Genomic DNA, 72,089 nt, shown 5'->3' on the forward strand with positions numbered 1-72,089 from the left:
TTCCATCCTGTTTGGGTGAAAAACAAGGGAGTTATAGCCATTTAAAGTTTAAGCCAATCAGATTGCATCGCACGTGCATGCACGTGTTTTCAAGAAAATTGTTATATATCATAGTGTAGAACATCCAAAAGTATGCCTATATTTTAAATTTCATATCATTTCGTCAAAAAACTGAAAAGATATTGAGATTTTTGTTTCAGCCAATCAGAGCAAAGGGCACGTGCATGCGCGTGAGTTCGTGCTAATTTGACAGTGTCATATTATCTACACTATTAATATGTCTTTAAATAATGAGTTTCAAATCATTTAATTAAAAAATGTCAAAACTATAGCTATATTAAGTATATCGGTCATTTCACTCAAATCACGCGCACGCACGTGCATGCGTATGCGCGCAAAATGACCTTCGTTCCGCACACCTACACTACACACCTATTAACCCTAAAAAGGTTTTAGCTTAGTTGGGTGAACAGTTTCTGAGAACACTCGCGGACAAAAAAGTACCGGGGAACAAAGAAGAAAAATAATAAGAATAATAATAACTAGGGCTAATTGTAACGGGAACCGTTACAGATGTTCCCCAAACACTCCCCAACTTCCATTTGGTGCCTTATTCCCTGTAAGCTTCATTAAATAAGACAAACGCGATACATTTAAGACTTTAAATAAGTTTTACCAGAAGTATTCAATTTAAGCATTGCATTTGAATGCATGTGCGTAATGACCATATCATCTTGTCTACACTATTGATATATCTTAATATACTAAATATTACAGCATTTAATCCAAGAATATGTTTAATCTAGTGTATTTAGAATTTTACTCATTTCACGTGCACGCACGTGCATGCATGTGCATGATGACCATTCCCTGTTGTAGGAGTCTATAATATTTATCTATGTTCTGAATCCCATCATGTTTGGTTGAAAACCAAGGGAGTTATAGCCATTTAAAGTTTCAGCCAATCAGATTGCAGCGCACGTGCATGCGCGTGATTTGATGAAAATTATTATATATCATATTGTAGGATATCCTAAAGCATGCCTATGTTTTAAATTTCAAAGCATTTCGTCAATAAACAAAAAAGATATTGAGATTTTTGTTTCAGCCAATCAGGGCGAAGCGCACGTTCATGCATGTGCAAGCATATTCATGATGACTATGCTTTCTTCTAGGAGTCCATTATGTTTGTCAATGTTCTAAATCCAATGCTGTTTGGTGGAAAAACAAGGGAGTTATATCCATTTAAAGTTTCAGCCAATCAGATTGCAGCGCACGTGCATGCGCGTGATTTGATGAAAATTTTTATATACCATATTGTAGGACATCCTAAAGCATGCCTATGTTTTAAATTTCAAAGCATTTCGTCAAAAAACAGAGAAGATATTGAGATTTTTGTTTCAGCCAATCAGAGCAAGGCGCACGTGCATGCGCGTGAATTCGTGCTAATTTGACAGTATCACATTATGTACACTACTAATCTATCCTTATATAATGAGTTTCAAATCATTTCATCAAAAAATGTAAAAGTTATAGCTATATTAAATATATCAGTCAATTCACTCATTTCACGCGCACGCACGTGCATGCGTATGCGCGCAAAATGACCTTCGTTCCGCACACCTACACTACACACCTATTAACCCTAAAAAGGTTTAAGCTCAGTTGGGTGAACAGTTTCTGAGAACACTCGCGGACAAAAAAGTACCGGAGAACAAATAAGAAAAAAAATAATAATAATAAGAAACAGAGTAAAAACAATATGTTCCCAAACTCCGTTTGGGGAACATAATAATAACTAGATGAGATCTCGTTGCGAGCAACGAGTAGGTCTTCCGTTGAATTTCTAGATAAGATGAGATGTGATTTTGACTGAGATAATCGTTAAAAGAGAATGACTTTCAGTTTTCCTTTATTAAATTAAAAATTTCTCATGTTTATCAGGGTATTCTGTAAATCTTTTGTTCAATAAGGCTTATAAAAATACTCCCCCTTTTTGAGACGTAAAGCATACAAAGTACAGCATTTTGTCCCTTGCAACCCCTAATTACGTAACATATGATCGAAATGTTATCATATTTTGATGCAAATCGTTATGATGAATAATTTTGCCCCAGTAATGTATAATAAAATATCGATCATTAAAGAGTTATAGATCAAAGACTTTTGGCCCCTCTAAGCCCTTATTTTGAGTTGTCGGCCCCTTTTCTTGATATCAAATGAAAGATCTTATGATTTTGAAGATTTTTTGTTCAACACTTATTCAGAGATTTCTATTCGTTGTGGATATATGCTAAACGGAAATATTTAAGGGCCACTCCTATAAAGCCTTAATGGGGCTGTTTTACAAAAATTCAAAGTATGCATATTGTTTAGAACATTATTCTGGCCATCTTTTGTTCAATATTGCTTATCAAAATATTCCCCATTTTCGAGATATACAGCGTCAAAGATTTGATATTCTGCCCCCTTGTGACCCCTTATTACGCAACATATGATCAAAATTGTATCATATATTGTTGCAAGTCGTTAAGATAAACACTTTTGCTTCAGTAATGTATAACAAAATATTGATCATTAGAGAGTTATGGATAAAAGACTTTTGGTCCCTCTGAGCCCTAAATTTGAGGGGTCAGCCCCTTTTTCTTGATATCAAATGAAAGGTCTTGTGATTTTGAAGATTTGTTGTTCAACACTTATTCAGAGATTTCTACTCGTTGTGGAGATATTCTAAATTGAAATATTTAGGGGCCACTCCTACAAGTCCTTAATGGGGCCGTTTTACAAAAATTCAAAGTATGCATATTGTTAAGAACATTATTCTGGCCATCTTTTGTTCAATATTGCTTATCAAAATATTCCCCCTTTTCGAGATATAAAGCATCAAAGATTTAATATTCTGGCCCCTTCTGACCCCTAATTACGTAACATATGATCAAAATTGTATCATATATTGTTGCAGATCGTTCAGATAAATACTTTTGCTTCAGTAATGTATAGCAAAATATTGATCATTAGAGAGTTATAGATAAAAGACTTTTGGTCCCTCTGAGCCCTTAATTTGAGAGATCAGCCCCTTTTTCTTGATATAAAATGAAAGGTCTTGTCATTTTGAAGATTTTTTGTTCAACACTTATTCAGAGATTTCTACTCGTTGTGGAGATATGCTAAATTGAAATATTTAGGGGCCACTCTTACGAGTCCTTAATGGGGCCGTTTTACAAAAATTCAAAGTATGCATATTGTTAAGAACATTATTCTGGTCATCTTTTGTTCAATATTGCTTATCAAAATATCCCCCCTTTTCGAGATATAAAGCGTCAAAGATTTGACATTCTGGCCCTTCGTGACCCCTAATTACGCAAGATATGCTTAAAAGTTTATAATATATTGTTCCAAATGGTCTAAAAGTAAATAATATCGAAAATTCGAGCAGAAAAAATGATAAATTTTTTTGGTCATATGGGGGATCGAACCCGGGTCGCCCGCGTGACAATCCAACGCGCTAACCATTTAGCCATTGGGATCGCCGCTTCGCGTTTTCAAATGCAAATATCTCGAGATTGGCTTTTAAGATTTTCAAACAAATTACATATTTGGCTTCTGCAAAAGGGTCTCTATTCAAATCAAAAACAAAAATATTAAAAACGAAAAATTGAAAAATTGCGTTTTTTAAAATCGCTTCCGGTATCGACCGGAAGTACTGACGACGCACGAAAAGGCGATTCTGCAACGCTATAAATCATGAACTATCATCTCCAATTAATCTTCAGTTCATATCTTAAGCAGTTTTCGCTACTAAATCAAGACAAAATTGCATTTTAAAATCAGAAAATTGTCCATATCTCACGACCGGAAGTGACGTCATGAAAACGCTTAAAAACCTATCAAGATCGATTGATTACCTATTACATATTAAAATTTCATGTAAATCGGCCGAGCCGTTTCTGAGAAATCGCGTGCACAAAATCGGTTGGAAGAATAATAATAATAACTAGATGCGTTCTTGTTGCTGGGGCAACAAGCAGGTCTTCCGACCGACTTCTCTTTTGCAATCTATGCTGTGTCATCCCATGAAATAGATTTCAAAATGTATTTTTTCGTTTACGTTCATTTACAGCAGTTTTTCAACACAGATCGTGATTGTTCCAGGTATTTCACAAAATATCTCCAAACATAGCTTTTAAAAATCGGCAAAATCTTCCACACATGTTATAAAAGAGTGAAAAGTAATTTGCAACTGAAAAAAGACAAAAACAAAGAAAAAATTTGGGGAACGCCCCGAGCGGGATTCGAACCCCCGACAGTAAGACAAAGTTTGGTTCGGTCATATCTTTGCAATAAACGCACGCATGAAAAAAATGAAATCATACATAGATATCTTTGAAGACACTCTATAAACCCTGTAAATCCGAAAGAAAAATATTGAAAAACAAAAAAGTTGAAAAAATGGACTTTTTGAATTCACTTCCGTTTGCGACCGGAAGTAAAAACGACAAAAAATGAAGGACGTTCGGCACATCTACATGTGATGGTCTTTCATGTCCATGAGTTTCAATGTCATATCTTTGGCCGTTTTCGAGAAAAGTAGTGTACAAAAATCCATTTAAAAAATACAAATTTCCCCAAAAATCGCGAACGGAGGAAAATTTTGAAAAAATGAAAAATACGTCTGGAGATATTAAGCTGGTGCATCTTTCCTGTAAAAATCTTTGAAATCCGTACAGTCACAGCTGAGATATCGCCATAGAAATGAAAAAAAGAATAATAATAATAATAATAGAAAACCGACGGAAAACAATAAGGTCTTCCGAAGGAAGTCGGAAGACCTTAATAATAATAGAGAAAAAGAAACCGAACGAAAACAATAAGGTCTTCCGTTGGAAACGGAAGACCTTAATAACTAGGGCTAATTGTAACGGGAACCGTTACAGATGTTCCCCAAACGCTCCCCAACTTCCTTTTGGTGCCTTATTCCTTGTAAGCTTCAATAAATAAGACAAACGCGATACATTTAAGACTTTAACAAAGTTTTACCAGAAGTATTCAATTTCAGCATTGCACGCATGCGCATTTGAATGCATGTGCATAATGACCATATCATCTTGTCTACACTATTGATATATTTTAATATGCTAAATATTACAGCATTTAATCCAAAAATATCTTTAATCTAGTGTATTTAGAATTTCACTCATTTCACGTGCACGCACGTGCATGCCTGTGCATAATGACCATTCCCTGTTGTAGGAGTCTGTAATATCTATCTATGTTCTGAATCCCATCCTGTTTGGTTGAAAACCCAGGGAGTTATAGTCATTTAAAGTTTCAGCCAATCAGATTGCAGAGCACGTGCATGCGCGTGATTTGATGAAAAGTAATATATATGACATTGTAGGATATCCTAAAGCATCCCTATATTTTAAATTTCAAAGCATTTCGTCAAAAAACAAAAAAGATATTGAGATTTTTGTTTCAGCCAATCAGAGCGAAGCCCACGTTCGTGCACGTGCAAGCATGTTCATGATAACCATACCTTCTTCTTGGAGTCCATTATGTTTGTCTATGTTCTAAATCCCATGCTGTTTGGTTGAAAAACAAGGGAGTTATAGCCACTTAAAGTTTTAGCCAATCAGATTGCAGCGCATGTGCATGCGCGTGATTTGATGAAAATTCTTATATACCATATTGTAGGATATACTAAAGCATGCCTAAGTTTTAAATTTCAAAGCATATCGTCAAAAAACAGACAAGATATTGAGATTTTTGCTTCAGCCAATCAGAGCAAAGCGCACGTGCATGCGCGTGAGTTCGTGCTAATTTGACAGTGTCACCTTATCTACACTAATAATATATCTTTATATAATGAGTTTCATATCATTTCAGTAAAAAATGTAAAAGTTATAGCTATATTAAGTATATCAGTCATTTCACTCATATCACGCGCACGCACGTGCATGCGTATGCGCGCAAAATGACCTTCGTTCCGCACACCTACACTACACACCTATTAACCCTAAAAAGGTTTTAGCTCAGTTGGGTGAACAGTTTCTGAGAACACTCGCAGACAAAAAAGTCCGGAGAAGAAATAAGAAGAAAAAAGAATAATAATAAGAAACAGAGTAAAAACAATATGTTCCCCAACTTCGTTTGGGGAACATAATAATAACTAGAAAAGAAACTCGTTGCCTCAGCAACGAGAGGTCTTCCGTCCAATTTTGAAAGAAAAATGTAAAATTGAAATGAAAAAGTGATAAAAAAAATTTCGGATATATGGGGGATGGAACCCGGGTCGCCAGCGTGAAAATCCAACGCGCTAACCATTAGGCTATTGGGGAACACCGCTTCATATTTAAAAATGCAAATATCTCTAGTTTGTTATTTTCGATTCTAAATTAAATTACATATTTAGCATTCCTTTACAAGTCTTTATTAACCATAGTAATATCAATGAAAAAGATTAAAAAAAAAAGTTCAAAAAATTACCCTTTTTCAATCACTTCCTGTGACAACCGGAAGTGGCGACGACACACAAAATGTTCTTATCACACATCTACTAATCAACCTCTATTACACCTGAAAGTTTGAGATTCCTACCTTTTATAGTTTCTGAGAACATTCACGGACTAGATTTTTAGTGGAAAAAATGAAAATTCGCAATAATTCGTGACCGGAAGTGAATTTTTCCAATTTTCTTCCATATTTCAAAATGGCATGACAAAACACATTATCCCTGAAAATTTGGCTGAAATTCATCGAGTAGTTTTTGAGAAATCACGATTTGAAAAGGTCAAAAAAATAATAATGAAAAATAATAATAATAAGAAACAGTAGAATCACTAGAAGGTCTTCCGTGAAGACGGAAGACCTTAATAATAATAATAATAATAATAATAATAAGAAACCGAGTAAAAACAATATGTTCCCAAACTCCGTTTGGGGAACATAATAATAAGAAACAGAGTAAAAACAATATGTTCCCCAACTTCGTTTGGGGAACATAATAATAAGAAACAGAGTAAAAACAATATGTTCCCCAACTTCGTTTGGGGAACATAATAATAATAACTAGAAACTCTTGTTGCTACAGCAACAAAGAAGGTCTTCCGTTCTCCTCTATTAATCTGTATGCAGGATGTTTTTTTTCTATTTTAAAAAAGACAGATATATAATAAAGAAATAATAGACAAAATGCAAAAAAAAAACAAAAAAAAAAAACTAGTAAACTAATTGTTCAGTGAACAATTATCGGCCTTTCCACCTTTTTAAGCATTTCAATATCATTTGGGCTGAAAAAAGTAGGAAAAAAGCAAGAAAATAAAAAAAACAGCAAAATTCTCATTTCTCTACTAGGATTTTATATCAGGCTCGCAGTTGGTATAATTTTACCCTAAACAGACTTCCTGGATTGTTTGTAGTCGACTCGGGGATAAGCACGAATTCATTGATCACGCAAAGAGAGCACATTAAAAACATTGTAACACGCTCCTATGTGTATATATGAGCTTGAATTAGATTGTTTTCAAGTTAAGATGTAAGGGGTAGGGTCTGATTAAAATTATGATATACCTATTAATATGAATAACATGTATTTGATCTGCGCATCAAGACGGAAGCGTAAGTGAAAACGTTGTGAAATGTCCCATGTGTACCTGCATCATATGTGCATTATACATGTATTAAAGAGATGTTTGAAAAATATCCGATTTGAGTTGTTTTATGTTTGAAGTGAATGGCAATAAATTATTTAAGAGCATGTGAGAAACATGAGCGAGAGATGCAAGGCAGTTTGTCATTATAGAAAAGGAAAACAGAGAATCTGCTTCGGATTTTAACATTCCTGACCGAAATAGGTATGGAATATGTGTGTGGATTAAATTCATTGTAAGTAGCATAAATAAAATTCCAAACATGTATTTCTAGATGGGAAACACAGGGAAAAAACGTGTATTGCGTTTTACTATGCTGAAAGTCGCTATTTCTTATAAGATTGTGTTATTCTAGAAAAAAAATCAAATTTCAAATGAAATCAAGATTCATTCAATTAATATTAAATCTAAATAAAATTGAAATAAATTCCACATACCAAAGAAAGCTAGAATACTTGGTATCAAAATGTCGTATTAGAGCAGGAGAATCGAATGATATTAACAACAAATGAAGAAATAGCCAATACAAGCTTTAATTCATTTTATGCCCATCAGAATTTAAATTTCAGACAGAAAAAAAAATGCAGTTTTTGCCGATAATCCGTAGAATTTCATTATACTCCAGAGACTCACCGTAAAACTCTTAGGACACTTTCTTTAAGGTGTCTTCTACTCAAATCCTTAATCTTATGTCGATCTGTGGTGTCTTTTCAGAGGTAGAAGTTTTTTCTATGTTGCTATTGATTTTTTTTAAGGGACGGGAGGGGGGGGGGGGTTATTTTATAAGCATTTGTTAAAATGAGAGTTGTTAATACCTCCACATACTTAAGCTTGATTGTGACCTTTGGGTCAATTGGGTCATTTATCAAGGTCAAAGGTCAAGGTCATCAAAAGAGAGAGAGAGAGAGAGAGAGAGAGAGAGAGAGAGAGAGAGAGAGAGAGAGAGAGAGAGAGAGAGAGAGAGAGAGAGAGAGAGAGGTAAACGTGCGATTAACACTTGAAGCTGAATCTAGATAAAGGTAATGAATATTTCTTTTTTACTTTTTGAGTAAGGGTCAAAGGTCTCATTTTGAGGACAAGAAATCACGTGACCTGAAGAAAGTAAATTTTAAAAGAAGATATTTGAGGTTACTCTAGACATTTGCAGTCTGAATAAAATGTCCCAAAATCATTTCAAATACTTTTTTTATAAAAGATATTTATGGGATACTACGATACTCAATTTATGCAGTTTTTCTCTCATAATTGGAAGTCGTCGTTTTTGTTTCCAGTGGGACTACATATCTCGAAACTACAAGTAAAATGCTATAAGGTAATACTAAGAAAGATTCCATAAAGAAAAGTTTAAAATTTTGATTTATTTGATCACTTCCTGTGACAACCGGAAGTGACGGCGGACGATCTTAAACTCAAAGGATGTGTCTACTCATCAAGGTCTACCATCCCTATTAATTTGGTGTCTTAACCTCTTACCGTTTACGGGATCTAGCTATGATAACTTCTGATTTTGAGGACAGGAAGTCACGCGACCGGAAGTAAATTTTACTGAGATATTAGACTTTACTGTAGACATTTGCAGTCTGAATAACATATCTAAAAATCATTACAAATACTTTAACTATAAAAAAAATTTAAGGGAAAGAAAGATACTCAAATTATGTAGTTTTTCTCTTTTAACCGGAAGTTGTCATTTTTGTTTCCGTTGGGACTGATACATTTCGAAACTTCAAATAAGATGCTATAATGTGATGCAAAACAAATTTTAAAAAAAAAAGTTGATTTTTTCGATTTCTTTGATCACTTCCTATGACGACCGGAAGTGACGGCAGACAATCTTACCCCAAATGGTTTTGCCTACTTATCAAGATCTATTACTCATATAAGTTTGGTGTCTTAATCTTTTACTGTTTACAAGATCTAGCTATGATAACTTCTGATTTTGAGGACAGGAAATCATGCGACCGGAGGTGAATTTTACTGAGATATTACACATTACTGTAGACGTTTGCAGTCTGCATAACATATCCAAAAATCATTACAAATACTTTATCTATAAAAAGTATTTATGGGAAAGAAAAATACTCAGATTATGTAGTTTTTCTCTTATAACCGGAAGTTGTCGTTGTTGTTTCCAGTAAGACTGATATATTTTGAAACTACAAATAAAATGCTATAATGTGATGCAAAAAAAGTTTCATTAAAGAAAAGTTGAAAATTTTGATTTCTTTGATCACTTCCTGTGACGACCGGAAGTGACGGCGGACAATCTTATTCCAACAGGTTTTGCCTACTTATCAAGATCTATCATTCCTATAGGTTTCCTGTCTTAATCTCTTACCGTTTACGAGATCTAGCTGTTATAACTTCTCATTTTCAAGACAGGAAACCACACGACCGGAAGTGAATTTTGATAAGATATTTGACGTTACTGTAGACATTTTCAGTCTGAATAACATTTCCAAAAATCACTACAAATACTTTATATATAAAAAACATTTATGGGAAAGAAAAATTCTCAAAATATGTTGTTTTTCTCTTATAACCGGAAGTTGTCGGTTTTGTTTCCGGTGGGACTGACATATTTCGAAACTACAAATAAGATACTATTTTGTGCTGCAAAAAAAATTTCAAAAAAGAAAAGTTGAAATTTTCTATTTCTTTGATCACTTCCTGTGTCGACCGGAAGTGACGGCGAACTGTGTTAACCCAAATGTTTTGCCTACTTATCAAGATCTATTACTCATATAAGTTTGGTGTCTTCATCTCTTACCGTTCCTGAGATATGACTGGGACAAAATTTTTTTGAAAAAAGCGGAAATCGGACATATCTGACGACTTGAAGTGATTTTTGAAAAACTGAAAACTGCATTTGAAAGATATTTTGACTCTCTATCATCTCTGAAAATTTCATGAGAATCCGTCTAGTCATCTCTGAGAAATCGTCAAAAAAAGAAAAGGGAAAAAAAAAAATAATAATAATAAAAAGAAACAGTAGAATCACTATAAGGTCTTCCGTCTGAAACGGAAGACCTTAATAATAATAATAATAATAAGAAACCGAGTAAAAACAATATGTTCCCAAACTCCGTTTGGGGAACATAATTAATGAAATTTTAGCATGTATAAAATAAAAATGGAAATAGCAGACTAAAGATTCATTTTCCCTTTGTAAGTGCGTGATAAATGCGTGATTGCGGGGAAACAGTATATGCGTGATTTTGCGTTAGAAAAAGGAAGTGGTAAATGCGTTAAAATACGTGACTGTGGGGAAACTGATTTAAAAAAATGAACTTTGGTGATTACTTCTGAATGCAAAATATTAAGGAGTTCATAATTGACAAAGTATGCCATAAATAATAACATCTTCTAAAAAGACACCGAAAACGGAGAACCACACTTACTTGAATTTGTTTGTATTTTGATTTGTTTGTATACTGTTTTGAAGACGGATTTTGTTCTTTTTATCTCGATAAGCATACGACTGATGTGTCCGATCGATAGGGAATATTCATATTCACTGTATACTTTTCTGTATATTTTGAATAAAATACTTCTTAAACTAAATGTAAGAGGTCCTTAATTGCCCTGCTTCTGTTTTGTATAGACTTTGTAGCTTTAGTACTTATCACTTTTAACATATCTAAAACCCGTTTTTGAAAATTTTTTTTTTAAGAAATTCATTTTGGTATATTAATACTAAATCTCCTAAGAAATTTGAATTCAAACGACAGTTATACTAAACGTATTGTAAAACATATTTAAGTTAAGTTTATCTCGTTTAAAAAAGTAAACGAGCTATTTGTCCACCAAAATAAGTTTCACCAAATGTTTTGACATAACATTGAGTTAGCAAAACGCCATATTTCACACAATATTAAGAAATCAGCTATAAGGTATAAAATAATGCTATACTTAAGAATTTAAAGCAGTAAAAAATATGCATTCAAACAAAAAATCAAATATAGATTTTAATTTTGAAATTAATATGACAGGGAAAAGAAGGAAAATAATAATGGAAACCATTCCAGGATGTCTGTGACGATGGTTAAGACGTTCGGGGGGAGGGGGATAAGAGACTGCACAACAATCGTTGCCTTAGTGCTTTCAAGAATAAAGAAAAACTCCATGGACCTTCCGACAAAAGATACAAGCTTGGGAGAAATTCCTATCGTCTTTAAATTTTGAAAAAAAAAATAATTATACCTCAAGTACCCCAAATGGTACAAGATGGTAGACAAAATTTTCTTCATTAAGTTACACGTGATTTTTTTTCCCTTTTCCTTTCCTTTTCTGAAATCAATTATTGGGGCTTTGTTGTGCTTGATAAAAAGATTTTTAAAGAATTATCCTACACATTCCTGTGTAAAAACTTTGATCAGCCATTGTTGTCCCATCCTACTCCCATGGATCATGGTTCGATCAAACGTTTTTTTTCTAAACTACCTGATAAAAATTCAACACAAGTTTCATCTTACCTGGGCCAGTAGTTCTTAGGAGATTTATAATGATTTTTCCTATGTATTCCTAGGTATAACTTTGATCGGCCATTGTGACCTCACCATATTCTGGGGGTCATGATTTGGACATATTTTTAAAATATGTAATTAATTTTTACAAATTTGTAATTATCTCTCCTTGGGAGACTTAAGGCAAACCTTTATTTGGACAAGCTAATATCCCCTTCATTAAAGGATTCTTACTAGGAAGTTTCATTGAAATTGGCCCAGTGGTTCTTGAGAATATGATTTAATTGTGAAAAGTTTACAAAAACATTGACGACAAAGGCAGTCAACGGACAATTTTTGATTAGAAAAGCTCAATTGAGCCTTCGGCACACGTGAGCTATAAAGCATGATATTAAACTCATTTTGGACACCAACAGTCAGAATGCACTGCATTCATAGACGGTGCAAAACGTCAAGATTTACAATCCCTTTAACAGCACAAAGTTCTTTCTTCAGTTTAAAACAGAAACTCAATGAGAGCCATAACATGAACTAAGAAACTACAAATCTGTCAAGGAGGACATATCACAATGCCTAAAATAGCTGAGTCTGTCAACACAAAGACACCGAAAATTATCGAAATGTCATTTTTAAATATTGGCAAATAGATATCTTCTCTACCTAGTTGAGTAACTTGAATACACATACAAAATCTGATTATTGTGGTACATTTACATGTAAGTATGCTTTTTTGTAGAAGTTGTCTTTACTAAACTTTTTTTTCTCAGTCCTTTTTATACCCGCACTTTCTAAGGAAAGTTCGGGTATATTGTTGTTGTTTACATGCAATCGTTTCTTCTCATATTCAAGATGAGGGGTCTTAAAAGCATTCTGATGTTGCCAAGCTCTTTTATCAGGTTTTCATACAATTGCACGTGTCCTTTCATAGACTCTCTTTCTGGGCTAGTATGAGATAAAATCTCATTCAAACTCTCCTCTTTTTTAATGTAAAGACTGTGAATTTTGTCAATGACACGGCGATACTTTTTGGTAATAGACATATCCAAGCATGTTTCAATATCCTTTAACGTTATTTTTTCCAATAGAAGGTCATATACGAATTCAGCAGCGGCATGTGTTTTTTCAAAATTGATAGGAACACAATCAACCAGTGTAAAGGAAAGTGTGCATGGGACAAGTGTCATAAAAACTGATGAAATATTTGCATTGTATTCATTTAACCCAGCGTAAAATGGCATGTTAATTTGGAAAATTTCGCCTTCCATCTGCTGCGCTCTTTTCTCTATTGTTCGTGTGTAGTCTCTTATTTTTTTGTCGATCGCTTGAAGCATTCCCTCTATTTTTTCACCCTCCATAAGATCTTGTATAGCGTTTGTCAAAAGACAAACTATTTCGTTTTTCAGTGCGAATATTGTTGTTACACCGGGCCGAACTTTTGCCAATATTCCTGCTCTTGCATTCGTTGAATGAAGGTATGAGTAAATTTTTGATGCAAACACTAACACTGCACTTGTTATGTTGCTCTGTAGGAGTTGTTTACCCTAGAATAATAAACAAATCAAATGTGTCCATATGATTAACATATCAGGAAAAAATATATATTGATTAAAATTTGCCTTACAGTTGTATTTTTGAGATGCATTTTCTGGGTACTGTTTTAAAGGTGAGTTAGGTAATAAAAGTTACTAGTTAAAAAAAGTTGATGTTATTGAATCACTAATTTCTCATAAAAAATATCACTAATTATTTTCTAACAAAATAAAAAGATTCAATTAGCGGTTCATCTTTCTTAATTCTTTACACTTCTTTGTTTAAAACATTTTTTTTAAATTAAGGAGTAATTAAAAAAAAAAGAACCATTACCGTTGATGAGAAATCAAGTTTTTTAAACTATTGGTAGTCATTTTAGTTTCAAATTTACAGTCCCCGTAATGATAAATTGTATGACATGTCAAACATAGCAATATTCGATTTTTTACATTCGTTTTGTATAATATTTATTTGTATTCTATAATGTTCAATTCACATTGTAAAATTCTTATTTGCATTGTATAAATATTCATTCCTATGGTATAATCTTTTTTTGTATTTTAAAATTTTCCATTTGCATTCTATAACTTTCCAGTTGTGTAATAAAATAAATTTGAATGGTACACTGTACTATTTTTCTTTTGCATTCTATATTTTTTATTTGCATTGTACAATTTTTTATCGGAAACATTCTTATTTGAATTTGATAATTTTTCATTTTATTGTACCCGAGGGACTGTTTATTCAATTTTTTTTGTTACAAATAATTCCATTGGTCGATTCAAGATATAGTCGTGTTTGGTAGCAGTACAGTGTTCAATTAAGCGAAATGTGCCTCGGGTCGGGTTAACTGGGCTCCTCAACATATATTTGCGCCGAGGCTAAGGTACTTTTGGGGGGATTGATTTGTATTTTATTTAAACGTTCTTTTCACTCATATGGAGACGCCACCACTTGCCGGTGGACAGCTACATATGTTGTCATATACTTGGCACTTAGGGCCATTGAGGGTCTTTTTTCGTTCAAGCACCTTCTGCGACACGGAACCTCGGTTTATTGGTATCACAGCGAGATTCGAAGCCACGGGTGGACTCCTTACTTCGGGAAATAAGACCAGAAACTTCATAAGAATCCTTACAAACAAAGATACATAGCAGGTTCCAGTAAATGTTCAACCAAGCCTCTTTCGTTACTCCTCACTAAGATACTGACAGTGGTGAAGGAAAAACTTCAAGAGTACTGTGCAACTATATACTAGTATTCAAAAAGTGGTGTGAATTAGATGTTGATACTTAAAAATTCTAAAGAACTTTTGGACAATTTGAAATCACAAGACTTTACAAAAATCAACAGCTTGAAAACTTACGACTTTTCAGCTTTATACACAACAATTCCCCACGACAAATTAAAATCCAGGCTTTTTGATATCATTGACAGCTGCTTCCTCAATAAAAATGGAACTCGTAAATTTACTTACCTCGTCATTGGTCATTTGCAAAATTATTTTGTTAAAACAAATTCTGATTGCACACATAAGTACTCTGAAGTTGACATCAAGAAGATGCTTGAGTTTCTGATTGACAATATCTATGTGGTTTTTGGAGACCAGGTATTTCAACAATCTATTGGAATTCCCATGGATACAAATTGCGCTTCGTTATTAGCAGACTTGTTTTTATATTCATATGAAGCAGAATTAGCTATTTTATGCATTGCAAAATCTTATGCATGAAAAGAAGAAAACACTTGCTGTGGCCTTCAACTTGACATTTAGATATATCGACGACGTATTGTCAATTAATAATGATAATTTCCATTCCTACGTCGATACGATATATCCTAGTGAGCTTGAAATAAAAGATACCACAGGGTCCGACACTTCTGCTTCATACTTGGATATTTTACTTGAAAAAGACACTAATGGTAATCTAACAATCAAGCTATATGATAAAATAATGACTTTTACTTTTCTATCGTCAACTTGCCTTACTTATGCAGCAATATACCTTCATCACCTGCATACGGAGTATATATATCTCAGTTGATTCGATACGCAAGAGCATGCTCTACGTATGAACAATTTCTTAAACGAGGTAAATTATTGACAAGCAAGTTGGTGAAACAAGAGTATCAGCAGTCTCGTATAAAGTCATCATTTCGTAAGTTCTATGGTCGATACAATGACCTTGTCAGCAAATACAATTTATCATTGAGTCAAATGCTGACTGACGTTTTTCATACCAATAGTTAGTCCATTATTTATACACCGAATTGACCACGGATTTTTTTCGTTATTTCCTGATCATGACAACGAGCACACGGCGGGTGTGACCGGTCGGCAGGGGATGCTCACTCCTCCATGGCACCTGATCCCACCTCTGATGTTTCGGAGGTCCGTGTTCTGCTCTGATTTTGTATATTGTTTAATGGACTTTGAGATTGAATACTGTTCGTTATTTCCATTTCCTTCTTTTACAAATGCGCCACGCGGGCGACTATACAAGCCCTCACATTTTTGCATAATTAGGTGAGAGTTTCTAGGGCACCACCAGTCAAAATCAGATTATTTATTTTCTCAGACATTTCTAGGGACAAATAATTTATTTGCCATTAGACAGCACCCCTTTCAAGTAAATAGCTGATAATATATAAATGGTACCTGTTTTGGAGGGTAACAGTTGAAATTGACACCCCAAGGAAAACCATTGTCAACCGACGCGGAGGTTGACAATGGTTTTCCGAGGGGTGTCAGTTTCAACTGTTACCCTCCAAAACAGGCACCATTTATCTTATTATACTGAATGTCTTCTTGATTAAGGATGCCAGGAAAAAAATCGACGATCGTCTTTACGATCACGTTTAGAAAGCTTTCAAACTCCATGCTACTTCGTAGAAGATTTACTGACCTCTTTATTGTTTATTTGATACTCTAAGAGTTCTTTATCATCAAAAATTTCGTTATTTCTGCACTCGCAAGCATGTTTCGTCAGTAGTTTGTTGTTTTCACGTAAGCTACATCGGACGCAAGCTTTTAATGATGTCAAGTTTATGCCAGTTCTTTCAAACGCACAACTGACGTTTTGAGAATTCTACGGTGAACGGTTCGCGCATAATTTCCACGCATGTAACATTACCGTTGTGTTACCCCTTGTCACGTGTGTTGCTAAGGCTGAGGGTAATAGAACGGATTGTTAACTGCGTCTAAACCAATCAGATTTTAGTATTAAACATGAAAGTATAATAATAAGAATTATGCAATGCAAATGGAAATTTTACAAAAAAATGAAAAAAAAAAAAATTAACATTTACGGATGAACATTATACGTTACAAATAGAATTTTGTCAGATGCAGATGGAAAGTATATTAGAAAACACAATTATACAATAAATATAAAAAACTCATACAATTAATATTGAAGAGATCGAATATTGCAGCGTTTGACATGCCATATAACTTGAAAATATATAGATTTATATATATATTATCTGATATTGAATTTATTGATGCGTTTTGATAGAAAGAGTACTTTATACATGTAAATGCATATTATTAAATCTATATATTCTATAATTCCAAACTAAACTAAAGTTTACTTGAGAAAAAAAACAACAACATACATCAGTGCAAAGCCTTTGAAACTCTGGAAGAAATTCTTTAACTTTTTCTATGTATTCTGCAAGATCTTCATTATTTCTTTTATGTGCACACACGTTCCTTTCAATTTGTTCAAATGCATCCACAATGACCCTGATAAAAATGTAATGGGTTAGTATAAAGCTCATTAGAGGATTCCTTTAAGACATTGCTTAAATGCTTATATTACATGAACATGCCCATTAGACATTTCCAGCAATAAGCTCGGACTCGTACTCTGTACAACGATATATCAGGGGCCGTATGAAAAGTTTTTAAAAAGGGTTATAAAGCTGTATACTAAGTATGGCGTATCTGAACTAAAAAAGTAAAACCCGATATTTAACAAGAATTCAGATAATATTTGCTATCTAAATTAAAAATAAAATCACCGATTTTGAACCCATATATCATCCCCATATTTCTATACATGTAGGTTAAATTGACATTTAACTGTGTCAGAAATGAATCGACTATTGTTTTAAATCTCGGATTTTTATGCAACGCGATCGATTTGATTAAAATCATTGTGTTATTTATAGGAAAGTCCTATCTTTATATAAAGTAATAACAAAACAAAGAGAAAGATCTTATTATTTTCGTTAGTCTGAATTTATGAAAAAATACGCAATATGACGTTGCTTTATCTAGGAAACAGTGTTTTTGTTGTTTGTTAGTAAATCAAATTTCTACAAAGCCCCTAAAATTTTTAAAACAGCTGTCAGAGTCAGTGTGCGAGTACGGTCTCGAGTATGGGCGGCGGAAAGGGTAAAAAAGACGTTTATGCAAAACTAACAACTAATTTTATAAACATAATGAAATACAAAAGAGACAACCTTAAAAACAAAATCAACAGACTCGTTTGCAAAATCAACAGACTCCGATGCGAAACCAACGATCACCAATGCAAAACCAACGATTATTCACTGAATTGTCGCTAGATGGCGTGCAAAAAAACATACATTACCAGAATTAACGCTAGATGGCGTGCAAGTTTTTCTACGTCATCATTATTTTTGTACTTTCATAGGAACGTAAATGGATCAGGGTCACAATTATAGAGTGAAGGTCAAAAGGCTGAAAATTAGCACATAAAGGAAATTCGCATGCCTCCCTTTCAATGATAAAAATAAAAACATGCTCACATGTTTGTGAAACTTTCTGGGTATAGAATAAAAGTTTAATGTCAAAAGTTTACAATGATATACATCAAGGTGCATTTCAAGCATAAATAATGCATAAAAATATGTTTTTAAATGAGAGGTCATTTGGTTTGTTTACACATTTTAAGCCAAGCGAGAGCTATTCGGAGGTCATGACGTCAGAAGTTTATTAATAACCAGGGATTTCCACATTGAACACCCCCATTTTTATGTGAATATTTTATCTGACACATTGCTCTGTCATGAGTTAAAAAATATTTTGGAAATGAATATTTTTTTAACCAGAAGTCTCTGTCGAGACTGTAGCTCTACTGGTTTGTAATTATAACAAAGGATTAGAAAAGCAGCCATTGCCATCAGACCAAAACTGTAGGAGGAGTAGCTTTTAAAGGAATTTCATAAAAAATTCTATTTTTAGTAACCATGGCAACACCGTTCATCGAAATCAAAAACCGATGCTCTATTTTATGTATCTTAGTGTAGTGTACTTGTGTTCCAAGTAATATTGAAATCAGACTAATACTGTAGAAGGAGTAGCGTTTTAAAGTAATTTCACAGAAAATACTATTTTTAGTAACCATGGCAACACCGTTCATTGAAATCAAAAACCGATGCTCTATTTTATGTATCTTAGTGTAGTGTACTTGTGTGCCAAGTAATATTGAAATCAGACCAAAACTGTAGAAGGAGTAGCGTTTTAAAGGAATTAATTATTTCACAGAAAATTCTATATTTAGTAACCAACTAACCATGGCAACACCGTTTATCAAAATCAAAAACCGATGCACTATTTTATGTATCTTAGTGTAGTGTACTTGTGTGCCAAGTAATATTGAAATCAGACCAAAACTGTAGAAGGAGTAGCGTTTTAAAGGGATTTCACAGAAAATTCTATTTTTAGTAACCATGGCAACACCGTTCATCGAAATCAAAAACCGATGCACTATTTCATGTATCTTAGTGTAGTGTACTTGTGTGCCAAGTAATATTGAAATCAGACCAAAACTGTAGAAGGAGTAGCGTTTTAAAGGAATTTCAAAGAAAATTCTATTTTTAGTAACCATGGCAACACCGTTCATCGAAATCAAAAACCGATGCTCTATTTTATGTATCTTAGTGTAGTGTACTTGTGTGCCAAGTAATATTGAAATCAGACCAAAACTGTAGAAGGAGTAGCGTTTTAAAGGAATTTCACAGAAAATTCTATTTTTTAGTAACCATGGCAACACCGTTCATCGAAATCAAAAACCGATGCACTATTTTATGTATCTTAGTGTAGTGTACTTGTGTGCCAAGTAATATTGAAATCAGACCAAAACTGTAGAAGGAGAAGCGTTTGAATTTCACAGAAAACTCTATTTTTAGTAACCATGGCAACACCGTTCATCTATATAAAAAGCCGATGCACTATTTTATTATCTTAGTGTAGTCTACCTTTGTGCCAAGTTATATAGAAATCAGACCAAAACTGTAGGAGGAGTAGCGTTTTGAAAAATTGTTTACAGACAGACGGACAGACAGACAGACAGACGGACGGACGACGGACACCTTACTATCGCATAAGCTCTTCTGGTCTTTGACCAGTAGAGCTAAAAAGTTACAAAGAAAACAAAACATATGTTTTTACTGTATAAGTCTATATATGTACAAGTAAGCTAATTGTAGTCCGGGTCCAAATCCCGCGAAGTTGTCTATCAACATCCATTTTGCAGACTTCAGATAATAGCATCATGTCGGACTTTTAAAATTCAAACATATTAGAGGCAGCAAGACAAATGGCTGTAAATATATTACAATAAACCAGTAGCAGATATTCTTTTTCCCCAAGAGAAAATTTTTGAAAGAAAAAAATCCCTTTACACTCTTAAAAAAGTTCATATCAAATTAATTTATTGTGTTCATGCATTACACAATTTGTTGATACATGAAAATTCACTTGGCAAGTTGTACTTTTATCATTTTTGCTTTTCTTTGTACGACTAAGTGAAGTCTATTAAATTTATTTTAGAATAAGTTAATTTAGGAAGCAATCTGATTAAAATCAGATCCTTTGATCCGCTCACATAAATCGCTACTCGTTTAGCGATCTATGTGCGCGGATCAAAGGATCTGCGCACCTGAAATAAATGGATTGTTTTTATTGGGATGGACCCCCCCCCCCCCCCCCCCCCCCGAAAAACAGGATTTGCGCCTTACATATATGAATTAAATAATACAGAAAAGATAAATGCTCTGAGGAACAGGATAATCAAGGTTGGTACTTTTTGCACAAGGGAGATGATAATATTTTTTGGGGGGGGGGGGGGGGGGGGGGGGGATCGATATCAATGACTCATGAAGTTTCAGTCAAAGTGTCACAAAATTTTGGTAACTTGTTGATTAAACATGAATTAAAATGTTTGATAATAAATCTGGAAAACATATTCGAAAGAATAGTTTTAATTTTATTCAAAAGTTTACTATGCGTTTCTTTTTCCTTTCAGTATAGTTGAAACCGTAAAAGAAATTCAGGGGCGGATCCAGCAATTTTCGAGAAGTCGGTGCCCCAGCACTCATGCATAGAATTACAACACGACCACTTGAAGTCCGTAACTACATATATTTATAAGAAAAGGGGGCTCCAAAAGCAGTTGACAAGCCAAAAAAAAAAAAAATAAAACAACAACAAAAACAAAAAAAAAAAAAAAAAAATTGCGCCACACTCTAAAATCTTTCTTTGGGGGTAGAAGGCGCTTTCTGTAACTTTTCTCTTCGGAATGCATTATATAACTACAGCAAAAGATTATTCTCAGAAAAAATGAATCCCCTTCATCTGCATTTTTTTTGCATGTTACTTGTGAGTGGTCGGAACTCTTAGCCGGGGTTTGGAAGGTACGCGAAAATCTGCAGATCTACAGAGCAGAGCGGACAAAGATTTTTCCTTATTTCAAAATATTAGACTTATTTTATATTATAGAAATTTTTCTCTCTATGTACAAAAATAAAAGGGGGTTCCAAGGACCGAACCCCCTCCTCTGGATCCGCCAATGAAATTTACACTGTAGGGCTACAAGGATGAGACTTAATTGTACTCCTGCACAAGGTGTGGTGGCATCTTTGCCATGGTATGCGCAGTAGACCTTGTCCCATGTGCATTTTGCCTAATTTCTCCGAGTCCGAAAACAGTATCCCCCAAACCTGGAGTAATCGCTGTCCTACATTCCTTCACCTTATTTTTAAGCCAAAAAAAAAAGATATGGATACACACATCTTGCCTTAATTTCTTTTCTTTTTAAATATTTTAAAGTACTCGAATCATATCCTAAAATATACACAGGGTCAATCTAATAGATAAAAATGGGTATATAATGTACTATATACCGGTAGCATATGATCCCTTATTATATCTTCTCCGATATACTAGTACAAATAATTTCGATACCGATAATATATTCTATAATACATTCCGAGGTTTACCAATTGGATCCTGATCTATAATTTTGCGTGATTTACGTTCCTATGAAAGTACAAAAATAATGATGACGTGGAAAAACCTGCGCTCCATCTAGCGTTAATTCAAGTAATATCTGTTTTTTGCACGCCATCTAGCGTCAATTCAGTAAATGATTGTTGGTTTTGCATTGGTGATTGTTGGTTTTTCATCGGAGTCTGTTGATTTTGCAAACGAGTCTGTTAATTTTGTTTTAAAGGTTGTCTGTTTTGTATTTTAGTATGTTTATAAAATTAGTTGTTAGTTTTGCATAAACGTCTTTTTTACCCTTTCCGCCGCCCATACTTGGGATCGCGAAATCTGGAAATGTCTATTAGACAGTCATTTGCGCTGCTTTGTCATGCAGAAGAAAACAAATGATAAATCTATACTAGAATTGAATTTGTTTTTGCTTTTTTTTTAGTTTTGTCGCGGAAAATTACATAAAATCCGTCTAACTTAAAACTCCTTTTTAAAACTTTTAATACGGCCCCTTACATATCTACGTACAGAGTACGGGGATCCGAGCTCGTGGCGCTCATACCTGGAAATGTCTATTAGGAACTTGATTTTTGTAGCCTGCGGGCTTTACGTGCATTTGAGAAATTGGATATAATATGATATATCTTCATGTATTGTAAAATAATACTGAAACTATACTGTAATAAAGACCATATTTTAAATTAAGTTCCATTATAATCAGGTAGGAAGCGGGTGTATCATTTAATGATCTCGGTGTTCACAGTACTTCTAGTTACTTAATGCTACATCTTATTTTGGATCTCCCAGAGCAAATCATGGAGGCGGGGGTATCTTTGATTGAGCACAGTGTTCATACATGTAATACCTTTAGTTTGCAACACATTTTAAAACAGGCGCAGAAATATCTATCATCAGTCTTTATTAATATACTGAGTAATTATCAGAAGGAACCTTGCGTTATTTGAAAAAAATAACATGTAATTAATTCAGGAATGACTCTAATTCTTGGTCAAATAATTCGATTATAACCTGGTTTGGGTCAGTTTACGCTTTATAATCCGCGAAGCGGATTATAAAAGATGTAAACTGATCCAAACCAGGTTATAATCGAATAATTTGACCAAGAATTAGAGTCATTCCTTATAATTTAATTTTAATATAATTAAACAACTGTGGGTGTAAAATTGTGATGCTTTTTGCCGCTCAATGATACATCCATAGTAATGGAAGTGATTTGAAAGAAGGGGAGGTAATAAATGATACACAGATCTAGCAATCATGATGTTTGGTTACATGGTAAGATCGAGCTAAAACTGTTTGAAGTTAAAGGTACATTTATTAAATTTGGAATTTTTGATGAATCCCAAGGACTGGAAATGAGGAGATTGCATGGATACAGATCATTCAGCTGGTTGTCAAAGGGCTGTATCCCCATACCAAACCAGGTTATTGAGAAATAATTTGCGTTTCTTTTAGGAAATCAACCAATGAGAAACTAGAATAGAAATAGAAATACTGTAACTGGTACACTTATTTATTGTAAATTTAGGTAGAAAAAGAGAACAATCCATCCCCTGAGAACCCTATGCAGGGGTACACGTTACAATTTGCTGGCAGCGATGAAGGAGAAGTAAATAAGAAAAAGTTACAAGGTACATGGCATTTTACCAGGTCCAGTGGTATCGGATACGCAGAACCAGGTACCATGTAAACATGTACAGTTTCCCAGGTCCAATATAATCAGGTCTTAAGAGTCAAGTGCGTTGTTACCAGGTATTTCTTACCAGGTCCAGGGTAACTGGGACAGAACGCCAATTACATTGATAGCGTTTTGTAGTTACAGCGCACTTTTGATGAATAATAGATTAGGAAAGTTTGAAATGTTCTTAGTTCCATTTTAAGAAATTTAAGATTAAAAAGCTTTGTCTACTCTTTACTAGTAAGTATTTGTATTGTTTCCACAAAGAAAAGTACCAGCATGAACTTCTTTTTGTGATCTAATCTCGGGGCTATGACTGGGACAAATATAAATCTACTACAGGGAAGAAAAAAATTGATAATTTGTCCCTACCTTATCTTGCACATTACATAAGCAAGCAAAAGTCCAGGTGTAAATTTTGTACAAAAATACCGGTTCATTGACAAAGTTTTTGTTAGTTTAAATCCTGTTAATTCTATTAAGAAGTTTAAAAAAAAATTCTTATATTCCATCAAGAGGTTTATTTAATACATGTATATTCTTATCGTCATACAAATTGCCAAACACGAGGAGTTACAAACATGTGCATGCAGGTCACTTTAAAACTAATGCATCAATATTTTGTGTCTACTGTGTACAAAGTGAATCAATAATCAAAGATATACTGAACATACCTTAAATGATCGAACATCAACCTGTTTTTGGTTTTCTCCACAACACCTAAAAGTTTTCTTTCAAAGCGCCTGAAATCGTCTTCATATTCACCCTCGTTCTTCAAAAACAATATTACAAATGCTTATTATCTCTGATTATACCCCCCACAAACGAAGTTTTGGGGAGGGGTTTATAGGAATCACCTTCTGTCCGTCCGTGCGTCTCTCTAGCTGTCCGTCCGTCCGTCTGTCTAGCTGTCCGTCTGTCGGTGCAAACATGTCCGGTCCTTTTTTACGGAGGAACATTAGAATCTACTACTCCAAACAAAGATTGCCCATGACCTAAGGGTGTGTCATGACCTTGACTCAATGTCATTTGAGGAAGTTCAAGGTCACTGTAAGAAAAAATTCTTCCCGTCCATATCTTTCTTTTGGATAAACTTGGAAGGTTTTAATTTCACACAAAGATTGCATATAACCTGAAGGTGTGTCATGACTTTGACTGAAGGTCATTTGGGAGTGTTCAAGGTCACTGGAAGAAAAATTTAATAATTTGTGTCCGGTCCATATCTTTTTCATGGATACACTTGGTAGGTTCTTATTTCACACAAAGATTCCTCCTGACCTAAAGATGGGTCATGACCTTGGGTCTAGGTCATTTGGGGAAATTCAAGGTCATTGGAAGAAAAATTTCATAATTCGTGTCTGGTACCATATATTTCTTATGGATAAACTTGGTAAGTACTCATTTCACACAAAGATTGCTCATGACCTAGATGTGTGTCATGACCTTGGGTCAAGGTCAATTGGGGAAGTTCAAGGTCAATGGAAGAAAAATTTTATAATTTGTGTCCGGTCCATATCTTTCTTTATTATGGAAAAACTTGAATCTACTACTTCACAAAAACATTGCTTATGACCCGAGGTTGTATCATGACTTTGAACCAAGGTCATTTATGCAAGTTCAAGGTCACTGACAGAAAAGTTCAAAATTGTGTCAGGTCCGTATATTTAGTCCATTTTTTTTATTAGGCTGTGCTTTCGTTTCATTTATAAAAAATATAATGAGCAATTACATTTGCATTAAAAATGTTTAAGCATTTCTCTCTTCTCTTAGATCCATAAAATATTCATGATTTAGCACTTCTAAAAAATCTAGCGAGGGGTATTTTGTCCTTTTTGGAAAGTTCTAGTTTTGACTTGAAAAAAGATTTGGCATGGACAGGGAAATAAATGAGGGGCCCACGATCGCTATAGGTCACATGAGTATCATACAACAATTTTCCAACTTTTGAAATTCACCCCTGTCACCGCGCGATCGGCAAAGCTGTTGCGATCGGTACACGGATTATTAAATTTCTTCGCCATTTTCCTTCAACATCTATGACTATTGAGGTGCAACTAGACATGTTTGACACCTTCATAGTTTTTTACGCATTAAAAATCACTATATCGTTTCTTAACCTTAAGTTTTCTAAGAACATTATTGCCTTTACGTTACACACGAAGCTCGGTTTTTTTTGGTAGGTTTTACCTTATTACGAATACTCGACAGTCCAGAAGGGAATTTTGCAATTGTAAATGGATGTCATATATGTTTTCCAATTTTTAAAGCGATCGGCAACTACTCTATATGCGATCGTACAACGAAGAAAATATATTATGATAAACATGCGATCGTGCAACTTGAAATTTATAAAATACTTTTAATGAATTATAGAAATAGATAACCGGGTGGTATTGGAGTAAAGTTTGTCAAAACGGAACGGGACACCGATTATTTGATTTTCGATAGGGAAAGAACGAATTTGATTGACGTTCTATTCTATTACTTGAATAATGTCTACATTTTAAGAGAAAAAGATTCAAAACTCCTTGGAACCCTAAAATTTGCTATTATTTGATGGTTTGATGGTTGACACTTGATTATTTTGAAAAAAAAATTAATAGTATTCATGCTGCACATGATATCTGGATTAGTATTAGTAGTATTTTTACATCGCTATTTTTGTGTCTCGATTTCCGGTATAGAAAACACGAAACATGGATCATGTTTACTTGTGAGTTTTGATCAATTTTTACCTTATCAATCAACATAGATAGGGGTCTGTGTGCATAATTTCAATTTTAATATAGTGCAAAGTATGTCATTTTGATATGGATTAATTTTTGTTGTAATTACATTCAAGATATATTTCTTTAATAGAAAAAACAAACATGGTAAATACAACAAACTGTGATTAAAAAAAAGGAACAAAATAGGAAAGAAATTGAGTATATAAAGTTCCTTTCAACTGAAACTAATTTTCTTTATTTTAATCATTTTTCTTTTTCTTTAAAGATTAACATAACATTTTGTTTTCTGGACAATTTTGTCTTCAAAATGACGGCAAATGTGTTTGAGCTTGAAAACTACTTCTCTGCATTGTATATAGATTTGTACTTTTTTTATCAACTCTTTTTTCTTGTTGTTGTGGAACAGTAAACATTTTTATGCATTCATGGTGAAATGGATGACTATTCACGTGAAAATTTCCTGAAAATACTTAAATTAAATTGCCAAGGTTTTAGGGACATGAATAAAAAGAGGGCTGTCTTTAAAATATCAAAGGAAAAAAAATCTATTTCTATCAAGACAACACTTTGTCAAATATGATGAAAGCATGATTAAAGTATTATGGGGATATAAGCCTTTTTTTAAGTTCTTTCAAATCAAACTCAAGGGGAATCGCTACGCTCAGTAATAATAACTGTGACATAACATTGGTTTATGAATTTAAATATGACAATGGCAATCATTTTATATGTAGTCATAGACAATCTTTCTTTCTTGTAAGTAAATATATATGGACCAAACTTAGATACACCGGCCTTCTATGTAAAGATATTTAATATTGTACAAGATTATGAATCATCACAATACGTGTATGCGGTTATAAGTGGTGACTTTAATTTAATTTTAGATAAGGATCTAAATTCTATGAACTATAAAAACCGAAATAACCCTAAATCAAGAAAAGAATATGATACATGATAGAGATAAGAAATTCAAAAAAAGATTTTTAGTGAAAATAGTCCAAATTTAAAAAAAAAAGATTTACATTTGAGAAGGATAAAACCCATAAAACAGGCAAGACTTGATTATTTCCTAATATCGGAATCATTACTCAAGGTGGCCCCTTATGTAAAATTTGAAAAAAAAGTTATCGTTCAGATCATTGTCCAGTGGTAAGGGTGTTAAAAATGAATTTCTAAAAGAAAGAGGTTTTTAGAAATGAAACAAATTCTTTATACTTGCTGTTAAAAAATATTTATATTTACAAAAGAAAACAATTAAAAATATTAAATTACAATTTGCATACCCTACATATCATTTTGATAATATTGACTCTATTGAAAATGGTACAATTCAGTTTATGCTAAGTGATTATTTATTTCTAGATTCGTTATCGATGGAAATAATAGGAAAATCAATTTCTTACTCAACTTATAATAAAAGAAAATAACTGAAGAAGAATTTCGTATAGACAAAGAAATCTTAAAATTGGAACATAATTTGTCTCAAGTAAACGTTGAAGAATTAGAAAACAAATATGGAGAATTAGAGAATATTAGAAAATCAAATTTAAGGGCCAATGTATTAGGTCAAAAGTGAAATGGATAGAAAAAGGAAGAAACCTTCAAAATATTTTACCAGCTTTAAATCTAGAAATTATCAGAGTAAGGTTATATCTTAAATTGAAAGGGATGATGGAACAATAATTGATAAACAATATGATATTTTTAATGAAGTTATTCCACGAAAATCTATATAAAAGTAGGGAGAATGTGGAATCAGGAAATATCCATGAAAAATTAAAGATGTATGATGTCTTTAAATTGAACAAAACGGAATCAGAAGGTTTTGAAGTCCCTTTCACGAATTCTGAAGTTCTAAATTACATGTATTTGAAAAATGAGAAAAGCACTGGACCAGATGGGCTCACCTGTGAATTTTTTACTTTTTTTGGCAGGACATATGTGCCTTCAAAACAAGAGCAATAACAACTCATATGAATTATCACATTTAACTGAATCAAATATGTTAGGTATAATAACTTGCTTACCTAAACCAGAACCAAAAAAAAAAAAAACAAAAACAAAAAACAACTCTTTAAAAAACTGGCGCCCAGTCAGTCTGTTTAATTTGATTTATAAAATAGCCTCAGACTTTATTGCTGAACAATTGAAAAACGTGTTGAATGAAATAATAAATAAGGACCAAACTGGCTTTTTGAAGGGAAGGTTCATAGATGAAAATATTAGACTAGTTAATGATTTAATACAATACACAGAACAAAAACAAATTCCAGGCTTATTAATGTTAATTGACTTTGAAAAAGCTTTTGATACTATATCATGGAAGTTTATATTCCAAAATTAGACTTTATTAATTTTGGGGAATCCATTAAAAATTGGATACAAACGTTTTATAATGGAATCAAATCATGTGTCATACAGAATGGAATTTTCTCTGACTACTTGCTCCCACAAAGGGGATGCAGACGGGGGGACCCAATTTCACCATATTTTTTTCTACTATGTGCTGAAGTTCTTGGGATTCTCATTCGAAATAATAAAGACATAAAGGGAATTGTAATTGATGGGGAGAAATGGGTTGAAAATGATTGATTATGTGGATTTCTTATGTGCATGAAAATAAAATTGAATCCAAAGACTGATTTCCTCAGACCCAAATTGTTAAGACTTTTTGAATCAGAATAAGGAATGAAAATTGAGTCTCTGGTTAAGAGGTTAAGATTTTGCTGTGAATATCATTGTGTAAAAAAAATGAGTAACAAATTTTGGAAACAAGTTTTACTTAATTGGGTAAAAATCATTGACTGCAGTGCCAGTCAAAATATATATAGCCAAATTCTTCAGGAACATAATTATATGGTTTACAAAAGAATTACCAAAGAATTAAATTGAACAATTCATCTATATTTTTGAAAAGTTATTTTGACAAAGGCATTGTTTTTATAAGATATATGTTTGACCTTATCGCTTCATATAAGGATACGTGTCTTTGACGATCACCTTTTTTAGGTTAGATATTGTTTTGAGGATAATGTATGTATTTTTAATTCTATAAATATGTAGATCATACTTCCTTGAACCATATCATAACAACAGCAACAAATTATGGTAAATAATAACAACAATAAACTATAACAAGGTTGAAAATCCACCATTCAGTCGACTGAATGGTAACTGAATGCCCACTGAATGGTCACTGAAAAGACCCTTTCCCGTGACTTTTCTTAATCATTCAGTCGACTGAATGGCACATAAATTTAGATATGAAACTGATATACTTTCAGTTATCATTCAATTGCATCCTTTTATTGAAAAATCGACTTTTTTTAGCTTTAAAAATTTCTGTCATTTTTTTTCCTGGTATAATAGAAATAGAGAATATTCAATGTTTTGTAGTTGAATATGGAGTTTATTTCACGAGTGGGACAGAATTTTTTCATATTTTCACGAGTGCGAAGCACGAGTGAAAATATCAAAAAATTCCTGTCTCACGAGTTAAATAAATTCCATATTCAACTACAAAACATTGAATTTTCTGTTTATTACATTTAAAAAAAATCTTTGATTTTTCCTTTACCTCTGTCTTTTTGTAATACAGTCATAGACTCGTGACGTCATAGTTTTGCAGTTGAGACGTCATTGCTATATGACATGAAAACACTGTAAACATGGATTTAGCAACATATTTTTGGTAATTTTGACAGTTTTATTCGCTGTCAAGATGATTTATTTTTTTTCATCTATCTTATTTTATGTCAAGGAAGTTTTTTAAGAATAATCTTCGTTAAGAGAAGGGAAATCGAGATTTTCCCCGCACTTTTGATATTCGTCACACTGTGACAGGATATCATTTTGATATCCTTTCAAACTGTGACAGGATATCATTTTTATTCAATGAATAAATTACAGTATTTCAAGGGTAAAAATGTAATAATTAAATTAATCTAATTCAAATAAATTATGGAGGAAAAAATTAATACAAGAAAAAAAAGTCGTGCATATGGCCAGAATCGATCCGGGTCTCCTGCTTGAGTATCCGCGACGTTATCAATTAAACTACGATTTCTTGTTGAATGCTATGGATTTAAAATCAATAGATTCGTAGAAATCGATTGAAAAATCGGTTCACCTGTTATATCGAGGAGCTGCGATGTGTATATATCTTGTATATCTTTTGTATATTCTATGTTAGTTGCGCGGATTTTGGGGACAGACTGATTAATTACACATCTTCTATTGGGATGATGGCAATTATCAGCGACGGGCACCTGTTCCTGTGTCAGAGATTTGAGATCGCTCTAAATTCTCTATCTAGAAACTTAGTAGAATATCATTAATTTAAAAAGCTAAAAATCTACAATAGTTTTTTTTCTACAAGAGGCATGTATAAATGATTTATTCTATTCATATAAAATGATGTCTTTCGAAAGCTAAAATATCCTGAGGTTTTGACAGTTAAGAAACGAGATTTATGATGTTATGGTTCCTCAAGAAAAGGTGTAAATAATATTCATTCTGCCTCATCATTCAAAACTAAATATTTCCATGAAAAATACACGTATAAGCACTACAGAATGTGTTATACGGCATTTATTCAAATTTTAATTCGACTATTATACCATCATTTTTTATCACTTGAATGTTTTTTGTTTTCTTAATCTAATTAGAAAATTAAAAATCATTTTGAATTAGTATCATTAACATGCTTTTTCAAAAATAAAATTATGATAATCAGTTAGACATATTTTAAAGGTACCGGAATTAATCACGATATGAAAAAAAAAACAATTAAGATTGAATAATAAATAGAGGATATTCAATGTTTTGTAGTTGAATATGGAATTTATTTCAAGAGTGGGACAGGATTTTTGATATTTTCACGAGTGCCAAGCACGAGTGAAAATATAAAAAAATCCTGTCTCACGAGTGAAATAAATTCCATATTCAACTACAAAACATTGAATTTTCTGTTTATTACATTTTTAAAGAAAATATTTGATTTTTCCTTTTGCCTCTTTCTTTTTGTAATACAGTTATATGCTACATGACGTCATAGTTGAGCAGTTGAGACGTCATAGCTTAGTGAGGTGAAAACACTGTAAACATTAATTTATCAACATATATTTGGTAATTTTGACAGTTTTATTCGCTGTCAGAATTATTTATGTATTTCCATCTACCTTATATAAGGTCAAGGAAGATTTTTTTTACAACAATCTTCGTTATAGGAAGGATCATCGAGAGTTTTCCCGCATTTCTGATATTCGTCACACTGTGACAGGATATCATATTGATATCCTTTCACACTGTGACAGGATATCATTTTTATTCAATGAATAAATTGCAGTATTTCATGGGTAAAAATGTAATAAATCTTTATTCAAAACATTGCGTCATTGTTAAGAAAAATACCTGATTATAAATTAATAAGCTAGTGAAAAAAATCGCTTAATTGAGACTAAAATGTCACTGAATGGTAGCGAAAAGGTCACTGAAAGACGACAGAAAGGTCACCGAAAGTCGACGGAAAGGTCACTGAAAGTCAATGGAAAGATGACCAAAGTTGACGGAAAGGTCACACAAAGTTGAAGGAAAGGTGTTCGCTGAAAGGTGTCTTAAATGTGACTGAAAGGCAACTGAAAGGTCACTGAAATGTATTTGCCACTCAGTGGCTGAATGGCCACTGAAAACACTGAAAGTCGCCTCTTTAAGTTTTAACTGAAAGGTCTTGTTTCTTCTTGTGTATTTCAAAGCATAGAAATTTGATAAATTATTGTCGAATTGATCGATAAAATTTGCATAGAAACTGTTTGACATATCTAATAACGGTGAATTCTTTACAATAGATAATTATCTAAATCAATGTTTTTCTCAAATTATATTAACAGCTGGTTACATACATCCATAACCTATTAAATTTACCGCCTACAATACTTTTTTTGTTCAATGTTTTGATCATTGTTGCCCATCACGTGTTGACAGGGGTAATATTGGTTTGTGTTTAAAACCACCAGAGGCTAGGACACTCATAATTTTGAAATGGGCAAAGAAGACGGTACGGTGTGAGCTTTATTTTACCCTAAAATGTATCCCCCTCCCCCAAAATAGGAATTTTTTAAGTCCAAAAAGGCATAACTCTATCAAAAATGGTGGAATCCCACATGTACCTAAAACAGAACTTGACCTAGATATTCATGATAATAATAATAATAATGATCTTTATTCAGGTAAAGGCATTGAGTAATGTACAATAACATTTAGGTGTGAGAATTAATAGTATAAAAAATTATAAATAAATAAATATACATAATTTAAGAGATCAGTTATAATACTAATTGACTTATAAATCTTATTTTTATATAATTCAAATAAATAGATTATATAAAATATGCCTAAACCCAAGGATAGCCCATGAAAGCCAGTATTCATCTGATAAATCTGTATGTATTACCAAATTTCATTTCAGTATGTGCATATCTGCCAAGAAAATAATCTGCAAATAATTGGAATACGGAAGTCCAAGGGCATAACTCTTAAAAAGGGTATAAAATGATGCGATAGTACCCAAAACAGAACTTAGCCTAGATATTTATCTGATAAATCTGTATATTAAGTTTCATTTCAGTATGTGCAACCTCTGCGAAGAAAATGAACGGAAACTTCAAATAATTAGAAATTTTCTCAGTCAAAGGGCATAACTCTGTCCAAATGGAACCCCGGAACAGAACTTAACCCAGATATAAATGTTATATATCTGTATTCAAAATTATATTTCAAAATGTGCAATGGTTGTGAAGAAAATGAAGGAAACTAGGTGGATCGACAGACCTACAGACAGACCGACCGACAGACAGCAGCAAAGCAATATACCCTCCGTTCTTGGAGGGGGGCATAATTAAAGTTCAAGTTTGTATTTTATCCCCCTTCAATAATTTTTAAAATTTACGCAGACAGGCTGGTTAAATAAGGTTAAATTTTGTTGTTTTGTGTGAAAACATACACCAACATATGTAATACAATTTGCGCAAACATTTTTGATGAAAAAAAATAAAATCAACGGAAAATATATGAATATAATCAATGGAATTTGTTCAGATATAAAACGAACACAGGATAGTTATATTTTTGTCATAAAAGAGGTAATTTCCTCCTTTTTATGCTTTATGAATTTGTAAAATATACCAGTCGTTTCGAATTACAAAAAATATTAACCCGAGAAAAGTTAGTATTATTCGTTTCTTGATGTTGTTGTTGATGGAGATTGACATTACATACCTGTTTTAAACAAACTTTATAAACATTTTCTTTCGATAAGGTGGACCATTCCCGGTATAGAGTATCCAAGATGTGGGAAAATGTTTTTTCTTTGTCACTGCCCCCATGGGTCTCTTCTGTACTTAAAAACTCTTCGTCTTCGTCTGAACTGTCATCTTCGCTATCAATATTATCCCATTTGTTTGTCAAAAATATTACATCTTTTATATCGAAGAAGGGCATCTCGGCTTGTTTGTCTACCACAACTTTCAGAATCCGCAGCAACTAGTTAATCAAAATGATTCAAAACAAACGAAAACATATTCGTTAATATCTACAAACACATTTGAAATAATATTGCATATTTTTCCTTAAAAATCTCTAAGAGTAATTCTATGTTGACTTAGATTTTCATCTATCAAATATGTGTACTAAATTTCATTCCAGTATGTGCAACCTCTGCTAAGAAATGAACGATACTGCAATTAATTGGAATTTTTGTAAGTCCAAGGTGCATTTCTGTCAAAATTGGCGCCATCGTATCCAGCACATAAATTAATCTAGATATTCATCTGATAAATCTGTATACCAAATTTCATTTCTGCATGTGCAACGGCTGTGAAGAAAATGAAGGCAAAAGGAGTGGACCGACAGACCAACAGACAGCAGCAAAGCAATATGCCCTACTTTCTTGGAAGGGGGGGGGGGCATAAAAAGATAAACCACTTCAATAGTTGCAGCTAAAGGATTAAAGGTTGAGCTTTGAAGATCATTCGGACGCATGCCTGATGTGAAATTGCTAATTAGATTTTAAATTAAAACAATTTACCTGAATCCATAGGGACTTTATTTCTCAAAGTCTAATAAGCAAGAGCATGCTATGCAAACTATTTATGTCCTGAAAGGGGGCAAGTTTCGAAGGTCGATAATTTGATGCATTAATATTTCTTTTCCTTGTAGACTGTGCCATGAATCCAATTAAACATATTTACAAGAGGCCGATGGTCCACATCGCTCACCTGAGCACATTTGCTTAGAATGAAAAAAATCAGTTAAACACTAAAGAGTTTACATGGGATGGGGGTTGAAATTTGAATTACCTGATAATAATATCATTGCATACTAATATAACAAATGGTTTGCTTTTCTTAAGACGTAGAGTTTTTCCTATAAACCCTGTCATTCATTTTCAAAAAATTGACCCTATTGTGGTCCAGCACTACCTTTGTGGGATCATTTAAACTAATTTGATTTTACACTACCTGAGGATGCCTCATTATCAATATGATTAATCATGGCTTTTATGTTCTTGAGAAAAAGATTTTTTATGCCCCGCCATGAATATGGTCAGGGTATATAGTGTTTGTCATGTCCGTCTTCCGTCTGTCCTTCCGTCACACTTTGCGTTTAGCTCCGTTCAAAGCTAAGTTTCAAAAAAACTATCCAAGATATTTTCATCAATCTTCATATGCTGATAGATATTGATGAGAGCTATGCAAATGCATCAACATTTTTTTTACCTTGACCTTTCCTTTGACCTTAACCCCACTTTTTTTTAAAATTAGTGTTCAGCTCAGTTTTAAAAATACCATTCAAGATAGTGTTATCAAACTTCACAATTTGATACACACTTGCACGGATGATGCATCGAGGGATGAACACTACCAGACTTGCCTCGGATGCTGGATCTGACCTACATTTTCCAGATGAGTGACCAGGTTAATGTTTTTTGGAGCAGGTCCATTCCTAAGGAACTATAAGCCCTACTAGGACCAAACTTGCATGGATGATGCATCTAAGTATTGACACTACCAGACTTGCTTTGGATGCTGGATCTGACCTACATTTTCCAGATGAAGGTAAGATTAATTTTTTTGGAGCAGGTCCATTTCCGAGGAACTGTAAGCCCTACCCAAACAAAACTTACACGGATGATGCATCTTAGGATGTACACTACCAGACTTGTTTCGGATGCTGGATTTGACCTTTATTTTTATTTCCAAGTAACTATAAGTCCTACCTGAACCAAACTTGAAAGGATGATGCATCTGGGTATGGACACTACCAGACTTGCTTCGGATGCTTGATCTAACCTATATTTTCATTCCTAAGTAACTATAATTTCTGCCTGAAGCAAACCTGCATGTATGATGCATCTAGGGATGAACACTACCAGATTTGCTTCGGGTGCTACAACTGACCTTTATTTTCATCCCAAGTAACTATAAGCCCTACTTGAACCAAACTTGCATGGATGATGCATCTAGGGATGTGCACTACCAGACTTGCTTCGGACGCTGGAACTGACCTACATTTTCATTCCCAGAAACTATAAGCCCTGTCTGAACCAAATTTGCATGGATGATGCATCTAGGGATGGACACTACCAGACTTGCTTCCGATGCTGGATCTAACCTATATTTTCCAAACAAGGGACAAGGTTAAAGTTTTGGGAACAGATCAATCCCAATAAATTTGATGTTTTTGATATCCTCAGTATTAACAAAGTTAGGAATATTTGCTCACACTATACATGTTTTTCACGCTACATGTGTAGAAATGTGTATATGCCATGAAAGGGGTTAAACACAACTTTCAAGAATATTGTTGTTGGGATAAATTCTAGATGTTAAGAAAATATGATGTGAGATTTGCATTTAACTTACACTGATAACATTCGTCAAGGTAAGCTTCGTAATCTTCGCAGTACTGTTAAGGCTTCCCGGAGCTTAAAATGCATTTAAAACGTAACACTGCATTGCAAAGTTGATTTTGAGTTTTATTTTTAAGTTATGTACTTAAGTACGCCTGAGTCATATAGAGAGTTCTCTAGGCTACACATAAACATATTTGTTACGATATCATATGACCTTGTTGATCATGTGACGATCATTTCTTCTTTTTTGGAATGTTTCACATAAATCGCTTCGGCGCAGATTATAAACACAATTATTATTAATTTTTTTTGTCACATAAATAAACTCTTTGCATTCTTGTGAACCCGAAATGTGCTCGGGAAAAGTTAAACTATTTCATTGGTACAATTTATTTCAAATTAACTCAACTTACCGAAAAATCTGAGGGTATTTTCCGCTGAATATTGTAACCTGTTTTAAAACAAAGCCATCATACATTTTTCCCAAGCAGGATTCAATTAGGTTGGAAACTCCTCTTACATATTTCCACAAAAGATATTAAATAAATCCTCATTAATAACCTGCGCCAGGCACTTTTATACACATATTATGAAATCTGCCTCTGTCCACGGGTTTAAAAAAAGGTAAATGTCAAACGTTTATTTTCCTAAGTACTTTTAATATGCTGACTCAAAGCAAAGTTATCTAAATTATTCGGATACATTAGATTTTTGGAAAAAAAATGCTAACACGTTTATTTAAAACTAGCATTCTGCATTTTTATATGCAGATTGAAATAAGTTGTAAATTTTATGACACTCTCCCTATCTTTACAGCTCAAATATGCAGTGACTTGACGTCATTTTCGATTATGACGTCATACATTTGTAGTTCAGAGAAGTACATACACATAGTACACTACAATGTTCTCTGGGAAGCCTTATCGTACCTGCGGTTTATTACCTATGTTTTATTAAAGACATCATTCTAGATATTTTTATCAAACTTCATATCAAACTTCGTATGTTGATACATATTGAGGAGAGATTTGGAACTGCATCAACATTTTTGACCTTGACCTTTGCTTAAACATTGACCTCACTTTCCTAAATAAGTGTCAAACATCATAAGCTGATATATAGTGAGGCACGCATTTCAAGTGTATCATCATTTTTAACCTTTACATTTCTTTTGACCTTGACCTCACTCTTATCCATTTTGTTTAAGTCAGTTTTACAGAAACCATTTATAATTATATTTTCAACTTCATTTGCTGATACTTACTGATGAGAGCTTTTCAACTGAACAGTTTTCGACCTTGGTATTTCCTTTGACCTTGACCTCACTTTAATGAAATTAGTTTTAAACTTTATATGCTGATACATACTAATGTAAGCAATTCAGCTGCATCACTTTTCAAGATATTCTGATCAAATTTTATACATATACAAATTTTCATGTTGCTTTACAATATATCCACGGCGGGGCATTTATGACCTATGGACAAATTTCTAGTTTCTATATATTCCTATGTAAAACTTTGATCCTATTTTATGGCCGACCCTACACCCGGGGTCACGAATTGAATGATATTGATTCAACACTACCTTAGGATGCCTCCTTTAAGACATGACCAATCATAGCTTTTCTGTTCTTAGAAAGAGGACTTTAAAGAATTTTCGGATGTATTCCTATGTTAAACTTTGATCACCCATTGCGGCCCCACCCCCTTCATAATTCAAACAATTTGAAACTATACAAACTGAGGATGCTTCCATATAAATATCAAGAGCCATTGCTTGGTTGTTCTTGAGAAGATTTTTTAATGATATTTTATATGTCTATGTGAAACTTTGATCCCCGACTGTGGCCCTACCCTACCCCAGGGGTTATGATTTGAACAAAGTTGAATCTACACAACACAACCTTAGGATGCTTCCATATAAACTTTACAAATCATGGCTTTGCTGTTTTTAAAAAGAAAACTGTAAAAGAATGTCCTATTTTTTATGTTAAACTTTAATTATCGTCCATTGTGGTCTAATCCTACCCCTTGGGGATAGAAGTGAACAAACTTGAATCTACACAAAATGAAGATGCTTCCATAAAAGTATGACCATCCATGGCTTTGCTGTTCTTGAGCTTTTCAACATTTGTTTCCTATATATTTCTATGTAACTTTGATCACCCATTGTGGCCCTACCTACTTCGTAATTCGAACAATTTGAAATTACAAAATAAATATTAAGAATAATTGCTTTGTTGTTCTTGAACAGATGTTCAACAATTTTTATGCGCGCAGATCGAAAGATCCGAGGCGTGAATTATTTTTGTCCTGTCTGTCTATCTATCTTTCTGTCTGTTTGTCTGTTAATCTGTTTGTCTGTTAATCTGTTTGTCTGCAAACTTTAACCTTCGCCATAACTTTTGAACCATGAATGAAAGAGACTTCATGTTTGGTATGTATACTCCACTAGTAAAGCTCTTTCAAATGACACTAAGGTCAATGACCTTGTGATCCTGACTGTGACCTATATGCTAAATTTTTTTTCTGCAAACTTTAACCTTCACCATAACTTTCGAACCATAAAAGATAGAAAATTCATATTTGGTATGCATACACCACTGATTAAGTTCTTTGAAATGACACCATGGTCAATGAACTTGTGACCTTGACTGTGACCTATACGCTAAATATAGTTTTTTTATCGGCAAACTTTAACCTTCCCCATAACTTTTGAACGGAGAAAGATAGAGACTTAATATTTAACATGCATACTGCACTAACTAAGCCATTTCACATGACACCAAGATCAATGACCTTGTGACCTTGACTATGTCCTATATGCTAAAAATAGCTCTTTCGAACCTTCACCATAACTTTTGCACCATGAAAGATAGAAACTTCATTTTTTGGTATGCATACTTCACTAATAAAGTTCTTTCAAATGATACCAAGATCAAAGACCAAAGACCTTGTGACCTTGACTGTGACCTATAAGCTAAAAATATGTTTTTTTTAACTTTTTGCTTCCGGGCGCATAGTGTTTCAAAAACACATCTTGTTTTCCTATATATTTCTATGTACAACTTTGATCCCCCACTGTGGCCCCACCGTAGCCCAAGGGGTCAAGATTTGAACAAACTTGAATCTATACTACCTTAGAATGCTTCCATACACATATGACCAATCAAGGCTTTGATTTCTTGAGAAGAAGAGTTTTATAGAATTTCCGTTTGTATTCTTATTTGAAACTTTAATCAGCCATTGTGGCCCCGCCCTACCCCCAGTGGTCATGATTTTGAATAAACAGAAATCTACAGTACCTGAGGATGCTTCTACGATTTTCCCTCTATATTCCTATGTAAAACTTTCATAATCCATTGAGGACCCGCTCTAACCACTCCTCCCCCGGTGGGTCATGATTTGAACAAATTGGATTATACACTACCTAAGGGTGCTTCCATATAAGTTTCATCTTTCTTGTGATTCTGGAGAAGTAGATTCCATTATTTTTAAAGGATACCATTAATTTTTCACTAATTCATAATTATCTCCTCTTGAAAAAGGGTGTGGCCCTTCATTTGAAGAAACTTGAATCTTCTACACCCAAGAATAATTTATGGGAAGTGTGGTTGAAACTGGCCCTGTGGTTCTTGAAAAGAAGTCGAAAATGTAAAAAGTTTACAGAGAGACGGACAGACCGACGGACGCCGGACAAAATATTATCATAAAAGCTTACTTGAGCCATCGGCTCAAGTGAGCTAATAAAAGTTGCGGTAAACACGTAGGTTTGTTTTCAGAATTTGGGGGATGGAAGTATGAAAGATCGATTTGTTCACGTTTTCGCCTTTTAAAAATCATATTGGGTATGTAGCTACATGTACGTCGTACTTGGTCGTATTTTGGGGTGTTTAAGTCATTAGAACTCAACAGACCGTAGCACTTACGCATGCTTGCTTATCCTATATATTGGTGTTTGAGTTTTTTATTTTTAAATAATCGATGTTTGAATTTGGAACATAAAGAATATTTTGAGAAGTGTGTGTTCTTAACAATCCAAAGCAGTTTTGAATTGTTAGTAGGCTGATGTGTAGATTGTATACAAGTAAAGCTTTTTGAGAAAGCTTACCGTCTCTAGCAACAACCTTAAACAGTAAGTGATCTAAACATATCAGGCCGTATTATTCTTTTGAATTTCTTGATTTTGTTTTTCTACATTAGCTTTTTACTGACATTAGCCCTACCACGGTTGTCGCTCGTTCATCTTCGTAAAATTTGACTGGCTGGGAACTTTAGGCAAACCTCGGGTGATTCAATTACATTCTTCAAACAAGGGAAAAAGAATTGTAAAAATTTTAAAGCCTGCAAGTAATAAAAATCAGATTTTATTTTCAATGAAATTAAAGAGACCTTTTTAATTATTGCTTTAATAAAAATATAATGTTATATAGAATTGATTACTGCTGATTTTGTTGTTCGTTTTGTCATTTTTTAAGATTGAAAATCTTGCAAAATTGTTAAGTCGTAGAAAAATTAGTTCATCAGAAAATTATCTCCTTTGCCTTGAATAGCATTTTAATCAATAAAATAATTCAAAATTTTCTCATCGTGCAATTTCTACCAATCACAAAAGAGAGGAAGTGCATAGTCGGAACACTGTAAAAAACTTCAACTACATAATACCGTCTTACAAGGGAGACGGTAATGAGATTGTAGTATTTCCCGAACGGCCTTACACGAAGGAAACGAGAATAAATTACGAATTGTAAAAAATGCATACATGAACAGTATTCTTGACTATTATGATGTAAATATTAAAAATAGCGTCATTTTTAGTTAAATTCGTTTTGTTCAATTTTTAGCTCATCTGAGCCGAAGGCTCAAGTGAGCTTTTCTGATCAAAATATGTCCGTTGTCTGTCGTCGTTGTTGTCGTTGTCGTTGTTGTCGTTGTCGTCGTAAACTTTTCACATTTTCATCTTCTTCTCAAGAACCACTGGGCCAATTTCAACCAAACTTGGTACAACGTATCCTTGGGTAAAGAGGATTTAAGTTTGTTCAAATGAAGGGCCACGCCCTTTTCCAAGGGGAGATAATCATGAATTTGTTAAAAATTAATGGCATTTTTAAAAAATCTTCTTCTCCAGAACCGCTGGGCCAGGAAAGATGAAACTCGTGTGGAATCATCCTCAGGTAGTGTAGATTCAAGTTTATTCAAATCATGACCCCCGGGGCTAGGTCGGGGCCAAAATGGCCGACCCTAGTTTTTCATAGGAATATATAGGAAAAATATTTAAAAATCTTCTTCTCCAGAACCACTGGGCCAGGAAAGATGAAACTCATGTGGAATCATCCTCAGGTAGTGTAGATTCAAGTTTGTTCAAATCATGACCCCCGGGGCAAGGGTGGGGCCAAAATGGCCGACCCTAGTTTTACATAGGAATATATAAGAAAAATCTTTAAAAATCTTCTCCTCCAGAACCACTGGGCCAGGAAAGATGAAACTCATGTGGAATCATCCTCAGGTAGTGTAGATTCAAGTTTGTTCAAATCATGACCCCCCGGGCAAGGATGGAGCCAAAATGGCCCACCCTAGTTTTACATAGGAATATATAGGAAAAATCTTTAAAAATCTTCTTCTCCAGAACCACTGGGCCAGGAATGATGAAACTCATGTGGAATCATCCTCAGGTAGTGTAGATTCAAGTTTGTTCAAATCATGACCCCCGGGGCAAGGGTGGGGCCAAAATGGCCGACCCAAGTTTTACATAGGAATATATAGGAAAAATCTTTAAAAATCTTCTTCTCCAGAACCACTGGGCGAGGAAAGATGAAACTCATGTGGAATCATCCTCAGGTAGTGTAGATTCAAGTTTATTCAAATCATGACCCCCGGGGCTAGGGTTGGGCCAAAATGGCCGACCCAAGTTTTACATAGGGATATATAGGGAAACCTTTTAAAATCTTCTTTTCAAGACGTCAAAGCTATGATTAGTGATATTTATATGGAATCATCCTCAGGTAGTGTAGATTCTAGTTTGTTCAAATGATGAATGCTTGGAGGGGGGGGGGGTAAATTCAAGCCCGATGTGCTCAGGTGAGCGCTGTGGCCCCTGGGCCTCTTGTTTGATTTAAAAATCTGTTATATCTGTTGTACAAAAAATGACTCGCACAAAAAATCGCAACTGCATTGAAAAACATTTAAATAAACAAAATCACTAAAATCTGTCCAATAATTTTCAAAAGATTTGACCTATTAAAGACGTAATTTTCTAACCTTAAATATCCATCCTGTATTAGATACTCTGAAGCTAATTCAAAGCAGTTTAGAAAAAAAGGGATTTACCATTATCAATTTTCAAAAATATAATTACCCGAGCAGTAATCAATTAATAATTAAGAATGCATTTAGATTTAGGGAAACAAGCAAATGTTTTAAAATAAATAAATACTATGAATATTCTAAAGTGGAAAGATGTACTTGTATATGTTTATTAAGAATAGAAAAAACGATTATTTATTAACTTTTTATTGGATTGAATTAAAAAAAAAATCTTCAAGGACAGGTCACATTCCGCTCTTACATATTGAGCATGAAGATTATATGTCTACCTGTACTGAGAATATGACACATTCCGCTCTTACATATTAATACTAAAACATGGAGATTATATGTCTACATATACTTATGCATTCAGATTTTGTGAATCTGAGGATATTATGGATCGGATACCTTAATCAGTTTCCATGGTGGTGATCAGTTTAATGCATCGTTTTTGAAAGGAAAAGAGTTTTTGACTGACAATTACAGAATTACTATTGTCACAGATGAAAATGTACCATCGAACATTTTGACAATTACTTTGCATATTTTTGATTCAAAATTCTCACATTTGTTTTTAATTTAATAAGTTGTCATATTTGCTTCAATCTGTCAGATTAATCTATATTGAAATATTTAATTATCTTAATCATTTTAATTAGCCATGAGTGATATGCCCAGATGGACTCTGCTTTGTGTGACTTAATTATTGTTTATTTAAAATCATAATATTTAATTCTACTTGTAAATCAAATTAACCCATATTATATATTACTCAAACTTATCAATTATCAACCATGTCTATAAATACAAATTTTTGTTAATATTCGGTGAATTTGAATCGGGACGCGCTTGTCCTTGATACTGTCCGACCTGACGAGAAATAAAGGTCTGCAAATCGTAAAGCGTATCCTACGCGAGGGTGTGATAGTACATAGAGTACAATAATTCAACAAAAAATGTATCGAATCAGACCTCTTTTTGCTTAATACAAAAATGATTCAAAAAATTAAAATAAAACACACCTCAATAAATACAGAAAAAAATATTACGCAAATCCCATGACTTATTTCTCCTATTTTGTTGAGATTTCTAAAATATTTGGGCGTTTTAAATTGTAATGTGAAAAAATAATTATATCAGGAAACAAACTAATCAGAAGAAACCCTTGTTATTTTCCATTTGAATATTAACCTAATGTGTGAAAATTGTATTGAACAAGTTTACCCGGTTTTCTCGGAATCCTCCAGCATTTGCAGCGTCTACGACAAATATGAAGCATGAAGCATTAGGAAGATAATCGAAAAGAATTTCATCGAGAGATTTCTTGAAACCAATACCAGGTGTATCAACGAGTACCATGTGGTTCTATAAAAATGGAGAAATATGAATCATTCACATTGTCATTTACTTTAAAAGCATTGCATTCTTTCAAACTTATTCAACTTATATGAAGAGAATGTAATTTGTTTTAAATTATTCGTTCAGATTTGTATTATACTAGTAATATATAGATGCACATTAACCTGCAATGTTTCAGAGGACATGTAAATATCGACGTAGTGTATGTCTTTCCCGTTGATCTGTTTCTTTTTGTCGAGTTCTGTGTAACTGCGAAGTTTTTCAAACAACATTGTAGGGCCTTCAATGTCCACGGAACATAAAAAATCGTTTTCTGTAGTGTAAAATTCTATTTTTTCTACTTTTGATTTGCGAATTCTACATACGCATGCGGTCGAGGCTAGGGTTCTCGGTTCAAAAATTTGGCGTCGTAGCAGTTTGTTGATAAATGAAGTCTTCCCTGCACTCGTGTCACCTGAAAAAATGTTGTTTAATTCAAATATACGAGGGCAGTTCAAAAATTTCGCGGACTGTGCTATAATTAATTTACTCTTACAGACGTCATATAGTTATAAAATTTCACAGAAATATGTATCTTAAAAATTCCAATAAATATTGGGCAAAATTTCTGTATTTTAAATAAGTTCTACGAAAATTATCGATATGTTGATATCGCTGATGAAGATGTACGGAGCACGACAAAAAACTGAAGCAAAAGCTTGCGGAATCCAAAATTTAACTCATTAATTTTCTATAATTCGCGATATTTTTCGACAATTTTCTCAAATGTATCTATAAGTTGTTCTATGTTTATGTATTAAGATTTCTGACATGCTATTTGAAGTACTAACAGAAATATAGTGATCTTTTTTCTAATGCGATTCCCCTGAAAACGACTTTGAAAATGTCGTCTCCTGAATTTACGGCGCACCACCCTTTTGTTAAATTCTAAAGGTTTAATACTCGAGATATCGCCAACATAGATCCAATATATGCATAGTAGTAAACTAGGGTATTCGTGACATTCGTCCACAAATAGCAAAATGAAATTTAAGACCGTTAGAGCTCTGTAAAATGCTATGCGGGAGGACGGGAAGAAGATTATCTTAGATTAACTTTATCCGGACTGTAAAGAACGTTATAGATCCGTTTTATATAACATAACTTGCTTACGTCACAATGAGTTACGTCATAAACGTATTACTCCGCTTGACGTTAGTTTTAAAAGCCTTATTCTGGGGGGTTGGGGGAATTGTCTCATTGTCTGCACTGCAATCAGATGATAAGGAATGAAGCTTATTTCAACTTATTTTATACGATATAACAAAACCTGGGGCAGTTTACGCTTTGTTATAAACCGCTTTGCAGTTTATAAAGCGTAAACTGCCCCAGATTATGTTATATCGTAAAATATAAGTTGAAATAAGCTTCATTCCGTAAATGACGTCACCTTGTTCGACATGTACATCATAATATTTTTCTTTAATTTTGAAAAATCCATGCTTTACATTATCATGTGCATGGCTTCCATCTTTGAAGAAAATTCGACAACGCCCATGCCCAGGATCTAATTCACGATCCCGAAATTGGCGGTTGAACGCGCTACATACTACTCCTTAGACGCAATTTTCCATAGCTTTGTACTACATGTATAAATAATATATATAAACTGAGTTTCAAATATTTTACACTTAAGATGAACAATAATTTTAAATAGTTTATTGCAATCTTCGCCCTTCACTCAACTAATTTTTTCCGAAAATATCTGTAGCTATTTTGGTATAGTATTCTTACGCTATATAAATCCTTAAAATACTATGCGAAAATAGTTTGGTATTGACTATAATCAATCTTTGAACGTTTTTCTTGCGTCTTTTCAGTACTGATTATCTATTTTCCCAAATAAAAATGTTCCCAAACAACAACCTGTTCATTATTATTGATCACAAGTAGATTTAACAAAATCTTTTCTTAGAAAAAAAATCTTAGCTCGATGAATTAGTAGCGTAACCGCCTATCAAGCTGATTTACTCCTTGTGTACCTTTTTGGGAAATCTACGGCGAACGCTTAGTGCAATATTTATATCCGAATCCCAGCAGGCACACAACATTGATAAAAAACTTTGATCAACGTTGATTATATATGTTGAAGTTTAACGTTTAAGTTATGTTAGATTTTGAAAAGTGAGTTCAACGTTGAAACCTTAACGTTGATTCAATGTTGAAAATCAATGTTGATTAGACATTTTAAAAGTTAATTCAACGTTGTTTTTTTTTTTTAATTTTCCCGTGAGGGGGCGAAGGAAGGGCATTACTTACTTAAAATTTTAACCGCTTTATTACAGGTTACTATAAGATGCCTTCATAATTTTATAAAGGAAAGCATACGGTATATAAAAAATCTATAATGTAAACATTTATTTTACTTCCTATCAATAGATGTGTTACTAAAGATTTAACCAAAATACATAATACATGTAAAAATTAATCATGTTAAAACACCTGAGCATTTACAAACGTTCTGTATATTCACATGTGGTCATGAAATAGTCCAGAACATGAAACCATTGCAAGATAAGATGTAAATCTTAAACGGTACCACTTTTGATGCATCAGATACGCATTTCAACAAATCATGTCTCTTCAGTAATACTCTGACATGCCGAAAGGTTTAATTTATGGTGGAATGCCACATCAACTTTTTATTTTATAGATCTTTAAGTCATCCTTTTTAAATAATGGTTTCAGCATTGAAAGGCCGATATTAGCTCTTCATTATTTTATATGAATTTTTTTTGTATTTTTTCAAAGAAAGTGAAATCAAGATGTGTTTGTGAAACACTATGCGCCCAGCGGCAACAAAGTTAGGATAAGCTATTTTTAGCATTAAGGTCAAGGTCACAATGTCATTGACCTTGGTGCCATTTGAAAGAGCTTTATTTGTGGAGTATGCGTACCAAATATGAAATCTCAATCTATCACTATTCAAAAGTTATAGTGAGGGTTCAAAAAGCTATTTTTAGCATATAGGTCACAGTCAAGGTCACAGATTGATTGACCTTTGAAAGAACCGGATTTGTGGAGTATGCATACCAAATATGAAGTCTCTATCTTTCATGGTTCAAAAGTTATGGTGAAGGTTAAAGTTTGGGACAAACAAACAAACAGGACAAAAACAATATACGCCCTTGATCTATCAATCCGGGCGCATAAAAATTATTTATATCCAAATAAGTTGTTTTCGAGTTAAAAGTTTGCTTTGAATGAATGTATTATATGAATATCTAATAAATTGTGTTAAAAAAGGCTGGTAAAACTTTTTTTTTTTATAAAAAAATATTTATGAAAATAAACACATTATTTGTGAATATTCTTTAAACCTATGGTTTAAAACACCATAAAACTAGTCACAACTGAGGACAACATGTTTGTCAATCATATTATAAAAAGAAATTGAATCGAAATCGAGAAATTTTAGAAAAATTATTTTTTTTTTAATATTTGGACCTTACCCGATCAAAGTTAAACTGATCCCTATCAAAATTGATACAAAATGAATAAAATGCTAATTAATTGCCTCTTCATGTATTTACAATGAAGAAATCTATTTGATTGTCAAGTTCAATAATGTTTTAACCCTTATAACACCTAATCAGACTAGTGTTCTTGGGAAAATGTTATTTATTTCCAATAATTGTATAGTTATGGTTGGGCTCGGTTTAATTTTGATCGGGATTGTCCAAAATTAAAAAAAAAATCATTTCTTTAAAATTTGGCCATTTCGTTTCAATTTCTTTTATAGATATGATTAATGAACATGTTCTCACAACTTGTGACTGTTTTTAAGAAGATTTGAACCACAAGTTTAAAAAATATTCAAAAAATATGTGTTTTATTTTCATGAATATATTTTTATTAAAATTTTTAAAATATTTTTACGTCTTCTCTGAGTGGACATAGTGGTGCAGTTTTTTTTATCATTGTCCTCATAATGTACAATTTGATGTAATAAATATTTGTATAATGAAAGATATTTAAATTGCGTTTAATCTCAAATTTTTATTCACAAATTATATTTCAGTGAAAATTGACGAACACTTTTAAGACTCTCAAAACTTGTTATGCTGTGTTTTTGAATAGTTTCCGGATGTCCTACTGCGCATGCTCTTAATTCGAACTTTGGCAAATTCGTACTGAATTCATATTTATCATTTGTAAAATTCCTATGTTTACCATCCTTGTAAGTTAAATTAGGTAGTATTGATATACGATAAGTGCGACTTTGTCAATTCCGACCTCGTTATGGTCTGACAGTTTTAGTTGGCAATTTAACTCAGTTTGAATTCAATGTTGAATCAACGATAAATTTTCAACCTTGAAAGGTCAACGTTCAATCAATACTGTATCTAGATTTATCAAGTCTTATATTCAACGTTTAAACAACGTTTTGTGCCTGATGGGAATATATTTAATTGTCCATCTCAAATGTATGCTAAAGTAATAAATAAGTTTATAAACTTCAATGGGAATTGAAGTGGGTCGGTACCCATCCTGTGGGACCGAAGGTCTTCTCAGAAGATTTGATCACGTGACCGACCCACTTTAATTCCCATTGAAGTTTATGGACTTGTAATTTATTTTTTGAATATTATACACTTCCATTTAAAAATACTATTAAAGCAATAGCTGGTGTTTTTTTTTACATTGGTTTTCTTCCCAATTTTGAAATGTTGAATTATAGCATCGCGTCACAAGATATTTGCTAAGACACTAATGCATTGATTTACATAGTAAAAGACCTATTCTCTTTAGTAAACATTTTCCTGGTACATGTATTAGCTTGTTCAATTAAAAAAATCAGATACTATACGTCGCTCTGAATATATTTTTTGTAATGACAACGTATGTTTCTTTAAAAAGTAAAAATGTACTTCCAGCACATAATTTTACAGCATTATTGAATGAATTAGGTTTAGATATTTTTTGTTTAAAAAACATGTATTAAAATTTGATTCAGTGAATAAGTCACTTTCTGACTTTCTTTTCTTTAAAAAATCTGTTAATTTTATTTATTCTAGGCTACATTTTTGTACATTTACAGCCTCTGAAGTCATAAAGTAACTATATAACTATCTCTTACTTACTACGAATTTGTCAGAATTCCTGACTTTTCTTGAATTTTAACATCTCTCTTGTGAAAGTATACTAAACAACAGGGAGCTTGTGACTTCAGAATACACAAGGGGGGATATGTCGCTCAAAACTTTATTCCCGCATGTATGATCATAGCCGTCCCGGAAAGCAGTACAAGGGATTGCTTTGTCTGCTTTCTAGAGCAGTTTCAGAACAATCCCTGAGCATTGCATTCTTGTACAGCTTTAGTGTCAGATTGGATCTGATTAGTATTGAAAATACCTGCAACAACAACAATTGCTTCCGTGGACTTTATTTCTTTTTGTTTTCTCACTATGATGTCCGGCAAATTTGGAAGCTCTTTTTTGAAGTGTTCTTGAAATTCCTCATTTTGAAAGAGTTTCAGTAAATACTGGGTGATGGACATTGTCTTCTCCATCGCTTCATCGGCTGAGAAACTAGAACATATCAAGCGAAACAATGTAAACATGTATTAAGTAAAATTGTATGCTTAGTACAATACATTCTGCTATGATTCGATGTCAATAACATTAACAAATAGACTTAACTGTTGGAGTACACTAAGCTCTATAAACGATATTCCCGTTACTATACGAGTATGCAAAGTGCTTTTCATACTTAAGCAGTATGTAATGACACTTAGATATCAGTATGAGGTAACCCAATATTCCAACATTAATACAATTTTAATAATTAAATGATGAACTAATGAAACTTTTTTTTATATTTTATATTAATAATCGATAAGAATGACCTTATTGACGGAATGTCATACTGACCAATTTTCTTGATAAAATATAATGCATAATTTAGATGTATTCGAATAATCCAATGGACTTGAAGATTTGAAATAAGTATATAAAGACTGGACTGGAGGAGAGACTTGGAGACTCTAAAATAACTAACCACTATACGGATTGAAGAACATTATGGCCCCCTCCCCCTGTGCTAGTAAAGCTAATACTGGACTGTGTTAGTGATTTGTACAAAATACTGGTTTTATATCTGTTTATTTATATGACGTTTATTGCACAACTGTGGTTTAATATATACATCTTGCACTCATACAAAAAGGCCTTGTGTTATATAATACACAGTCACAAGAGATGCATTCAGGATGCTGTTCCCTGTTGAGTAAACGTGAATGAGTAAACCATGAATGTCCAATACGAATTCTTGATATAATGACTTCATCCTGACGTTTAGACCAAAATTAGATGAATTGTTTTGAGAATAAAGGAATTTGCATGTTCAATCGCTTTCCAAGACGCGTCTCATTCAGCGCATTCGCATTATTGAAAAGTTTGTGGACTATAAACTCCAGCTGGGTGATTTGTGACGACGAAGTGAATTCTTGTATGAAATACCAAGAGGAACGGCTCCTGTTAACGTGATAATAGGTTAGTTGTAAATCAGCGAAGAAGTCAAACGTATTTACGGAATCACAGTCTAGTCAGTATAGTACGCAAGGGACATCAACGATAGTAGTAACATTGGATAATTTATGCATAACGGGCTTCGCCCGTTATGCAAATTATTCCATGTTTCCCACTATCGTTGATGCCTTGGCATACTATACTATCTAGACTGTGATTCCTTTTATTTCCGTTTCATTGTGAAATAAAATTGAAGATTTAGATTTTAAAAATGTAGACAAAGATTTAAATTACATGAGGACTCAAGTGCCAATTTCAATAGTCCTCGGTCACTGACGTCAAACACAAAGGCAGCCGCACGAGCTTTACTTGCTTATTAGGCCTTATTAGCGTCAGACACAAAGATAGACGCGCACGAGATTTGCATTCATATTAAGCCTCCCTAGCTTCTGACCAATTGACCTGCTTAATTTACATTTAGGTAGAATTATCAAGGAATCAACTCCGTTAACTTAAAAAGAGTTCTCACAAAGAAAAATATAGAAATAGAAATATTCATGCCTCGACGCACACAAGGTGCTATAGAATTCAGCTGAAATACAATTTTTGCTTAGAAGTTTTTCCAAAGGGAGCGATGTTCCTTTAACAGGGTTCTCCTTTAATCTGTCTCCTAATAAATTTTAGTGAAATTTATTGCGTGGACCCTGAGGTCCACGCAGTAAATATATAAGAGAGGTTAAACCGGATGCCCTGGGCAAACGACAGGCTACGCATGCGCGAAAATGCTAAAGAGTTCGCATCTTAGATAACTTGCCCGTAGAATAATTAGCCCTATTCGAATTAAAATATGCCATTCACTGGCAAATCGCGCTTTTAAATCTGCATATCGCATTTACATATTCATTGCCAGATCCAATTATCTCTCTTTTACATATACTTTTATATACAAACTAAACAATGATTCTATAGCACAAGTATTTTAAGAAGTTACAGTATATAGTAGATACATGTAACTTAACAACTTGAATGAAAAACGCCACTCAACGAATAGAGATAGCTTTTAAAAGATACACGTTTTTACAGGCATTAGTTTTGTGCATCAAGGCTCGCAAATTAATTTAATATTTCAACAATCTATATAAATATCAGTTGTTAAAGGTCTATAGGAACGGTTTTTAATGTGGGGGGGGGGGGTGCTCCGACAAAAAAGAATCTGCGTACTACAGAGCTGTGATACTCGTGAAACATATTTCTAGTTTTTCCATGATATATTTCTTCCGTATAAATCCAGAACAGGCGTGAAGTCCTAGCCAGTATGAGTTTCACGGATCAAAATAACCCGCGATTAAACTAAAGGTCGATCGCTAATCGGAGATAAAATTTCACAATATTGCTTTGAGACCACAATCAGTTATAAGTAGGCAGATCATCTTAGAAAAAGTGAACAAACCCTACATGAATATTCCCTACACCTAGAATTTTTTTTAATTGAACATGCATATGGTCCACGTATTGCAGTCCTTTTTTAAAGGACAGCAACTTGTATAATGTATTTGTGAACTGGCGACTTTTTCGTCAAATCGAACAAAAATATGGATTTGTCAAACTTGCACTGAAATGGTTTCATAGTGTTATTTTGAAGTATGTTTCTACAAAATTTGAATCGATAATAATGAAAGCAATACTTCAAACGAAAATACGTCATAACGTGGAAGTATCCAATACTACCTTAACCTTCATAGAAAATATTCAAGAACATATTAAAACTACCTATGTGCTTTAAGGAATATGAAATAAGGAAAGAAAGAATAAACTTAAGTAAAGGTTAATATACTGAAAAAATGAAGTTGCCGTATCCTGTATTTCTTTCTTCAGTTTTTCCATATCTTGTACAAACGTTGTTGTCTACAAAAAGAAGTTTTCTCTATTGTTTAAGTCTAAACATTGTGCGTATTAACATTTGTATTAATACTCAATATTTACTTGTTTTTTATAAATAGTTTTTACATTAAATAATACAGCTAAAATAAGGATGGGAAAAGCATTCAAATTATTTATCTGAAAAAAACATTTAGTGTAAAGCAGATGTACATGTAAAAAGAAACACAAATGCATATGCTTCTTCAAAACTAAATAAACTTGAAACCTAGAGCCGCAATTGAAAGAACGTAAATAACATTAAGTACCTTACTTAAACTCGTACAAAATAAATGTTCTTCTGTTATTGGATCTGGCCAACATTCTGATAGCATTGTTTTGAAACTTTGCATTATTTTTATACTTTCACGCTTGTCGTCATCGTCAAGGGTGTCCCATTTGTTGGTCACAAAATACGTTTTTCTTGTTTCAGAGTTAACGAGTTTCTGATGACAAGCAGACAGCATATTCTTCAGCTACGAGTAAAAGAAAGATCGATAAATTGGAAAATTTCAAGAAAAAGCTCAACAGAGCGGGGTAATGAAAATAGGGTCAACTTTTTTTAAATACGAAAGTATTTTTGTGATTTTGTTTTAACTTGTCGTATTTTCTGCTTCAACTTGCATGTATTTGAAAATCTAATTACATGTACATAACCATTTTTTTTTATTCATCTCCCCCGAAACAGCTGTCGAAGATCAATGTATGTAATTTTTGTGTAAAAGATAGATTTACTAGAGGAATTGATATTAAAATCCTTTGTTGAAATTATTTATTGGCAAAAAAACCCAGAGGCAACACATGGATTAACAGGAGAGAGAGAGAGATCTTTGCAAAGGCATTCGCATCAAAATATTGCTGCAAACCTATACATCACGATGGCGCGATTTTAACTACATTCAAAGCGTTATTGGGAAGTGAAGATAAATAAGAAATTTTCCAGCACGTGGAGGGATGTGTCGACAAAGACCTTGTAGTGGCAAGTAGAATAGTAAACTGTACGTCAGAACTTCCCGCAAAATAAAACAAGTAATGCATACCGGTATCAGCTGAAGCATGTAATAATAGGAAGTACATAATTGCATATCTTTTACAGGAGAGAATAACCCAGATAGCATGCTAACATTGGGCCAACGTTGGATAACAAAACTGGTTTTATATTCGGAAAAGCCATCTAACTGAAGTGTCCTTAAGTACACATAAAAATCAAATGTCTATAATAATCACTTTCGTAATAAATTCATGATATTTAATCTAGGATAACATTCAAACTTTCAATAAAATTCTCTTGTTTTTGCCACAATTGCATTCATTAAAAATAGATTAAGTGTTATTATAAGTAATGACTAAGATTTTTAAAGTCTGCATTTTTCCTTTCTTTTTTTCAAAAATTCCATGCTGAACAATATTGTGTTTTACGTATCTTAAGAATAAGCGGTATACTAAACTGATACCTTTTCAGGATGTGTTAAACAAATATCAGAAATTCCAACAATCACAATTAAAACGTCTGTTGAAAAGCTGGGATACCATTGTGCGTCAAAAACACTTTCGGGCAGTTCCGTTAAACACCACACTCTCTAAAATCAAACACAGAAGTATTTCATTTTCTTAATCTTAGATCTCCATAACCTTATCTTTTTAAAAGAAGATCTAGACAATTTTCAATTTTCATGAGCTAGACAGAAAATCATACATGGCAGAATAATAGACATAGGTTCAAAAGTACTCAAATAAAGTCTATAAAATGACCCCCTCGCCCTAAAAAACTAGTTACCAGAATAAAGTAAAAGGACTTTTGAAATTAGATAAAGGATAATGAAATCATTGCTATTAATATCTTTGTAGAATTGGAGGATGGTTACTGTTTCGGGTATCTTATATGTATTTTTGCATTTAATTAATTTCAATGACGAACTACGTTGTACTATATAAAAGATAGAAATAAAGTCCAATTGAACGATTAAATAGCTTATTTAAAATAAACAGCATGTTCAAACAAAAGGATATGTTTCATTAAGTAAAACAGTTCATTTATCAAACTGTCTTACTTGAACATTCGTATGTTTTGATAAGAACGTTGTTTATGGATAAAAAAAAAAAAACCCAGGTACATGTATATCCAAATTTAACAGAATGTGATCAGTATAATGTATGTAACAATGACTGAACATTATAAGTTTTGTATAGATTTATATCAAACTAAAAGCACAAGAGGACTTTAAGATACCTGTAACTCTTCAGTTTCAACGAAAATATCTACAGCAGAAAAATTCTGTATGCTTCCTTCTTGTGTAGTTAAAAATTCTTTCATCTCCTCTTTTGATGTGAAAGATTTATTTTGAATTGCAGTTTGCTCCAAATCTAAAATTCTTACTCCATTATATTTGCAGAAATGCGTTCTAAAGATACATTTTGTTGATTCTACAAGACTTGGCTTGATTAATGGATAGTTAACTAATTTGTTAACCAGTGATGTCTTTCCAGCTTTCCTAGGACCTAAATTAATTTAATAAAGTACCTCGTTATAAATTATGCATGAAAATTAAACAAAGTTTTGAAGTACAACAATTGCAGAAGAGCCTTAATCCGAATTTTAAAGGCCATTCTCCGGTAAAACTTTTTTCTTAAGTAATTTTAAACTCATTTAAACTGATATGTAGGAAATTATACCTAAACAAAATGAAAAAAACAAACATTATTTGAAATCTCAATTTATTTGTACTATTGCATATCGTATATTACAGTTTTGGCTTCTCTTAACACGTAATACTAGTATGTGGAAATTTGTTTATCTTCCTATATTGTATCACATATAAAAACATCCACGTACCTAATATTGTTATTCTAAACTCCTCTCCCATCAGAAAATCACTTTCATCAAATTCTAGTTCAGCAATGCTAACAAAATCAAAGTGAAATTGCATTTACATGTGCATCAAAGATACATAAAAAGAAATTAAAGTATTAAAGCAAAATCAAACCTTTTCCTTTTGGTTGGGAAGTTGTGATCACTATCCAAAAATGCATTTACAAACAAAAATGTAGATATTCAACACCAAAAGAGTCAATTATTGTTTTATTATACAGTCTGGATTTGTGTAAATAAGACATTGATTGTATATTGTTTAACGTCCCTCAAGAGAATTTTTCCTCACATGGAGATAAGACATTGAAGGTTGCATGACGATACATTTTCATTTCCAAATTCTAGTCTTTGAAAATAAAGAAAAATGTCAGTTTGTAATTTCCAGGGTTCGCTGTGTTTAAGACGTCCAAATGTATTTAAAAAATCCTGCGATAGGTTTTTCTAGCATAATTACCAGTGTTAGATTGACTTGTCCGGTGTGAGACAGCAGTGTGACATTTTTCTTTCTTACACTGTTTATTACTACGCCGCGAACGATAACGTAAACATTCCGTCTTAATATAAAGAAATTGTAATAATGTTAAAAAATATCACATATAGTTAAAATGTTGTCCTTTAACTTATTAAAATAAACTTATTTCAATCAAAATATTGTCGTATTTTCACTTTTTAAATGGTACTATATTTAGATCGCGGAAGAATTCTTCCAGAATTAATGTTTACGCTATCGGATAAATAAGTTTTTTTTTATTCCCAGTTTTAATCTATCTTATCAATTTACATGGACTAAAATTCACTTTTTAGTTTACACTACGTGTAAACCATTTTCAGGTACGCTCTCTCCGATGGTGTATTCAGATTTTTAATTAGATGGAAAATTAAAAAAAATATTTTTTGTAGCCCTATGGCGACGTCATTGACGGGCCGTTATTTTGGATAAAATATGCGAGAAAAATAATCATTCATCACTTATTCGCGTGGAAATAGTGAAATTCCACCTCGGGGCCAAGATTCACGGTCTAGGACTCGGCAAAGACTCGTCCTAGACTGTGAATCTTGTCCCCGAGGTGGAATTTCACTATCCCACACTCGTAGAATTGAATAATTCTCTCTGTCTCACATTTTCCAGTTTAGACATATAGTTGGCTTCGACCCTTTCATCCACTGCGTACAATGTTGTTTGGGATGTTGATAATTACGTCACAATACCGTTGCACGAGCACTGACCCTCCGGTGAATGTGTAACTGTTTGCGCTCGTACAGATTGTTTATTAGGGAATAAAGAGATGCCTTATATCAAACGCTTTTATCATGTTTATGTTAAAAAAAATGTCGGAAAAAGAGTTTATTTTTCCATTGTAACGAAGGCGATGTTGCATTTTCTCCTGTTTAATTACATGTTGCCATATTACGCAGATAAGAGAATCTTATATATGGCTCAATGAAGTTTGTATGATGCGTTTATGCAATCTGAATTTTAAAAAAAAATTGATCCTTATATAATAGAGATCATATATTGGGACAGATTTATAGGGAATTTCTATTTTATACACAATGAAGATCATTGTGATGATGTGTTTAGAGACGAAGTGAAAGATAATATTCTGACAAAATTTATTTATTATTTTAACTATTTGCTTTGAATTTTTTTTGAATTGCAAAAATATCTCTAACTGTCTTCTCAATGTTCCATATTTTGACATAAATAAATTTGGGTTCTATTTCAATCTTTTAGTTACAGAAATGAATCACACATTTTCTCTTACGAAAACTTAAATTGAGGTTTTTATGAAAAAGTACAACATAGATTTGAAAAAGACTGGTTTATATACAATTATAGCCTTTTGATGGGGTCAATCCCTCGATATATAGACCTTAGAGAAAGCATATCGACCGAGCACGAAGTGCGAGGTCTATATGCTTTCTCTAAGGTCTATATATCGAGGGATAGGCTACAATTGTTTTATTACTTTTTTTTATCAGTTAATAAGAAATGTTTTAAAATCCTTCTTTATAATACTCAGTACCTTCTCATACGAGTCATTGTTATGTCATTGCATTATGACGTCACAGTAATGAAAACCAGCTGCAGTATCTGTTTTTAGAAACATCCAGTCTATAAAGGCTCTATTGTTGCTTCACAGAAGAACGTTTCCAATTTTAGAAACAGCAGGTTTATAATTTTTTAAAATAGAAACATCCAGTCTGTAACACTTTTTATACTTGATCATGTGATCCAGTTTGAGCCAATCAGATAGTTGGAATGATAAAGAAAAATAATAATATTTTTATTGCATATCCTTAAGTTCAATGTCTGATTTCACAATCTTCAAACAGGGTCTGATGGACATATTTTAAACTTAAAGATACACTCACATACATGTAGCAAACAAAGCTCTATATCTGCACGTATTTAACATTGCGGAACACCCAGAGGACAGACGGACAGACAAACGATAAGGAAAACGGCGGAGGACTACTAAATATACATCAAGTAATTAAATTTTCTACAATAAGAAAAATCGACTCATATCAAAAGCTGACAACGCACTCTTCATAAGTGCAATGAAAATATACCTTTTGATTAGAATTATGATGCTGTATGAGAAACTAATAACTAAATGTAAGAAGCATAAAATAGATCGAAAAGGAAATTAATAGTCTATTTGTCAAGACTATTACCATCCCTTCCCCATAATCATCTTTTTTTATTCACAATTTATATTTTCTATAAAACAGCATCAATTTTGATATTATGAACAACGATTTTACTTTCTGGTGCATCAATTTTACTACAAATGATACCCCACCTCCCATATGATTATAAAGGCAAAGTCCATGTTTTTCGCGGGAAAACCTGAAATGTCAGATCAAAAAGTAACAGAGATGTATGCAAAACAAGTATGCTCCCTCCCCAGAATTGGAATTTTTTTTGTCCAAAAGGGAATAACTCTGTAGAAGATTGCGTGATTGTACCTAAGCAATAACTTGACCAACTTATCTAATAAATCTGTATACCAAATTTCAATTCAGTATGTGCACCTCTGCGAAGGAAATTGAACGGAAACTGCAAATAATTTGAACGTTTCTAAGTCCAAGGGGCATAATTCTGTCGAAAATTGCGCCAGAATACCCCCCCCCCCCCAAAAAAAAACACCTGACCTAGATACATATATCTATCTGATAAATCTGTATACCAAATTTCATTCCAGTCTGTGCAACCTCTGCGAAGAAATTGAACTGAAACTGTAAAAAAAAAGTGAACTTTTCTAAGTCCAAGGGGCATGACTCTGTCAAAAGTAATGCGTTCGCACCCAAAACAAAACCTGACCTAGATTTTTATCTGATAAATTGGTATACTTAATTTCATTTCAGTATGTACAACCTCTGCAAAGAAAATGAACGGAAACTGCAAATAATGGGATTTTTTCTAAATCCAAGGGGCATAACTCTGATATATCTGTTTACCGAATTTCAATTTAGTATGTGCAGCGGCTGTGAAGAAAATGAACGGAAACTAAGTGGATTGACTGACAGACAGCAGAAAAGCAACATGCCCTCTCTTCTTCGAAGGGGAGGGGGGATTTAAAAATAAGAGCTGCACAATTACACGTGTACGGATGGGGGGGGGGGGGGGGGTGATCAAGAAGTTCGCAAACTCATTGAATAAATTTCATAAAAGTAATATTATAGGGTTTTAGTTTTGAAAATATTTCAAAATAGTTTTCTTCGATTTTAATTCGCATCTGCAATTCTTCTGGTGACGTAACAGTATTTCACCTGGGTTCACGTCAAATCATGGCTGACGCAAAATAATCCCGGAATCTTCCCTTTCGATTCGGGCATTTTGATATGAAACTGGAGCTGAATTTTTTTATGAGATGAAAAACAACATGTAAACTTCCTGTATTGACCAGATCTATTAAAATTTAGGGCGTGCTGATCTAAACACTGTCAAGAGTGGGGAGTGATTAGGCCCTGGACTAGATTTTCAAACACCTGCTCGACTTCGACGAAAAGAAACTTGCGTGCCTTGCTGGATAACTATGTATTTTTTGGTACTAAAATTTTTATAAAGAATGGTTTTACAAGATCTAAAAAGGAAACTTCTCATTAGTTTGTTTTGAATTAATTACACATACTCAAACTTGCGCATTTTGGGTAAGAATATATAGCAGAATTTAATTCTGCCCATGCACGAATCACGTGATTTAGGCGGTCATGTTGCATGCTCCGCAGCGTTCCGTCATAGAACATGTAGAAGCTTAAGGATTTTTTCGAATGATATATTTCTAACCATGTAAGTTGCTTTTCATAACAAGCACAATTTATTAGTCAGAATCTCGGCAATGGTATAGGTTGCAGAATGAACATAAACCAAGTTCTCGGTCTTGGGAGCGTCGTTTATTCAGTGATTATAAAGTGTGGGCGCCTTCTTTTTTCATCATATCAAATAGGTTAAAAGTCTAATATAACAATATTTTAGGGATTTAATGATTATATTCTGGTGAATGTATTTAATTATTTTTGTGGTATGAAATTTGTCAATCTTTCATATCAAATTGCTTAACAAAGGACACGTCTCTTCCCCAGCTTACTTTCACTGGGCAACAAAACAAACATCATTTGTAAATATCTCCCTTCCTTTCTCTAAAACAATCAATCCAATTAATGCCCGAGCTTCTGGCAAGTCTTTTTTCTTCATAAATTGTGATGTCCCAGAAATGGAGCACAACATTTCATTACATATGCTATTTATAGAAGATTTATTTGACTATATGTGTGCCAAATTTTATTCTGAATGTGTTGTGGTTTTGTAAATGTAGAAATAGTTGGCGAACTTTTTTTATCACCCTTCGTACATTACATGTATGTTAGAAAGAATCTGTGAAAGTATTCTTAAATTTTAATCAGTGGTATACAGAAAATTGCGGCTAAGAGATTGGTACCCTTCAGTAATATACAAAGTATGACGGATCAATGTTTCGCTATGGGAAACCCGATGTATGTGTCCGATAAAAAAAATGTGAGTAATGGCACTATGTAACAAAGATTCTATGAAAGTCTTAATGAATTTCATTCAGTAGTATAGGGGGAGTTGCGGATAAGAGATGGGTACCTCCAAAACGTAGTAGATGGGCATACAAATAGACAGCCTGACAGACACCACAATCAATATATAATCTCCCGATTTTCAAGCGGAGGTTATAAATATGCCTTCCGTATATTGGGGAAATATATCTTTGTGAGATTGTTCAGACACAACAAATATTAAACGTACACTCATTACTTTATTCTGACAAACGAAAAAATACCTTCACTGGCGTTCTATCTTAATTTAGAAACATACATGCAATTTCTTATATATCCTCGTATAACATTATTATCCCCTCGCGCAACTAGTTGCTTTTCAGTTTGCTTCAAATCATAAACATATACTGTTAAACCACATATTTTTATGGGGTCAAATTTTCGTGGTTTGAGTAAAAACTCTTCGTTCGTGGGAATTTAAATTCGAGAATTGAGAGTTGTTGAGTAGTTATATATGTAAAACCCAAGGCACATTTCCAAAAACGACCAGCGGCCGACGGTTTTTCAAGCAAAAATGGGATTCTTCGGGTGACAGTCGGCAGTTCATCGGCCGTTGTCTTGCCCGATTTTGACTTCTTTTTTGGTCGGCCTACAAATTTTGTGTCCATCTTCCAAGTTATAATTTTTTCTGCGCCTGTGGCCGATTTCTTCAATTGAAATTATCCGTCGACCAACCTTCGATTATCGTCCGACCTTCGGCGCCGATTGGCCGAATTGTGAATATTTTATCTATCAAGGATACATTTTGATGCATGGATTGATATATATTTTTGAACGGCAATAACATAAATAAATAATAAATCCGTAAAATATAAAAAAAAAACTATAAGTATTCTTTGCTGCTTAGATATGCGCAATTTGTCGTTTTTTTATGCAATTCTGCACACAATTTTGCAAACATTTTCATATTGAGTCACAATCTTATAAAATTCTGCCACTTTGTCTTGCAAACATTACTTACGTCACCTATCTGAATAAAGATCTATGAAAAATATTGCTGGTTTCTAAAGAAAAATTCTTTTGGTGTTATATATCCAAGTCATCGGTGTACCTTGGAATTAATGTGACTGAACCGTGTCACCCGATACTCGTGTCGCCCGATCATGCTCTTTCAGCCGACAAGACCAGAAAAATTTAGTCGCCCGACTTTCGGCTTAAATGTGACCTAGGTTTATTACAGCTAAATATATATAAGAGATTTATCATGTGTATATGGTTAGCAAAAATAGCCATAGTTTTTTGGACTTTCTTTTAATTTCTACACAAGAACTCAAAATTTAAATGAATATAAAAGTAAGCTTAAGGTAATGAAAGATTGGTGAGGAAAATTCGTTTTGATCGTGTTGCAAAGCGTCTTGCTATATGTTTTGTATTTGAATTGATAACAAATTAAAAGTATGAATTAAATTACGTTGATCAATTCAAATATATAATACAAACAACAATTAAAGGTACATTAATTAATTGTTTATCTGAAATTTTTGCTAAAATTTTTTTTGAAATGCTCCTTTTCAATCAATAATTGAACGCTTTTCAAATTTTCCTCAGTACTTCCTCAGTTTGATGATTAAGCAAATAAATTTATTGCCGACAAACACTTCCTGGCAAGCAACATATTTACCTAGACTGTTTATGAAAAATAAATGCAACATAGATCAGTGTTAACGTTAAAGAAGAGTTCAATACTATACCTTGAGGCCAATCCAGTAAAAGAAGAATCCATATTTTAAATAATTCTTGTTGATTTAATAAATATAACTGTAAAAATTTCTACAACATATCTATTTTGCAACAATGAAATGTATCATGCGCAATCTTGACGACACTTCCAGCCGTTTAAAGCCTTAGTTGAATATAAAAAGGCAGCGAGAACATATACTCTTTCAGTAGTGGTTAAACTTCGTCAACAATTGTGACATAATTTTTCCACTTGATGGATTTGTAGTTCTTCCGTATTTTCAAATCAATATAAAACTAGAGGTATGGTGAGCACTGAGCACACTAAATGATACCCTACCCCCATATGATTATAATGGCAAAGCCCATGTTTGCCGTGGGGGACCCAAGGAAGTGTCAGGTCAAGATCTAAAATAACAAAAAAATTACATAAAAAGATGTAAAAGTATCATCAAATTTTATTCAGTGGTATAGGAGAAGCTGTGGATAAGTGATGGTTGCCTTTCAATAGAGAGAATGTCAGTGTCCATGTCTTGTCATGGGAAACTTTATATGTATTCAATCAAAACGTAAATAGAATGTGTAAAATGGCACTTAATACTGTATTTTCTTCTAGCATATAAATAGCTGACCACTCTTAGATTTCGTTACATCTTTAAAGAAGCTAAAATCAGGCGACAACTGCGTTCCTTAGAACACGCTAGTTTAACATTAACAAAGTGTGATATTTTCATCTTATAAAATACTGCTCTCGCTATATTTATTTTTAACCCCCTGTCCAGCAGGATACTGGAAAGGTAATATGTTGATGTCATTTACCTCTCACGAACAATTTATGTTGGGAAATTACTTTTATATGTAAATGTGCTCTGCTTTCATGAAAGCGCGGGAATATTCATTTTACTGTCAGTTTCTCTTTATATAAATATATATATATTAATCTTGGATATAATAAACTAGGTCCTAGCACATTGACATGACGTTAAAACTACCTTTTCAAAAGCAAAATTTTGATGATATGGAATAAAGGAGATCATTGCGCCCATCATTTCGTAAGTTCTTTTGGTCGAAACAGTGACCCTGTCAGCAAATACAATTTTCATTGAGTCTGAATTGAAACATTGAATTGAAGACGCATTTTCCGGGGGTGACTGATAGGCAGGGGATGTTCACTCCTCCATGCATATGGCGACTGATCCTACCACTGATGTATTGGAGGTCCTTGTCTGCTCTGCTCCAATTTTGTTCTGTTTTTTGGACTTTTGATCTTAAATACAGTTTGTCCTTCCATATGTTTCATCCTGCTAATAAACCCTCAAAAGCAAAAATAATATATATTAAAGTGTTTGCTTAATTTGTAGAAACTTGTATAAGATAAGATAAGATAAGATGTTTATTTGGTACTTACAGGCCTTTGCCCACTGTACATATATAGGCATCATGTACATATGTGAAATAAACATTTAATACAAAGTGCATCGCAAGAAGAAAACAAAAACAAAGAGAAAAAAAGAATTATACTAAGTTGTGTTACCAAAGTTCATTTGAGATCATAAGGTTAACATTTCTTGTCTCATGGACAAACCTTTCTTTATGAAAACAGCTGTACTTTTGAGAACATTTTTGTCTTTGCTATTAAAAAGCTGATCAATACAAACTGATACATCTTTTGTTTGTGATGGACAATATTGAGACAAAAAATTTCTTCTCAAATCTCCCAACATCGGACAATAAAAAAGAAAGTGTAATTCATTTTCAATTTGTCTCAGGTTACATAGTTGACAAAGTCTATCTACACATTCAATGCCTTCAAATCTACCCTCTTCAATACGTAGTTTGTGTAAGGAACACCTAAAAGAAGCTAATACCTTTTTTAGGGGGTAGCTTAGAGAGGAGAGGTAGCTCTCACATGCAAGCTGTTTTTTAAACATAGTATAGAACGCACATTTTGGTGAGTCTGATAATTGTGTATTCCAGTTTTGTAGGGCGCAATCTCGCATCCTTTGTTTTAATTCCGAGAGAAAGGCCTTTGGATATCCAGGTCCACCACTTAGCCAGACATCCCCGAAGCCGTAATGATTTAAAACTGATTTCAATTTAGAAACCCAGTTTGGTGTTAAACGATTACTGCACGAATCCAAATTGCAAAGCATCTGAAAACACTGCCTTGGATATCTCGAAGTTTCCATTTCTTGTAGTTTTAACCAGTATTTCACTGGTTTCATCATGTACGTCACACACAATGGAAGTCTTCCACATTCTCCTCTTGCCATAATATTAGTAGCTCTTCTGTTTATTCCCAATATCCACTTGCAGAAGTCGTTCTGTACAGCTTCAATCTCTTCAATGACATCTGTTCCCCAGACTTCTGCCCCGTATGTTAGGATCGGAACAATAATACTGTCAAAGAGTTTGAAACACACACTAGGTTCACGATTATTCAAATTTTTCAAGGTGTGCTTCAATATATTTAACGCTTTTCGTGCCTGTAGTGCTAGCGACTTGCAGCATTGGGACCATTTCAGCCTACAGGAGAATGTGATACCAAGATACTTGTAGTAAGATTCCACTTCCATAGGTTGTCCATTAAACATCTATATTTATTAAGAAGTTCACACTTTTTTTTCTTAAGTAGATCACACTCTTTGTCGAACCACTTTTGGTTAGTTTTTCCTGTATTTTTCTCAGTGACTTTTTCTTTTACTTCCATGTGCCTACCACACCTCTCCAAGACACCCCTCAATTTACAGACAGTTTCCTCTGTACTTAAGTCATCTAACTCAATTATACCATTGATTTCTAATACCACATCTGTACTACAGATATTTTGTAAATATTCAACAGATTTGTTCATATCCCACTTGAATTTAGATAAATGCTCTAGTTGTATATCAACCTCCATGACCTCCGTGCTATCTTTGACTACACTTAATGTACAAAGTATGGGTAAATGGAGGGAAATATCTACATCTAACACTTTAAAGTCACTAATATATTCGAACATAGCAGAATCAGCTATACAGTAATCAATTGTGCTACACCCTCTGTTAGAAACAAATGTAAAGTTTCCTGATAAATCACTATTGGTCCTACCATTTACAAAATGTATACCCTCTACTGCACACAATTCAAGTAGTTGTTTACCAAAATGATTTACCTCTTTGTCTTGATTCTTACGCTTTTTAGAAAATTTATCTGAATTATACAGTTCATCCTCACAGTCTTCTAACACAGGAATGTACTTAACTGAATCATCAATCACATAATCTAAACTAACACCTGTTCTTGCATTGAAGTCTCCAGCCAGCAATAATCTACAGTTGCTGTATCTTGTATCGTTTTTTATTTTAAACATATCTTCAGCTAAAAGATATACTCCAGATTCGCTATCTGTAGAGCTATAGTATAGAGATCCTTGTGGGGGTAGATAAATAAAACCCATAATTAAATTGGGGTGCTCTTTATCACTAAATATATTCTTAAAACACAAATACAGTCTATCATCAGCACCAAATATTTTTGTCACACTGTGTTGCAACACCAATGATCTCTTAACTAGAGCTGTTACACCCCCTGCTGGTTTACTACAGACAGTACGCATGGCTGAAAATATTGTCCACTCATTACTATCAAATTCTCTAGTTTTATATTGATAGAACGAATGTCCTCTTAAGTCTTTACCTAGTTCTCCAATGGCTTTAAGAACTTCCGATTCCCCTCGGCTTTCGAAAGTTAGCCTTTTTTGCGTTTGTCTCGTGAGTCTGCTTTCATCCTCATTTCCAGGTCCAGGTCCTGGATTCGTCTCAACATCCCCGCACTGTTGAAGAGCTATGATGAAGACTATAGCGATCACCAATCCGAAACGAATATTCAAAATGGCGGACGTGGGTTTACCCTCTGATGTTTTACGTGTTGTGATGTTTGTTCGCATACCTCGGAACGAAAACTGTCCAATTCGGATCCTCCAGATTCCAATCTCAATCATGTTTCACGCACTCTGCTTACTCTTTAGATTTTAGCCTATTTTAGCCTATTTTACCACTCGGTTTTACTCTTGGAAAAAATGTCCACCTGTCTTGGCCGAATACCGAACCCGATCTCCTAGAAACTTGTATGTGACTTTCTATTTTAAGCTTTTTTAGAAAAGGGTAGTAATGTTTCGTTTTTTTTAAATATCTGAATTGTTTTTTTTAATTTTGACTTATTTTCAAGTACCGTATTAAAATAAAAATCTTGATGGATACCTCTTAAACTTAAAACAAAAATGTTTCTAAAAGCTCAAACTTAAATATTTACATTCCGTGTATTTTTCCTTATGAAATTCATTAGAAATCCACGACATTCAAATTTCTATAACACACGCGAAACCTTGTCACCGCGCGTTAGAATACACAGTAGGAACTTTATGCATTTTCTATAATCTAGAACACAAAAATGTACAATGTGTTTACTCAATTTAATCAAAAACTATCATCCTGTTAAATTAACGTAAAATAACTACAAATGTGCATTTAAAATTAATTTGTTCCTTTTTTCCCTCGCAATGTTTGTTTGCGTTATTTAACTTTGCAACGTCATCTGACGTCACAAATGGCTCTTACGTCTATTAACCACGTCAGTTTTGAAGGGCGCTAAATTCACGTAAAAGATTAACGAAATCAGTAATTATGAAGCAAGAAAATTAGAGAATGTAAATATAAGCATTGAATTAATATCGCAGTATTCAATTTGTCGACACGGCCAGGTGTGTTATAGGACCGAAGACAGCCAAAAATATGAATTCAATGCTTAAAAAGAGCTCGAGGTCAGATAATGTGTTCTGATATTGCATGATGGTCATTTTCATTAAATCATGGTTGAAAATAGTATCAAAAATAACTAATATATATAACTTATATACATGTATATGACTAAAAATGAACTGTAGTTTCACATATTTTTTAAAGTCAAATTCACCTGTATGCTTCATCGTATGAAGGAATAATCAAACGAATTAAAACTTTTAAATACATGTATTGGATTGTCATATCAATATAAAATTTATGATTTGAAAAGGAAATTACACTTGTAGTGTACATAGGGAAGACTTTATCGAGGTAAAGATAACATAATATTTATGCAATTATTTCCTGTTTTTTTTTCGAGATGTTCATTTTTAATTCATTGCTATGAAGAATTTTTTTTTATTCCTAGATTGTCTGGTATTTTAAGTGCTTGAGTTTTTAGCAAATGAAAAAGATTTGGTAATTATGTTCTTTACTTGTTATTATACTAATTTTATTTAATGGTGACATGCTAAAGTATACTAAGTTCAATTGTAATTTTTCTCTAAATGCATATATTTACAGAATGGAATATCAGAGTACTATTTTTTAAAGCGATTCATTTTATCAGAATTTTATACTGATGATCTTGAAAGTGAAATTGCCCCTAGAATGTAATCCCCAATAAGCTGCACAAAATATTTTGTAAGTACATTTTGTCAATGATTTATTTTTGCAACAAGAAGTACATGTACTACGCCACTTTCGAATGCCCCTTGCCCTGCATATAATTTGGTTACTTTGGTTACTTGAATTTCTTTTCTGAAGTTTTTATAATGAAAAGCCATAGCTGCCTTGAGGGCAATTTTTCTGTCTCCTGCGGATCAGGGCAGCACTAAGGGATCACTTGACCCGGATAAAATATCAATCTACCTATCATGTACCGGCTTCCATAGTTTCATCATGATAAGCAATTCTATTTATAAAAATAACATACTTTGGTTAAATCATTTTATAAAGTCTTCACATCGTAATACTATGGAATCCGGATAGGGCCACGCCGTTCACTATCGCGTCATCGTACCATCGATGTTTGAGTAGATGGTGCGATGACGCGATAATGCGATGACGATGGAGCGATGAAGCGATAACAATGAAGCGATGGTGCGATAGCGCGATGACGATGATGCGATGGCGCGACGACGATGATGCGATGGTACGATGGAGCGATAATGCGATGACGCGATGGCACGATAGCGATGATGCGTTGGTGCGATAGCGATGATGCGATGGTGCGACAGTGATGATGCGATGCTATATCGTGCCATCGTTATTGCTTTATCGCACTATCGACATCATGTCATCGCACCATCGCTCTATCGACTATATAGATAGGATGGCATTCTCAGCAGGTAGCTAATTCGAGCAAAGATTTGATTGCCCAGTGATAATTTACTGACTTTAATTTTGTATATGACAATCATATTTTAAACAACAAACACGAAGTACCAAGAGGAGAAAGGAAGGAAAACTTTTGTTTTGTGTTTGCTTTAAATTTTCTTGATTGTGAATACTGTATTTAATGGTGCTAAAATGTCACGCTTTCTCAGAAAGTACAATAGCGGATGGGTTAAAATTTCACCAGGGACCTATATACTAGTATGTAGGTCCCTGATTTCACGATGCAAGAAATTAATTTAAATTTCGTATATTAAGCATTTACTTGTTTTAATAGTTAATGATAGCATTCACGATGGGTTTAATTTTGCAGAAAAAAATGAATCGCGAACATAGTGAAAGTAAAACAGTCGTAATTATTTCCCTCGTAATTATTTCCCAATCTACAGTATTAATCCCCCCCCGTTTAGAAACCAAAATCTAGATCACGCGGATTTCGATTTCTTTAACATCATTCACAACATGAGTGTATTGTTAACTTTATCTTGATTATCAAACTATATTTTAACAATCTTCTAACTTGTTATATGTCTGGCAATAAAGACATGGTTAATTTTTATGCCAAGTGAAGTTAATTCACTCAGTAAGATCTATTTCCGATATGTATTCTGTTCATACTTTCACAACCTGACGCCATTTCTCTTCTCAATGGCGCTTGTGCAAAAAAGTCGATAGCGCGATAGTGCGACAATGCGATGACGATAGTGCGATAGAGCACTGATGATGAAACGATAGAGCATCGCTTCATCGTTATTGCGTTATCGTATCATCGCTATCGCACCATCGCTATCGTGTCATCGCGTCATCGCTTTATCGCTCCATCGCACCATCGCTTCATCGTCATCGCGCCATCGCGTCATCGTGCTATCGCACCATCGCTTTATCGTTATCGCTTCATCGCTCCATCGTCATCGCATTATCGCGTCATCGCACCATCGACTCAAACCTGGATGGTGCGATGATGCGATAGTGAACTGCGTGGCCCTATCCGGATTCCATATAATACAGTGTATGATTAAGTGGTCACATCATTATATGCAGTGGTCACATCAAAAATTGATGCAGGTTTTACATAATTATATGCATAATCATACCTTTTAACATTTTGCCACTTAATCTTAAGCACTATTAACACTGATAAAACCTCTGCATGTAAATATAGTATCACATATGATACATGTATAGACGTGGCTTTTGCAATCAAAGAAATGCGAAACGGAATGGTTAAGTTAAAAACACTGTATTTTTTCAACATTTAAAAACACAGGGGCGAGTGAAGAGCCATGCGTGATCGATTACTATAAACTAAAATAAAAAAGAAACCAGTTCAGCCTTACATGTCAAGGAATCAGACTGAAAAACACTTTATAATTTGAATAACAAAGCTAGAATTCTGTACAACAAAGCACTTCTGAAATAAATAAGGATGATTTTCACTTAAAAAACTTATAACTTCAGACTTAGTGGCGCTTGCTTTATCGCTTCTTTTGTTACGTGTACCCTTCCCTAGACGCAAAGGCATTTACTAGACTGAAACGACCAATATTTAGAATATATATCTGCGTAGAAAAAAAATAAATTTATACGCAGGGTGATAGTTGCTTTACATGTATTGAATTTCTAACCTAACCGTTTGTAAACATTATAAAGTTTTTTATCTTTTAAGTATATTTTTTAATTACTAATACAATTCTTAGCTTACTTTTTAGCCAGGAATTTCTATATTCGCCCAAGCGTCATTTTCCAGTCAAACCATGCAATAGGTCGGAATTAACACAAAGTATTTTTGAGGGGGGATTGCGATATTTTTTGAAATGTGCATGTTCATCCGCCTTACACTTCAGTAAATTTTCTTCAACTTCCTAATGAAACTATCTTTTATTTTATTGACTTATGCAAAGAGCTTAAAATTTCCTTTTTTTATCATTTTATTTTTCGACATGGACGTGATACCTCTATAACCTGAAAACAGGTAGGGGTTTAGACTGAAATTGTAGCTTTTTTGCTCTACCGTATACGGTACATTAGCACTATAGAGAAAATCAAAACCATAAAATACTAGTATATAATCTTGCCACATAACCTAAAACATACGTTTATATGTCCTTTCTTATGCAAGTAGAAGTTTATGGACTGTATCATGTTAAAAAAATACATACATATAAAAATTACACTGATCAAAATATCTTAAGGAAGACATCATGCATTTGAAGATTACCTCCGGAGAATGCATTTAAAATAAGTCAGAAGGCTGTAGAGAACATACGTGAGTTTTTATCTGTAAAAGCCTTTAACTAAAGTGTTGATTTCAAAATGATTTAAAAATGTAGTTTCAAATTCATTGTTGTTTTGTTTAGGTTCTATGGATAAGATAAATGTAAAAAAAAGTCGTATTCATCAGCGGGTTAAGTTTTAATCCAAATGAGATATATTTCAGCCATTTTATCTGAACAGTATACAGTTGATGACTGGATTTGATCTGTTGCACTTAAGTGCAAGCTGGTGCCCAAGGCCGTAGGCCTATATTTTCTAGTTTAAATTTCTGAGTAAACAAAGTTAGGGTTTTTTTTCTCGGTGTGCTTCATATACGGAGTACGAAGCGCGATTTTTACTACAAACTCAATTTCTTGTGTCGTCTGCGGAGCAAAGCGGTACATCGTTTTACCCGGCGTCTGTCTGTTTGTCAGTTTGTCTCATCCTTTATCTCAAGAACTGTAAGTGATATGGACTTGATATTTTGTACATCGTTGCTTGGTACCAAGGAATTTGTAATTTTTCGTTGTCACCGACCTCATGACCCTTGATCTTGTCCTTTGACTTTGTTTACTAAAAAGTTAAAAGTGTCAATATACAGCACATTTTTTTTTATATTTAAGGGGTACTTAAATATGCTTTTTAGCATATGCACTTATTATCATGAAACATCATAAAAGATACAGCGTTACAATCAAAGTGACCTTTGACCTTCTTTACAAAGAGTATCCCGGGCAATTTAACTTAACACTTTTGAATGCTTAATGGCGGATGTTGATAACTGACATTTTATACATGTTTATGAGCTCATAATAATGTCTAATCAGAGCACAATCTGATATTTTTATATTAATTTTTAGTGTATGAAAATATATCAGGATCCAACAGAAAATTGTGTACAGTGTCATTTGGTGAGAAGATTTTGAAACACGTATAAATACAGGAAAAAAGATAAATAATTACTTATTATGATTTCATCCTTGTTATTCATATGCGGGTTTGAAATCATATTTTTTAAATGACAGACTCTATCACAGTCATTCTAAGCGTGGATGTTTTTGTTAATGAATGAACTGTCTTGCTATATATCTCAGTAGATTTGATACGCAAGAGCTTGCTCTACGTATGACCGATTTCTAAAATGAGGTATTCTGTTGATAAACAAGTTGATGAAACAAGAATTTTATCTTCCTCGTTTAAAGTCATAATTTCTTTAGTTCCATGGTCGATACAATGACCTTGTCAGCGAATACAATTTTCCATTGAGTCAAATGCTGACTAACTTCTTTTCACACTAATTGTTAGTCCATCATTTATAGACCTTGTAACACTCTAGTTACATTGCCAATATACTACATTAAGGACGCAAAATATTTTGGACTTTCATTTATGCGCATCCTCTTTACTATCTTATCTTGAAATATAAGTAACAACAACTAAAGGACTTCTTCAAAAGTGGTTAGGTTTTATGTCAACATAAAAAGGGATATTAATAAAATAGTATCAAATGTAAGAAAGAATGGAGGAAAGACCAAAAGAAAGAGCATTTCCTGCTCTTTAGGTGAAAGCCAGGCCCGAGGTAACACACCTTTCTAAATCTGTTGATGAACTCTCAAAATGTAAGAGCTTATTTTTAAAATCTTGTAAATCA

At 33.4% G+C, this 72,089-nt stretch overlaps 1 protein-coding gene across 1 annotated transcript; it reads right to left on the reverse strand.

The window, feature by feature from the left end:
* Window positions 1-24,266: 24,266 nt before the first annotated feature.
* LOC134256698 (uncharacterized) lies at window positions 24,267-54,824 on the reverse strand (the record flags this gene model as incomplete). The annotated part of the gene is made up of 9 exons (XM_062739379.1): window positions 54,558-54,824; window positions 53,782-53,907; window positions 52,597-52,803; window positions 52,245-52,315; window positions 49,296-49,471; window positions 44,066-44,355; window positions 43,767-43,907; window positions 33,600-33,863; window positions 24,267-24,364 (listed from the first exon to the last, which is right to left on the reverse strand). Coding segments are annotated over exons 1-9 (1,457 nt in total), but the record flags the coding sequence as incomplete, so codon positions are not given.
* Window positions 54,825-72,089: the final 17,265 nt, after the last annotated feature.

Source organism: Saccostrea cucullata, unplaced genomic scaffold (genome assembly GCF_032062105.1).
Source record: "Saccostrea cucullata isolate Sc308-1 unplaced genomic scaffold, CSIRO_AGI_Scuc_v1 ctg1347, whole genome shotgun sequence".
Classification (NCBI taxonomy): domain Eukaryota; kingdom Metazoa; phylum Mollusca; class Bivalvia; order Ostreida; family Ostreidae; genus Saccostrea; species Saccostrea cuccullata.